Below are 72,089 nucleotides of genomic sequence, written 5' to 3' on the forward strand. Positions count from 1 at the left end.
CCCATTCTCCATGATTGCGAGAACACTACACCAGATGCGGACACAGCAAATCAAACTGGTTCTCATAACGCCCTTGTGGCAGAGTCAACCATGGTTCCCGGACCTCCTGGCCTCCTCCTACATGGATCCTCTCCTCCTTCCATCCTTCCAGGACCTGCTCACGGATCCCAAAGGATGTCTCCACCCGCTCATCCTGGAAGATCGACTACCCCTGGTGGCTTGGTCTCTTTCCGGGGTTCCTGGCGAGTCAGCGGACTATCGCAGACTGCTAGGGACCTCTTATGGGACTCATGGGCCCCGGGAACTAGACGCTGCTACCTTTCAGCTTGGGCCTCCTGGTCTACTTGGTGCATGGAACGGGACTCCGATCCATTTACGGCACCTGTTCCCATGATTCTCAATTTTCTTTCCTCCTTGTTTTCTTCTGGCCGCTCTTATCGCTCTATCAACGTCGTTCGCTCCGCGATTTCGGCAGCCCATACTCCCGTCGGGGACCTCCCGGTCGGCAAAGATCCTCTGGTCTGTCGCCTACTCCACGGCATGCGGCTCCGCCGCCCCCCAGCCCCCAAATACCATCACCTATGGGACGTGGGACTGGTTCTCCATTTTTTCAGGGATTGGCCTCCGAATGACCACCTCTCCCTTCGCCAACTATCCGCTAAGTGCGCTTTTCTCCTCTGTCTTGTGTCTTTCCGACGGGTGTCGGACGTTCGGGCCTTCGATGTCGATGCCTTTGAGGTGACCCCTGAAGGAGTCACTTTCCATATCTCTCGTCGCACTAAATCAGGTTCGACGTCGGTCTCTTATCCCTTTTTTCCAGACGACCCGCAGCTCTGTGTTGTGTCCACCCTTCGCAGTTATGTTTCGGTTACCTCCTCACTCCGTTCCTCTACGTCGGGTCAACTCCTAGTTTCCTACGTGCGCCCTTACGCCCCAGTCTCTGTCACCACGCTGGCCTGTTGGATCCGCTGGATCCTTTCCCTCACAGGTATAGACCCCGCTTTCGGCGCCCACTCCGTTCGCGGAGCGGCGGCTTCAGCAGCCCTAATGGCAGGGGCGTCCCATTCTGATATTCTCCGAACGGCGGACTGGTCTAGGGAATCTACTTTCCGTACCTTTTATTTTCGCACTCCGCCTTCTGCTGGGACATCTCTTCTTCAGCGTTAAAATTGCAAAATAGGAAGCCTCCTGTCATGTTTTAAAATTGAAGATTATGCTAGCTTTAGTGTACTAATAATCTTAATTTTAATAAAGACAGGAGGCGAGTATTTTCCCTTCCTTCTATTCCCTACCCTGACTCTTTGGGGGAGTGAATCTCAAGGTGTCGGATATGGGGCTCGATTTTAATAATCTCTCTGTTTTGGGACATATTCGGAATTTCTCACCCTAAGTATTGCCTACCTGACGGGCAGTTCTTAGTTGTATTACATACTTACACCTACCATACATTTAGCCACTAGATAATTTGCACGCTATTTGTAATGATTTAATTTTACACTATTCCGTTAAAGCCCATAAGCGTGAATAGTTACGATTCTATACCTAACCTATTTTATACTCTCCTTTCAGCGTAACCCTCTTCAGGTCCTCCACTGGTCCTTACGACCCCATAGGATGAGATGAGAGCTTCGTTCGGTCTTACCTCCAACCTCGTTTACCAGAAGTCTCCTCAAGTTCTGCTCGCCAGAAACCGCTGTTACAGTTTTCGTTGAATTTCTGGATGTTCGAGCTCAACCTGGACTTTGATGTCGCTTTTAGAAAGAGGAAGTGTACAGGCAGCATGACCCTTATATACTATGCGGCGGAGTGATCTACTTGTTACTCTTTACATTTTTTTTTTCTTTACTGCTGTGGAGTTAGTAAAGAGAGTTAATGCAAAATACTCGCCTCCTGTCTTTATTAAAATTAAGATTATTAGTACACTAAAGCTAGCATAATCTTCAATTGTATTTCAACCCAGAACAAAAACTGTGCTTTGACGGACACAAAATAACTTGACCAGCTACAGCAATAGCCACAGATTTAGCTGAATATAAATTTGAGGCCTATTATTTAGGCGCTGGGTGACAGGTATACGTTTACGGACAGAATTAGACTTGGATATGCACAGTAGCATGTGTGTGAAGTTCTTGAGAATGACCCTATCAGCACCTTGAATCTAATATACCCTTTTAGGGATAGATTTAAATAACCACACTATTGATGGTTAAATGCACTTGATGAAAGCTTGCCCCTGATGTAGGATATAGCAAAAAATAACCACACTATTGATGGTTAAATGCAATTGGTGGCAGCTTGTGCTGGCGCACCACAAGACACAAAATGGCCACCGATCACCCCAGAAAAAAGTGACTGAAAAACGCTCTGGGCAGCCTAAAAACAGTGAGCAATTGAATAGCAGCAGTTCAATGATCCACAGCTGTAGATCGATCACTGAATTAAGTGTTTTGGAGGAGTTAATCTGCCTAATCTCGCCCTAACGTCACAGCTGCAACCTCTCCCTACACTTGTATCAGCAGAGTGACGGGCGGCGCTACGTGACCCAAGCTTATATAGAGGCTGGGTCACATGCTGCTCTGGCCAATCACAGCCATGCCAATAGTAGGCAAGGCTGTGATGGCCTCTTGGGGCAAGTAGTATGATGCTTGTTGATTGGCTGCTTTGCAGCCTTTCAAAAAGCACCAAGAAAGCCCCAGTTCGGGTTCGCTCATCCCTAATTAGGATGTAAGGGAATCATTAATTTCTAACGATAATTTGTTTTCCCTTAGTCCTAACAGTGGCACACAAATTCCCCCCCCCTTTTTTTAGTAATTGTGGTTATTATTGTCTACTTGTAATTACACGATGTCCGGAGGGTCACTCCCCTCTTTATTGGGGGCAGGGAGGGCGTGTATATGTCAGTTTTTTATTATTTCATTAAAACTTCCACCTGTCCTAACCAGTCCACAGGGGCAGAATACCCCATCTGTGCCACTGTTAGGACTAAGGGAAAACAAATTATCATTAGAAATTAGTGATTTTATACACACAGCTGAGATGGTTATGCTGTTTTATTACTGAATGTTATTATCACTTTAGAACACGATTGGGTGAATATGTAAGGGGGGGATTTGACCTTTCTGGAGGACAACCCCTCAACCAATCCGGATTGAATGTTACACCTATATAAGTATTGAACTTCACTTGTAAACCACATGTAGCTGAGAAAGACCTGGGTGTCCAGACGTTGCTGTATCCTTTCAGTGTGATTAAACGCTAAGCTTTGACTCAAGAACAAGAGGGCCGCGACTTTTCTGAAGTTTTTTCTACGTTTGAGGGGCCCCTGAGGCCGGGAGCTGACGCCACGAGCAGCGCCGCCATACCACGGACTATGTGTTCCAGGAAGTGGTGCTGTCCTATTCCATTTATTATGTGGAGCCCTCGGGAAGCACTAGGAGCATCCATCAACGGAGGTACCCAGTCGGGGTGCTAGGAGATCAGTTACAATACTATACTGTACTATACTATGCTGTACTGTACTATACTATGCTGTGCTGTACTATACTGTGCTGTACTATACTGTACTATGCTGTGCTGTACTATACTGTGCTGTACTATACTGTACTATGCTGTGCTGTACTATACTGTGCTGTACTATACTGTGCTGTACTATACTATACTATGCTGTGCTATACTATACTGTGCTGTACTATACTGTACTATACTGTGCTGTACTATACTGTACTATACTGTACTATACTATACTGTACTATACTATACTGTACTATACTGTACTATACTATACTGTACTATACTGTGCTGAACTATACCGTACTATACTGTACTATACTATGCTTTTCTGTACTATACTGTGCTGTACTATACTGTACTATAATATACTGTACTACACTATACTGTGCTGTACTATAATGTGTTGTACTATACTGTACTATACTATGCTGTGCTGTACTATACTGTGCTGTACTATACTATACTATAATATACTGTACTATACTGTACTATACTATACTATAATATACTGTACTATACTATACTATGCTGCACTATACCGTGCTGTACTATACTGTACTATACTATACTATAATATACTGTACTATAATATACTGTGCTGTACTATACTGTACTATAATATACTGTACTATAATATACTGTGCTGTACTATAATATACTGTACTATACTGTACTATGCTGTGCTGTACTATACTGTACTATGCTGTGCTGTACTATACTGTACTATGCTGTGCTGTACTATACTGTGCTGTACTATACTGTACTATAATATACTTTACTGTACTATACTGTGCTGTACTATACTGTACCATACTGTGCTGTACTATACTGAACCATACTATACTGTACTTTACTGTGCTATACTATACTGTACTATACTGTGCTGTACTATACTGTACTATACTATACTGTGCTATACTATACTGTACCATACTATAATGTACTATACTGTGCTATACTATACTGTACTATGCTGTACTATAATATATTATGCTGTGCTGTACTATACTGTGCTGTACTATACTGTACTATAAAATACTGTACTATACTATGCTATACTATAATGCTCTGTACTATACTGTGCTATACTATACTGTACTATACTGTACTATAATATACTGTACTATACTATACTATAATGCTCTGTACTATACTGTGCTATACTATACTATACTGTACTATACTGTACTGTACTATACTGTACTATAATATACTGTACTATACTGTGCTGTAATATACTGTACTGTACTATACTATGCTGTACTGTACTATAATATACTGTACTCGTTATAGTATTATCGTTAGAAATTAGCGATTTTATATACACAGCTGAGATGGTTATGCTGTTTTATTACTGAATGTTATTATCACTTTAGAACACGATTGGGTGAATATGTAAGGGGGGGATGTGACCTTTCTGGGGGACAACCCCTCAACCAATCCGGATTGAATGTTACACCTATATAAGTATTGAACTTCACTTGTAATCCACATGTAGCTGAGAAAGACCTGGGTGTCGAGACGTTGCTGTATCCTTTCAGTGTGATTAAACGCTAAGCTTCAAGATTCAAGAACAAGAGGGCCGCGACTTTTCTGAAGTTTTTTCTACGTTTGAGGGGTCCCTGAGGTCGGGAGCTGACGCCACGAGCAGCGCCGCCATACCACGGACTATGTGTTCCAGGAAGTGGTGCTGTCCTATTCCATTTATTATGTGGAGCCCTCGGGAAGCACTAGGAGCATCCATCAACGGAGGTACCCAGTCGGGGTGCTAGGAGATCCGTTACAATACTATACTGTACTATACTATGCTGTACTGTACTATGCTGTACTATACTATACTGTACTATACTGTGCTATACTATGCTGTGCTGTACTATACTGTGCTGTACTATGCTGTACTATGCTGTGCTGTACTATACTGTGCTGTACTATACTATACTATGCTGTACTGTACTATACTGTGCTGTACTATACTGTACTATAATATACTGTACTATACTGTGCTATACTGTACTATACTATGCTGTGCTGTACTAAACTGTGCTGTACTATACTGTACTATGCTGTGCTGTACTATACTGTGCTGTACTATACTGTGCTGTACTATACTATACTATGCTGTACTATACTGTGCTATAATATACTGTACTATACTGTACTATACTGTGCTGTACTATACCGTACTATACTGTACTATACTATGCTTTTCTGTACTATACTGTGCTGTACTATACTGTGCTGTACTATAATGTGTTGTACTATACTGTACTATACTATGCTGTACTATACTGTGCTGTACTATAATGTGTTGTACTATACTGTACTATACTATGCTGCACTATACTGTGCTATAATATACTGTACTATACTATAATATACTGTACTATAATATACTGTGCTGTACTATACTGTACTATAATATACTGTACTATAATATACTGTGCTGTACTATAATATACTGTACTATAATATACTGTACTGTACTATACTGTACTATAATATACTGTACTATGCTGTGCTATACTGTACTATGCTGTGCTGTACTATACTGTGCTGTACTATACTGTACTATACTATACTGTGCTGTACTATACTGTACCATACTGAACCATACTATACTGTACTATACTGTGCTGTACTATACTGGGATGTACTATACTGTGCTATACTATACTGTACCATACTATAATGTACTATACTGTGCTATACTGTACTATTATATACTGTACTATACTATACTATAATGCTCTGTACTATACTGTGCTATACTATACTGTACTATACTGTACTATAATATACTGTACTATACTATAATGCTCTGTACTATACTGTGCTATACTATACTATACTGTACTATACTGTGCTGTACTATACTGTACTATAATACTATACTGTACTTTAATATACTGTACTATACTATACTATAATGCTCTGTACTATACTGTGCTATACTATACTATACTGTACTATACTGTACTTTAATATACTGTACTATACTATACTATAATGCTCTGTACTATACTGTGCTATACTATACTGTACTATACTGTGCTGTACTATACTGTACTATAATATGCTGTACTATACTGTGCTGTACTATACTATAATATACTGTACTATACTATTATATACTGTGCTGTAATATACTGTACTGTACTATACTATGCTGTACTATACTGTACTATAATATACTGTACTCGTTATAGTATTATCGTTAGGAATTAGTGATTTTATATACACAGCTGAGATGGTTATGCTGTTTTATTACGGAATGTTATTATCACTTTAGAACACGATTGGGTGAATATGTAAGGGGGGGATTTGACCTTTCTGGGGGACAACCCCTCAACCAATCCGGATTGAATGTTACACCTATATAAGTATTGAACTTCACTTGTAAACCACATGTAGCTGAGAAAGACCTGGGTGTCCAGACGTTGCTGTATCCTTTCAGTGTGATTAAACGCTAAGCTTTTGGGGTAGATGAGGGGGAGGGTGACAGAGAGGAGGCTGAGGAAAGTGAGGTAGCTAGCTGGGTAACAGTTAGAAAGCGGGGTAGAGGGAAGAGTGCCAGGGAGGCTAGCCCTGATCTGACACACCCCAACAAGTTTGCACGTTTGGCAGATGAGGGGGATGTCAGTCCAGGGACGGCACTGCCGCAGCCGGACACTTCCTCTGCCAGTCAGGGGAATGTCAGCTCCAGTAAGCAGGGGACCAGGAGAGCAGGGGAGACGGGTGCTGGTAGTGGGAGACTCAATTATTAGGGGAACAGATAGGGCAGGGGTGGGCAATTATTTTTTCGATGGGGCCACATGAGAAACTGAAAATATTTTGGAGGGCCGGGCCAAAAGGCTAAACTCAATACTGCATAAAATCACCGCGTCCTGGCACAGGCAGGCGTGATGACATCATCATGCCTGCCTGCGCTGGGATTTCACTACCAAATAGACCTCAGGCCTGTAGCCTATGACAAGTCTTGTCGCCATCTGCAAATTTTAAGGCGCATTGGCGACCATTTTGGTCGCCATCTGGAGCGCTGTATTGCATCAGTGACATGAACACTCTCCACATAGAATGTTATATTACATCAGTGACATCACCGCTCTCCACATATAAGTGATATTTTACATCAGTGACATCACCGCTCTCCACATATAATGTTATATTACATCAGTGACATCACCGCTGTCCACATATAGGCGATATATTACATCAGTGACATCACCGCTCTCCACATATATGTGATGAGCGGTGATGTCACTGATGTAATGTATTACTTACCGGTATATGTGGACAGCAGTGATGTCACTGATGTAATATATTACTTATGTGTGGAGAGTGGTGATGTCACTGATGTAATATATCACTTATAAGTAATATATTACATCTGTGACATCACCGCTCTCCACATATAAGAGGCATATTACATCAGTGACGTCATCCCTTGGCGCTGGGGTGCGCAGCCAGGGCCGGCCTTAGGTGTTCAGGCGCCCTGTGTGAGCTAACCTTGTGGTAGTGTTACCTGCAGTCCTATGTAAAACCACAGATAACACTAGTGCTAAATAATGTAGTAGTGTTACCTGCAGTCCTATGTAAAACCACAGATAACACTAGTGTAGATCATGTGGAAGTGTTACCTTCGTCCTTAGTGTGCCTCCCTGTGTCTATCGCATGGACTCCATGCTGGCGCTGCCTCCTCTTCCATCTTCTTCCTCTTGTCCCGCACAGAACGTTCTGAAGCAGCTGCGTCAAGACATAGGAACACTGTGGGCAAGGTGATACACACAGGGAGAGACATACACACAGGGACGGGGACACACACAAAGGGACAGACACACTCACACACACACAAAGGGACGGACACACACAAAGGGACAGACACACACGGACGGACACACACAGGGACGGGGACACACACACAAAGGGACAAACACACACACACAGGGATGGACACACACACACACACACAAAGGGACAAACACACACACACAGGGATAGACACACACACACAAAGGGACAGACACACACACACAGGGACGGACACACACACACACACACACACAAAGGGACAGACACACACACACAGGGACGGACACACACACACTGGCACACTCAACATCAGCAGCAAGTCCAACCCTTAATGACCCCCACAATCCCTGGGGGGGGGGGGGGGGTGATGTAGTAACAGGCAGGAAAGCACACACTGTCCCCCTGTCCTATATGAGCCCCCCCCACCCCCACCAAATACCTGTAAGTTCTGTTAGTTGCTTGGCTTTGGCTGTGGCTGCTGGCTGGGGCTCCGCCTCCTTCCTCTTTCTGCCTGTGCGGCAGCTGCATCACGCTCCAGCAGCCACTGGTCTGCTCTGTTAAAGAGACAGGCAGGCCAGGCAGCAGAGCGGAGCGCAGAGCGGCCGCGGGCCCCGCCCCCTCCTCACTCCGGACAGTGACTCCGTGCTGTTACAGGGCCGGCGGCGGCAACAAAAATGCCGGGGGCCGGATCAAAAGGTCCGCCGGGCCGTATACGGCCCGCGGGCCGTAGTTTGCCCAGGTCTGAGATAGGGAAATCTGTCACAAAGACCCTGATCGCCGAACAGTGTGCTGTCTTCCTGGCGCTAGAGTTCGACACATCGCGGATCGGGTTGACAGATTACTGGGAGGGGCTGGAGAAGATCCACCGGTTATGGTCCATATCGGAACCAATGACAAAGTTAGAGGTAGGTGGAGAGTCCTTAAAAATGATTTCAGGGATTTAGGTCAAAAGCTGAGGGCAAGGACCTCAAAGGTAGTATTTTCCGAAATACGACCGGTACCACGGGCCACACAAGAAAGGCAATGGGAGATTAACAAGTGGCTAAAAAACTGGTGTAGGATGGAGGGGTTTGGGTTCCTGGAGAACTGGGCCGATTTTTCTATCGGCTACAGGCTCTATCGTAGGGACGGGCTGCACCTCAATGGGGAAGGGGCAGCTGTGCTGGGGAGAAGATGGCTAGAAGGTTGGAGGAGTGTTTAAACTAGGGACTGGGGGGGAGGGTAATTACGTTATAGGAGGGGAAGATAGTGCAGATAGAGACCGCGGGCAAGGTAATGGGACTGGGGGAGAAATGGAAGGAGGGACTAGAACAGTTCAGAAGGAAAGGTGTAGGGTAAAAAATATACATAAACCTCTCAAATGTATGTATACTAATGCCAGAAGCCTGACTAATAAAACGGGTGAACTGGAATTAGTGATGTGTGAGGAGGACTATGACATAGTGGGAATAACTGAGACATGGCTGGATGATAGCTATGACAGTGGGAATAACTGAGACATGGCTGGATGATAGCTATGACAGTGGGAATAACTGAGACATGGCTGGATGATAGCTATGACATAGTGGGAATAACTGAGACATGGCTGGATGATAGCTATGACAGTGGGAATAACTGAGGCATGGCTGGATGATAGCTATGACAGTGGTAATAACTGAGACACGGCTGGAGGATAGCTATGACAGTGGTAATAACTGAGACACGGCTGGATGATAGCTATGACATAGTGGGAATAACTGAGGCATGGCTGGATGATAGCTATGACATAGTGGGAATAACTGAGACATGGCTGGATGATAGCTATGACAGTGGGAATAACTGAGGCATGGCTGGATGATAGCTATGACAGTGGTAATAACTGAGACACGGCTGGATGATAGCTATGACAGTGGGAATAACTGAGGCATGGCTGGATGATAGCTATGACAGTGGTAATAACTGAGACACGGCTGGATGATAGCTATGACAGTGGGAATAACTGAGGCATGGCTGGATGATAGCTATGACAGTGGGAATAACTGAGGCATGGCTGGATGATAGCTATGACTGGGCAGTTAATGTACAAGGTTACAGTCTGTTTAGAAAGGATCGTCAAAACCGGAGAGGGGGAGGGGTCTGCCTTTATATAAAGTCCTGTCTAAAGCCCACATTCCGTGAAGATATAAAGAGGGACATGAACATGTGGAGTCACTGTGGGTAGAGATACATAGAGCTAAAAACAACAATAAATTACTAATAGGAGTTTACTATAAACCACCTAATATACCAGAGTCCACAGAAAATTTACTACTAAACGAGATAGACGAGGCGGCAGATCATAATGAGGTGGTTATTATGGGGGACTTCAACTACCCAGATATAGACTGGGAAACTGAAACTTGTATATCTCATAAGGGAAACAGGTTCTTGGCAATAACCAAAGACAATGACCTCTCCCAACTGGTCCAGGACCCGACTAGAGGGACGGCCATACTGGACTTAGTATTAACCAATAGACCGGACAGAACAACAGACGTGCAGGTTGGGGGACACCGGGGAAATAGTGACCAGAAAGAAATAACCTTCCAATTATCATTCAAAAGAGCGTTTCTACAGGGAGGAACAAAAATACCAAACTTCAAAAAAGCTAAATTTAGCCAACTAAGAGAGGCCATAGGCCTAACTAACTGGGACAAAGTCCTCACAAATACAGACACAAAATGGGATATCTTTAAAAACATCCTAAAAACTCATTGTGAGAGGTACATACCGTATGGGAATAAAAGGTTAAGGAACAAAAAGAAACCAATGTGGATAAATAGAACTGTAAAGAAGGCAATAAATGACAAAAAGAAAGCATATAAAACACTAAAACAGGAGGGAGGCGAGGATGCACTGAAAAACTATAAGGAAAAAAATAGAACATGTAAAAAACAAATAAAAGCGGCCAAACTAGAGACCGAGAGATTATATGCCAAAGAGAGTAAAACTAACCCTAAAATGTTCTTCAATTATATAAATGTTAAAAAGTATAAATCTGAAGGTGTCGGCCCTTTAAAGAGTAATGAGGGGGGAGTCGCAGAGAGCGACGAGGAGAAAGCAAAGCTGTTAAATATTTTTTTCTCCAATGTATTCACTGAGGAAAATAAACTGTCAGAATGTAAAAATAAATTCCCCATTAAAAGTGTCCTGTCTGACCCAGGAAGAAGTACATCAGCGACTTAAAAAGATTAAAATAGACAAATCGCCAGGACCAGATGGCATACACCCCCGTATCCTAAAGGAATTAAGTAATGTCATAGCCAGACCCTTATTTCTGATATTTGCAGACTCTATACTGACAGGGAATGTCCCACAGGATTGGCGCGTGGCATATGTGGTGCCAATATTCAAAAAGGGGCCAAAAACAGAGCCTGGAAACTATAGGCCGGTAAGTGTAACATCTGTTGTGGGTAAACTGTTTGAAGGTTTTCTGAGAGATGCTATCTTAGAGCATCTCAACGGAAATAAGCAAATACCGCCATATCAGCATGGCTTCGTGAGGGATCGGTCATGTCAGACTAATTTAATCAGTTTCTATGAGGAGGTAAGTTCTAGACTTGACAGCGGCGAATCAATGGATGTCGTATATCTGGACTTCTCCAAAGCATCTGACACTGAACCACATAAAAGGTTAGTATATAAAATGAGAATGCTCGGACTGGGAGAAAACATCTGTATGTGGGTAACTGGCTGAGGGATAGAAAACAGAGGGGGGTTATTAACGGTACATACTCATATTGGGTCACTGTCACTAGTGGAGTACCTCAGGGGTCAGTATTGGAGGGGTCACTGTCACTAGTGGGGTACCTCAGGGGTCAGTCTTGGGCCCTATTCTCTTCAATATATTTATTAATGATCTTGTAGAAGGCTTGCATAGTAAAGTATCAATTTTCGCAGATGACACTAAACTGTGTAAAGTAATTTACACTGATGAGGACAGTATACTGTATATATATACTACAGAGGACAGTATACTGTATATATACTACAGAGGACAGTATACTACTACAGAGGGATCTGGATAGATTGGAGTCTTGGGCAGATAAGTGGCAGATGAGGTTTAACACTGATAAATGTAAGGTTATACACATGGGAAGGAATAATGCAAGTCACCCGTACATACTAAATGGTAAAACACTCGGTAACACTGACATGGAAAAGGATCTAGGAATTTTAATAAACAGCAAACTAAGCAGCAAAAACCAGTGTCAGGCAGCTGCTGCCAAGGCCAATAAGATAATGGGTTGCATCAGAAGGGGCATAGATTCCCGTGATATGAACATAGTCCTACCACTTTACACATCACTAGTCAGACCACACATGGAGGACTGTGTACAGTTCTGGGCTCCTGTAAACAAGGCAGACATAGCAGAGCTGGAGAAGGTCCAGAGGAGGGCAACTAAAGTAATAACTGGAATGGGGCAACTACAGGACCCTGAAAGATTATCAAAATTAGGGTTATTCACTTTAGAAAAAAGACGACTGAGGGGAGATCTAATTACTATGTATAAATATATCAGGGGTCAGTACAAAGATCACTCCCATCATCTATTTATCCCCAGGACTGTGACTGTGAGGAGGGGACATCCTCTGCGTCTGGAGGAAAGAAGGTTTGTGCACAAACATAGAAGAGGATTCTTTACTGTAAGAGCAGTGAGACTATGGACTATTTACTGTAAGAGCAGTGAGACTATGGACTCTTTACTGTAAGAGCAGTGAGACTATGGACTCTTTACTGTAAGAGCAGTGAGACTATGGACTCTTTACTGTAAGAGCAGTGAGACTATGGACTCTTTACTGTAAGAGCAGTGAGACTATGGACTCTATACTGTAAGAGCAGTGAGACTATGGACTATATACTGTAAGAGCAGTGAAACTATGGACTCTTTACTGTAAGAGCAGTGAGACTATGGACTCTTTACTGTAAGAGCGGTGAGACTATGGACTCTACTGTAAGAACAGTGAGACTATGGACTCTATACTGTAAGAGCAGTGAGACTATGGACTCTTTACTGTAAGAGCAGTGAGACTGTGGACTCTTTACTGTAAGAGCAGTGAGACTATGGACTCTTTACTGTAAGAGCAGTGAGACTATGGACTCTTTACTGTAAGAGCAGTGAGACTATGGACTCTTTACTGTAAGAGCAGTGAGACTATGGACTCTTTACTGTAAGAGCACTGAGACTATGGACTCTTTACTGTAAGAGCAGTGAGACTATGGACTCTTTACTGTAAGAGCAGTGAGACTATGGACTCTTTACTGTAAGAGCAGTGAGACTATGGACTCTTTACTGTAAGAACAGTGAGACTATGGACTCTATACTGTAAGAGCAGTGAGACTATGGACTCTTTACTGTAAGAGCAGTGAGACTGTGGACTCTTTACTGTAAGAGCAGTGAGACTATGGACTCTTTACTGTAAGATCAGTGAGACTATGGACTCTTTACTGTAAGAACAGTGAGACTATGGACTCTTTACTGTAAGAACAGTGAGACTATGGACTCTTTACTGTAAGATCAGTGAGACTATGGACTCTTTACTGTAAGAGCAGTGAGACTATGGACTCTATACTGTAAGAGCAGTGAGACTATGGACTCTTTACTGTAAGAGCGGTGAGACTATGGACTCTATACTGTAAGAGCAGTGAGACTATGGACTCTTTAAGGTAAGAGCAGTGAGACTATGGACTCTTTACTGTAAGAACAGTGAGACTATGGACTCTTTACTGTAAGATCAGTGAGACTATGGACTCTTTACTGTAAGAGCAGTGAGACTATGGACTCTTTACTGTAAGAGCAGTGAGACTATGGACTCTATACTGTAAGAGCAGTGAGACTATGGACTCTTTACTGTAAGAGCAGTGAGACTATGGACTCTTTACTGTAAGAGCAGTGAGACTGTGGACTCTTTACTGTAAGAGCAGTGAGACTATGGACTCTTTACTGTAAGAGCAGTGAGACTATGGACTCTATACTGTAAGAGCAGAGAGACTATGGACTCTTTACTGTAAGATCAGTGAGACTATGGACTCTTTACTGTAAGAGCAGTGAGACTATGGACTCTTTACTGTAAGAGCAGTGAGACTATGGACTCTTTACTGTAAGAACAGTGAGACTATGGACTCTTTACTGTAAGATCAGTGAGACTATGGACTCTTTACTGTAAGAGCAGTGAGACTATGGACTCTTTACTGTAAGAGCAGTGAGACTATGGACTCTTTACGGTAAGAGCAGTGAGACTATGGACTCTATACTGTAAGAGCAGTGAGACTATGGACTCTATACTGTAAGAGCAGTGAGACTATGGACTCTTTACTGTGAGAGCGGTGAGACTATGGACTCTTTACTGTAAGAGCAGTGAGACTATAGACTCTTTACTGTGAGAGCGGTGAGACTATGGACTCTTTACTGTAAGAGCAGTGAGACTATGGACTCTTTACTGTGAGAGCGGTGAGACTATGGATTCTTTACTGTAAGAGCAGTGAGACTATGGACTCTATACTGTAAGAACAGTGAGACTATGGACTCTTTACTGTAAGAGCAGTGAGACTATGGACTCTGTACTGTAAGAGCAGTGAGACTATGGACTCTACTGTAAGAGCAGTGAGACTATGGACTCTTTACTGTAAGAGCAGTGAGACTATGGACTCTTTACTGTAAGAGCAGTGAGACTATGGACTCTATACTGTAAGAGCAGTGAGACTATGGACTCTTTACGGTAAGAGCAGTGAGACTATGGACTCTTTACTGTAAGAGCAGTGAGACTATGGACTCTTTACTGTAAGAGCAGTGAGACTATGGACTCTATACTGTAAGAGCAGTGAGACTATGGACTCTATACTGTAAGAGCAGTGAGACTATGGACTCTATACTGTAAGAGCAGTGAGACTATGGACTCTACTGTAAGAGCAGTGAGACTATGGACTCTGTACTGTAAGAGCAGTGAGACTATGGACTCTTTACAGTAAGAGCAGTGAGACTATGGACTCTTTACTGTAAGAGCAGTGAGACTATGGACTCTTTACTGTAAGAGCAGTGAGACTATGGACTCTTTACGGTAAGAGCAGTGAGACTATGGAACTCTCTGCCTGAGGAGGTGGTGATGTTGAGTACAATAAAGGAATTCAAGAGGGGCCTGGATGTATTTCTGGAGCTTAATAATATAACAGGTTATAGCTACTAGAGAGGGGTCATTGATCCAGGGAGTTTTTCTGATTGCATGATTGGAGTCGGGAAGGAATTTTTTATTCCCCTAAAGTGGAGAAAATTGGCTTCTACCTCACAGGGTTTTTGGCCTTCCTCTGGATCAACTTGCAGGATAACAGGCCGAACTGGATTGACAAATGTCTTTTTTCGGCCTTATGTATTATGTTACTATGTAACAAGAGGCCCGTGACTTTTCTGAAGTTTTTTCTACGTTTGAGGGGTCCCTGAGGCCGGGACCTGACGCCACGAGCAGCGCCGCCATACCACGGACTATGTGTTCCAGGAAGTGGTGCTGTCCTATTCCATTTATTATGTGGAGCCCTCGGGAAGCACTAGGAGCATCCATCAACGGAGGTACCCAGTCGGGGTGATAGGAGATCCGTTACAATACTATACTGTACTATACTATGCTGTGCTGTACTATAATATGCTGTGCTGTACTATACTGTGCTGTACTATACTGTACTATGCTGTGCTGTACTATACTATGCTGTGCTATACTGTGCTGTACTATACTATGCTGTACTATACTATGCTTTTCTGTACTATACTGTGCTGTACTATATTATACTACACCCTGTACAGAATTATTAGGCAAATGAGTATTTTGACCACATCATCCTCTTTATGCATGTTGTCTTACTCCAAGCTGTATAGGCTCGAAAGCCTACTACCAATTAAGCATATTAGGTGATGTGCATCTCTGTAATGAGAAGGGGTGTGGTCTAATGACATCAACACCCTATATCAGGTGTGCATAATTATTAGGCAACTTCCTTTCCTTTGGCAAAATGGGTCAAAAGAAGGACTTGACAGGCTCAGAAAAGTCAAAAATAGTGAGATATCTTGCAGAGGGATGCAGCACTCTTAAAATTGCAAAGCTTCTGAAGCGTGATCATCGAACAATCAAGCGTTTCATTCAAAATAGTCAACAGGGTCGCAAGAAGCGTGTGGAAAAACCAAGGCGCAAAATAACTGCCCATGAACTGAGAAAAGTCAAGCGTGCAGCTGCCAAGATGCCACTTGCCACCAGTTTGGCCATATTTCAGAGCTGCAACATCACTGGAGTGCCCAAAAGCACAAGGTGTGCAATACTCAGAGACATGGCCAAGGTAAGAAAGGCTGAAAGACGACCACCACTGAACAAGACACACAAGCTGAAACGTCAAGACTGGGCCAAGAAATATCTCAAGACTGATTTTTCTAAGGTTTTATGGACTGATGAAATGAGAGTGAGTCTTGATGGGCCAGATGGATGGGCCCGTGGCTGGATTGGTAAAGGGCAGAGAGCTCCAGTCCGACTCAGACGCCAGCAAGGTGGAGGTGGAGTACTGGTTTGGGCTGGTATCATCAAAGATGAGCTTGTGGGGCCTTTTCGGGTTGAGGATGGAGTCAAGCTCAACTCCCAGTCCTACTGCCAGTTTCTGGAAGACACCTTCTTCAAGCAGTGGTACAGGAAGAAGTCTGCATCCTTCAAGAAAAACATGATTTTCATGCAGGACAATGCTCCATCACACGCGTCCAAGTACTCCACAGCGTGGCTGGCAAGAAAGGGTATAAAAGAAGAAAATCTAATGACATGGCCTCCTTGTTCACCTGATCTGAACCCCATTGAGAACATGTGGTCCATCATCAAATGTGAGATTTACAAGGAGGGAAAACAGTACACCTCTCTGAACAGTGTCTGGGAGGCTGTGGTTGCTGCTGCACGCAATGTTGATGGTGAACAGATCAAAACACTGACAGAATCCATGGATGGCAGGCTTTTGAGTGTCCTTGCAAAGAAAGGTGGCTATATTGGTCACTGATTTGTTTTTGTTTTGTTTTTGAATGTCAGAAATGTATATTTGTGAATGTTGAGATGTTATATTGGTTTCACTGGTAAAAATAAATAATTGAAAAGGGTATATATTTGTTTTTTGTTAAGTTGCCTAATAATTATGCACAGTAATAGTCACCTGCACACACAGATATCCCCCTAAAATAGCTAAAACTAAAAACAAACTAAAAACTACTTCCAAAAATATTCAGCTTTGATATTAATGAGTTTTTTGGGTTCATTGAGAACATGGTTGTTGTTCAATAATAAATTGCACTCCCTGTATGCGGCACTATACTGTGCTGTACTATACTGTACTATACTATAATATACTGTACTATACTGTACTATAATATACTGTGCTGTACTATAATATACTGTACTATACGGTACTATAATATACTGTACTATACTATACTGCACTATGCTGTGCTATACTGTACTATACTATACTGTACTATGCTGTGCTGTACTATACTGTGCTGTACTATAATATACTGTACTATACTATACTGTGCTGTACTATACTGTACTATACTATAATATACTGTGCTATACTATACTGTACTATACTGTGCTATACTATACTGTGCTGTACTATACTATACTGTGCTATGCTATAATGTACTATACTGTGCTATACTATACTGTACTATGCTGTACTATAATATATTATGCTGTGCTGTACTATACTGTACTATAATATACTGTACTATACTATGCTATACTATAATGCTCTGTACTATACTGTGCTATACTATACTGTACTATAATATGCTATACTATAATGCTCTGTACTATACTGTGCTATACTATACTGTACTATAATATAATGTACTATACTGTGCTGTACTATAATATACTGTACTATATTATGCTGTACTATACTGTGCTGTACTATACTATAATATACTGTGCTGTAATATACTGTACTATACTATGCTGTACTATACTGTACTATAATATACTGTACTCTACTGTACTATACTATGCTGTATTATACTGTACTATAATATACTGTACTAAACTATAATATACTGTACTCTACTGTGCCGTACTATAATATACTGTACTATACTATACTGTATTATAATATACTGTACTATGCTATGCTGTACTATAATATACTGTACTGTACTATACAATACTGTGCTGTACTATAATATAATATACTGTACTATACTATACTGTACTATTATATACTATAATGTGCTGTACTATAATATGCTGTACTATACTGTGCTGTATTATAATGTACTATAATATACTATACTGTACTATAATTACTGTACTATACTATATAATACTGTACTATCATATATTGTACTGTACTATAATATACTGTGCCGTACTATACTGTACTATAATATACTGGACTCAACTGTGCTGTACTATAATATACTGTGCTATACTGTACTGTGTTGTAGTATACTGATACTGTACTATGCTGTATAATACTGTACTATAATATATTGTACTGTACTATAATATACTGGACTCTATTGTGCTGTACCATAATATACTGTGCTATACTGTACTGTGTTGTAGTATACTGTACTATACTGTGCTGTACTATAATATACTGTGCTGTACTATACTGTACAGTACTATAATATACTGTGCTATACTATACAATACTGTAATATACTATGCTGTACTATACTATGCTGTACTATATTATACTGTGCTATACAATACTGTACTATAATATAATTTACTATACGGTACTGTACTATACTATGCAGTACTATAATATACTGTACTATAATATACAATAATGTGCTGTACTATACTGTGCTATACTATACTATACTGTACTGTACTATACTGAACTATAATATACTGTACTATACTATAATATACTGTTCTGTACTAAATATACTGTACTATAATATACTGTACTATACTATGCTGTACTATACTATAGTATACTGTGCTATACTATCCTGTGCTGTACTATAATATACTGTCCTGTACTATAATATACTGTACTATAATATACTATACTATACTACACTGTACTATACTGTAGTATAATATACTGTACTATACCATACTGTACTATACTATGCTGTACTATAATATACTGTGCTGTACAATACTGTACTATAATATAATGTACTATACAATACTGTACTATACTATGCAGTACTATAATATACTGTACTATAATATACAATAATGTCCTGTACTATACTATACTGTGCTGTACTATAATATACTGTACTGTACTATACTGAACTATAATATACTGTACGATAATATACTGTGCTGTACTGTACTATAATATACTGTACTATGCTGTGCTATAATATACTATGCTGTACTACACTATAGTATACTGTGCTATACTATACTGTACTATAATATACTGTGCTGTACTATAATATACTGTGCTGTCCTGTACTATAATATACTGTACTATAATATACTATGCTGTACTATACTGTAGTATAATATACTGTACTATGCTGTACTATACCGTGCTGCACTATACTATACAGTGCTGTACTATACTATAATATACTATACTGTGCTGTACTATACTATACAGTCCTGTACTATACTGTGCTGTACTATACTACACTGTCCTATACCATACTATAATAAACTGTACTATTATATACTATACTGTACTATACTATAATAAACTGTACTATTATATACTATACTGTGCTGTCCTATACTATCCTGTGCTATACTATACTATAATATACTGTACTATACTATACTGCACTATACTATAATATACTGCACTATACTATAATATACTATACTGCACTATAATATACTGCACTATACTATAATATACTGCACTATACTATAATATACTATACTGTACTATAATATACTGTACTTTGCCGTATTGTACTGAGATTACGGAGGTGCAATGAGGGGGATTATAGGGGCAGTTTTCTCTACTTTTCTTACTCCCCAGAATGTTTCCGGGGGTCAGTAGAGCGGGGTCCACACTTCTGGGGGGCGGGGCCATACTCTGCCCCATTGTACCGGCACCCCCTCTGCTGCAGCCAGGAGCCCAGGAGAGAAGTCCTCTGTCATCTGCGGAGCCCTGACCACAAGACGCATCTCTGCTCCCTGAGAGCCCTGTACACACATGAGGCGGCATCACTGCGGCGGGGAATGTGCGGGGACACGGAGCACTGGAGCCGGCAGGGAGCGGAGGCCGCCGCCTGTGTTACCCTCCCGGGCTCTCCGCGGCTCCAGCTCCTCCCCGCAGCGTCCAAGCAGCTTCCTGCGGCCCCACCTTGTGGGAAAGAGCCCTGGGATGGGGACGGGGGCCGGGAAGAGAGGGAACGAGCCCCCGCAGCGGAGCCATCGGGCCGGATCCAGCCGGATGTGCAGAACGTCAGGCAGAGCGGGAGGACTGTGGCGGAGATCCCGGGGCCTGCTCCCGCCTCCTCCGCCACAGACGGCGACACACGGTGAGGGGGGATGTCCGGGAGGAGGAAGGCGCGGAGAAGGCGGCCTCTCCTGTCCGGTTCTAGCCGCTAAAGGGCTCTTCTCCCGGGCAGGGAAGCACAAGGGGAGAGCGGAGCTGCAGCCAGGCTGAGAGGGGTGAAGGCGGGGCCTGTGTCCAGTGTCAGCCAATAGACGCGCTGGAGGGCGGAGCTCGGCAGCCAATCACTGCGCAGCGCTGCACATATAAGAGGCGGTCCCGGCTCCGGCCTCAGTGTATTCTCCAGGAGAAGTCTTTGTGTTTTCTCCCCACGTCTCACACGATGGCAGAGACCGCGCCAGCAGCCGCCGCTCCTCCTCCTCCCGCCGAAGCGGCCGCCAAGTCCAAGAAGCAGCCGAGGAAATCCGCCGCGGCAGCAGGGGGCGCCAAGAAAAGCAAGAAGCCGTCCGGTCCCAGCGTGTCCGAGCTCCTGGTCACAGCCGTGTCCGCCTCCAAGGAGCGCAGCGGGGTGTCTCTGGCCGCCCTGAAGAAGGCTCTGGCTGCCGGAGGATGCGATGTAGAGAAGAACAATAGCCGCATCAAGGTGGCCATCAGGGCTCTGGTCACCAAGGGGACCCTCACCCAGGTGAAGGGCAGCGGCGCCTCCGGCTCCTTCAAGCTCAACAAGAAGCAGCAGGAGACCGAGGACAAGGCGGCGGCCAAGAAGAAGAAGCAGCCGGCGGCCAAGAAACCTGCAGCTACTGCGGCCAAGAAACCCGCTAAATCCCCGAAGAAGCCCAAGAAGGCTCCGGCCAAGAGCCCGAAAAAGGCTAAGAAACCAGCCGCGGCCAAGAAAGCAGCCAAGAGCCCCAAGAAGCCGAAGGCTGCCCCCAAGAAGCTGGCCAAGAGTCCGGCTAAGAAGGCGGCCAAACCCAAGGCTGCCAAGAGTCCGCCTAAGAAGGCGGCCAAACCCAAGGCTGCCAAGAGTCCGGCTAAGAAAGCGGCGAAAGCCAAGAAGAGCGCGGCCAAGAAGTAACCGGCGCCGCCCGCACTTCTCCCCCAAAGGCTCTTCTCAGAGCCGCCACCTCCTCCTCAGACGAGCTCCACTCCGCCCTTCTGCCCTCGTTCTCCGCTCCTCTGCGGGCGGGGGCTCCGGCTCCTCTGCGGGCAGGAATAGGGGGCGGGTTAACCCTGTCAGCGCCGCTCTCTTCCGTCTATCAGGGCCTCGCTGCTCGGCTGATAACCGCCCCGCCCCCTGCTGGTAGTGATGCCGCCGCTGAGTGTACTGTGCGTGCAGGGGGGTCGTGCGCTCTATCCCTGGACACCAGCGCAGCGATGGAGCCGCTCTTCTCCGCACAGCGAATACGGGACTGTTCTCCCCTTCTCCGGTGGGGGGCGGGAGAAGGCGGCCACTGACGGGTTAATACTGAGCAGGCTATGGGGGCGGAGCTATAGAACTAGTACCATGGCTTTTGAAATTCCCGCTCAATTACCGTCCGGTAAGAATTCAGCGGCCGTGGACAAGCTCCGCCCTCGGCTCATCTGAATGGATGGCTGTGAGTCCCGCCCCCCGGCTCTTCTGAATAAATACATGTGAGCTGCGCCCCTCCTGCTGCTCCGCCCCCGCCTCCCCTCCTGCTCCGCCCTCGGCTCAGCTGAATAGATGGTTGTGAGCCCCGCCCCTCTTGCTGTCTCCGCCCCCCGCTCTTCTCAGAGCCCCCACCTTCTCTAGGACAGAGCTGCCGCATTGTGTGAATACATGGAAGCCTCATGTCCGAGGCGGATTATTCCCTCATTATAGACCACTGATCGGGAGGATGAGGGGAGTAGTGATCGTATACTCGGGAGGATGAGGGGAGTAGTGATCGGCCAGAGAGAAGGATGGGGGGAGTAGTGATCGGCCAGAGAGAAGGATGGGGGGAGTAGTGATCGGCCAGAGAGAAGGATGGGGGAGTAGTGATTGGCTACTGAGGAGGATGGGGGGGGGGGGGGGGGAGAAGTGACCGTGTGCGCCTCCGCTCTGATTGGCTGCTGGCCCTCCCCTCCTCCGACATGAATCGGACATCACCGCTCCTGACCTGCTGCGAGTCCGGGCAGACATTGCTGCTGTAGAGGGTTTGGCCGCTGAATTCTATCCGGACTGTAATCGAGCGTGAATTTCAAAAGCCAGGAGATCAGCCAATCACTGTAAAGCACTTGTCCTATAGCCCCGCCCCCAGCAGCGCTGAGTGGAGATGGCGGGGGGCAGGGAGGATGGAGGCGGTTATCGGTCACGTTCAGCGAGTCCCTGATAGACGGGGGGAGATACAGAGAGCGCTTTTAGAATAAAGGAACTGCTCTTACTAATTAGAGCGCTGAAAGGGTTAACCCGCCTCCTGTGAGCAGAGGTGGAGAATGGAGGGCGGAGTGGAGCTCGTCTCTGGAGGAGGTGGTGGCTCTGAGAAGAGCCTTTGTTGGGTGCGGGGCGCAGATCTAAGCCCTCTCCCCTCGGATCCTGCGGGCCAGCTGGATATCCTTGGGCATGATGGTGACCCGCTTGGCGTGGATGGCGCAGAGGTTGGTGTCCTCGAAGAGCCCGACCAGGTAAGCCTCGCTGGCCTCCTGCAGGGCCATGACGGCCGAGCTCTGGAAGCGAAGGTCGGTCTTGAAGTCCTGGGCGATCTCTCTCACCAGGCGCTGGAAGGGCAGCTTCCGGATGAGCAGCTCGGTGGACTTCTGGTAGCGCCGGATCTCCCGGAGAGCGACGGTCCCGGGCCGGTAGCGGTGAGGCTTCTTGACTCCGCCAGTGGCGGGGGCGCTCTTCCTGGCGGCCTTAGTGGCCAGCTGCTTGCGGGGAGCTTTCCCGCCGGTGGACTTACGGGCTGTCTGCTTGGTTCTGGCCATGGCTCTGCAGAGATCTGTACACAGCAAGAGAATGAGGAGAGGAGCGGACCGTGCAGATCATTTATACTCCCGGCCTCGTCCTCATTGGCTCATGTAAACCACACCCCCTACATCACTATTGGTTTATTCGTACAGTGATGTGCCCGCCAAAACTTCCGTTACCAATCATCGTTCAGAAGAGGCGGAGCTCATCCTATCCGCCAGTCCCAGCTGATGGGCGTGTCTCCAGGTAATAAGCCCCTCCTACATGAAGCGGGAGGTCAGTCTCTTCCCACCGCCTCCTCTTCAGACGAGCTCCACTCCGCCCTTCTGCCCTCGTTCTCCGCTCACAGCGGGCGGGGGCTCCGGCTCCTCTGCGGGCAGGAATAGGGGGCGGGTTAACCCGGTCAGCGCCGCTCTCTTCCGTCTATCACGGCCTCGCTGCTCGGCTGATAACCGCCCCTCACTGCGCCCCGCCCCCTGCTGGTAGTGATGCCGCCGCTGAGTGTACTGTGCGTGCAGGGGGGTCGTGCGCTCTATCCCTGGACACCAGCGCAGCGATGGAGCCGCTCTTCTCCGCACAGTGAATACGGGACTGTTCTCCCCTTCTCCGGTGGGGGGCGGGAGAAGGCGGCCACTGACGGGTTAATACTGAGCAGGCTATGGGGGCGGAGCTACAGAACAAGTACGTTACAGTGATTGGCTGATCTCTGGCTTTTGAAATTCCCGTTCAGCGGCCGTGGAGGAGCAGTCCATTACACACAGGGGACGAACCGTCTACAGCAGCAATGTTTGCCCGTACTCGCAGCAGGTCAGGAGCGGCAAGTGCCCCTGTGTGTAATGGACTGCTCCTCCACGGCCGCTGGATTCTGACCGGACTGTAATTGAGCGGGAATTTCAAAAGCCAGAGATCAGCCAATCACTGTAAAGCACTTGTTCTATAGCTCCGCCCCCTTCTCCTGCTCTCTGCGCTGGTGTCCGGGGATAGAGCGCACGGCGGGGCTCACATCATCCATTAGCAGATCACTACTGCCCTCATCCTCCTCACTGGCTGACCACTACTCCCCTCATCCTCCTCAGTACCATATAACTACTGCCCTCATCCTCCTCACTGGCTGACCACTACTCCCCTAATCATCCTCAGTACCATATAACTACTTCCCTCATCCTCCTCAGTGTCCAATCACTACTCCCCCCATCCTTCTCTCTGGCCGATCACTACTCCCCCCATCCTCCCGAGTATACGATCACTACTCCCCTCATCCTCCGGATCAGTGGTCTATAAGGAGGGAATAATCCGCCTCGGACATGAGGCTTCCATGTATTCACACAATGCGGCAGCTCCGTCCTAGAGAAGGGGGGGGCTCTGAGAAGAGCGGGGGACGGAGCAGCAGGAGGGGCGGGGCTCACATCATCCATTGAGCTGAGCCTGTTGACGGAACAGCCGGAGGGGCGGGGCTCATATCCATTCAGCTGAGCCTGTGGGCGGAGCAGTAGGAGGGGCGCGGCCCACGGGCACATAACGGCTGCGGGGTCCAGAGCTCTGCTATTGGCTGGGAGAGCTCAGGATCTCGTTGCTCATTTGAATTTCCCGCCTATAGTTGAGCTGCTGATTTACAGGTGGAGCCGGTCATGTGACCTGTACCAGCGCCGCTCATTGGCGGGACGGATTAACCCCTCAGTCTCCGAGCACAGCTCGTCTCGTAGCTGCGGTGGAGAACACCCGGGGCTCGGGATTTACAGATTATTGGGGGGTTTCTGTAATGTAGACCTCCGGCTGTACTGAGCACAGGGCGCCGCTGATCTCCTGATGGGCGGGCGGTGTTAACCCCTCAGTGGAATTGTAGCTCCTCCCCGGGAAGATGTGGGCGGCTCTGAGAAGAGCCTTTGTGCTGTGAGGACGGAGGCGGCGGCGGCAGCATTAACCCCCGAAGCCGTAGAGAGTGCGGCCCTGGCGCTTGAGCGCGTAGACCACGTCCATGGCGGTGACGGTCTTCCTCTTGGCGTGCTCGGTGTAGGTGACGGCGTCCCGGATGACGTTCTCCAGGAAGACCTTCAGCACCCCGCGAGTCTCCTCATAGATGAGGCCGGAGATGCGCTTGACGCCTCCCCTGCGAGCTAGGCGGCGGATGGCAGGCTTGGTGATGCCCTGGATGTTATCACGGAGCACCTTCCTGTGCCGCTTGGCGCCGCCTTTCCCGAGCCCTTTCCCTCCTTTACCGCGACCAGACATCTTCTAGGTGTGAGGAGCAGAGAGCAGTGACTGCTCAGCCCAGAGCCCTCCTTTATATGGAGCATGGGCGGACCTGAAAGAGAACTGGGGGCGGGGCTGTTCCTGAACTCCAGGCCCCGCCCTCCAGCTTTGATTGGCTGAGCTCAGAAGTGCTGGTGGTTTTCATTTTCCAGCCTCCATGTTACCAGCCTGTAAATTACATCATATCCTTCGCATTAAAATAAAGTCTCTATATTATATTATCAACCTCCACATTATATTACAGCCTCCATACTACCAGCCTCTGCATTACATTACAGCCTCCATACTACCAGCCTCCACATTCTATTACAGCCTCTGCATTACATTATAGCCTCCACCTTATATTACAGCCTCCATATTACATTATCTTCCTCCACATTACATTACAGCCTCCATACTACCAGCCTCCACATTACATTACCAGGCTCCACATAATATCACAGCCTCCACATTACATTACAGCCTCCATATTATATTACAGCTTCCACAATATATTACAGCCTCCATATTATATTATCAACCTCAACATTATATTACAGCCTCCATATTATATTATCAATCTCAACATTATATTACAGCCTCCATTTTTAAAGCCTCCACATTACATAATAGTCTCCACATTACATCACAGCCTCTATATTATCATCCTCAACATTATATTACAGCCTCCATTTTTACAGCATCTACATTATATTACAGCCTCCATATTAATGGCCTCCACATTACATCACATTCTCCATATTATATTATCAACCTCAACAACATATTACAGCCTCTACATTACATTATAGCCTCCACATTATCTTACAGCCTAAAAATTACCAGCCTCCATGTTACATTACCGGCCTCCACATTATATTACAGCCTCCGTATCACCATCCTCTACATTACAGTCTCCATGTTACATTACCAGCCTCCACATTATATTACAGACTCCATATTACCGTCCTCTACATTACATCACATCCTAAACATTACATTACAGCCTCCATACTAACAGCCTCCACATTACATCACAGCCTCTACATTATATTACAGCCTTCATATTACCAGCCTCTGCATTACATTACAGCCCTCAAATTATATTACAGCCTCCATATTACCAGCCTCCATATTATATTATCAACCTCAACAACATATTACAGCCTCTACATTAGATTATAGCCTCCACATTATTTTACAGCCTAAATATTACCAGCCTCCATGTTATATTACAGCCTCCGTATTAACGGCCTCTACATTACAGTCTCCATGTTAAATTACCGGCCTCCACATTATTTTACAGACTCCATATTACTGGCCTCTACATTACATCACGGCCTAAACATTACATCACAGCCTCCACATTATATGACAGCCTCCAAACTACCAGCCTCCACATTACATTATATTACAGCCTCCATACTACCAGCCTCCACATTTTATCACAGCCTTAATAGTACCAGCCTCTGCATTACATTACAGCCTCCAAATTATATTACAGCCTCTACATTACATTACAGCCTCCACATTAAATTGCAGACTCCATATAACCGTCCTCTACATTTCATCACAGACTAAAAATTATGTTACAGCCTCCATATATTCAGCCTCCAGATTATATCACAACCTCCATATAACTAGCCTCTACAGTACATTACAGCCTCCATACTACCAGCTTCCACATTACATTACAGCCTCTATATTTCATTACTGGCCTACACATTATATTACAGCTTCCATATTACCGGCCTCTACATTAAAGTCTCCATATTATATTACATTACTGGCCTCCACATTATATTACAGCCTCTGTATTACCCGCCTCTACATCACATCTACATCACATCACAGCTTAAACATTATGTTACAGTCTCCATATGTTCAGCCTCCACATTAGATCACAGCCTCCACATTAATTGACAACCTCCATATTACCAGCCTGTAAATTACATTATATCCTCTGCATTATATTAACGTCTCTATATTATATTTTTAACCTCAACATTATATTACAGCCTCCTTATTTACAGCCTCCACATTACATTATAGCCTCCACATGATATTACAGACTTCATACCATATTACAGACTCAACATAATATTACAGCGTCCATATTACCAGCCTCCACAAGATATTACAGCATTCATCTTACAGACTCCACATTATATAACAGCGTCCATATTACCGGCCTCCACATTATATTACAACCTCCACATTATATTACAAACTCCACATTACATTACAAGCGTCCACATTATCTAACAGCCTTCACATTACATTACAGCCTCCACATTATAATTACAGCCTCAATATTATATTACAGCCTTCATATTACATTACAGCCTCTATATTATATTACAGCCTCCACATAATATTACAGACTCCATATTACCAGGCCTCACAATATATTAAAGCCTTGACATTACCAGCCTCCACATTATTACAGCCTCCACAACATATTACAGCCTCCATATTATCAGGCTCCACATGATATTACAGCCTCCACAAGATATTACAGCCTCCATATTACCAGGCTTCACAAGATATTACAGCCTCCCTATTACCAGGCTCCACATTACATTATAGCCTCCATATTATATTACAGCCTTCACATTACATTACAGCCTCCACATTACATTATACCCTCCATGTTATATCATAGTCTCTACATTACATTATAGCCTCCATATTATATTACAGCCTACATGTTATATTACAGCCTCCATATTATATTACTGCTTCCACATTATATTACAGCCTCCAAATTACATTACAGCCTCTACATTACATTATAGCCTCCATATTATATTACAGCCTACACGTTATATTACAGCCTCCACATTACATTACGGCCTCCATATTATATTACAGCTTCCACATTATATTACAGCCTCCATATTACCAGGCTCCACATTATATTACAGCCTCCACATTACATTACAGCCTCCATTTTATATTAAAGCCTCCATATTATATTACAGCCTCCACATTACATTATAGCCTCCATATTATATTACAGCCTCCATATTACATTATAGCCTTCATAATATTTTATAGCCTCCACATTATATTACAGCCTCCACTTTACATTATAGCCTCCATATTATATTACAGCTTCTACATTATATTACAGCCTCCATATTACCAGGCTCCACATTATATTACAGCCTCCATATTACCAGGCTCCACATTTTATTACTGCCTCCATACTACCAGGCTCCACATTATATTACAGCCTCCACATTAAATTACAACCTCCATATTATATTACAGCTTCCACATTATATTACATCCTCCATATTACTAGGCTCCACATTACATTACAGCCTCCATATTACCAGGCTTCACATTGTATCACAGCCTTCATATTACCAGGCTCCACATTATATTACAGCCTCCTTATTACCAGGCTCCACATTATATTACAGCCTCCACATTACATTATAGCCTCCATATTATAATACAGCCTCCACATTACATTATAGCCTTCATATTATTTTATAGCCTCCACATTATATTACAGCCTCCACTTTACATTATAGCCTCCATATTATATTACAGCTACCACATTATATTACAGCCTCCATATTACTAGGCTCCACAATACATTACAGCCTCCATATTACCAGGCTTCACATTATATCACAGCCTTCATATTACCAGGCTCCACATTATATTACAGCTTCCATATTACCAGGCTCCACATTATATTACAGCCTACAGATTTCAGCCTTCACACTATAGTACAGCCTCCATATTACCAGGCTCCACATTATTTTACAGCCTCCACATTAAATTACAGCCTCCATATTACCAGTCTCCACATGATATTACAGCCTCCATATTATATTACAGCCTCCACATTATATTACAGCCTCCATATTATATTATAGCCTCCATATTATATTACAGCCTCCACATTACATTACAGCCTCCATATTACCAGTCTCCACATGATATTACAGCCTCCACATTACATTACAGCCTCCATATTACCAGTCTCCACATGATATTACAGCCTCCACATTATATTACAGCCTACAGATTTCAGCCTTCACACTATAGTACAGCCTCCATATTACCAGGCGGTCCTCATTAAGGTCTTACTGGGGGGGCTGTTGTGTGTGGGGGGATGGGGGGGGGGGATAGAAGCATCACCAGCATCACATGCATCAACTTCCGTCCATAATGAGCAGCTTTCTTCAGCCGCCCTCTGAAGAAACCGCCCAGCTCCAGCAGCAGGACATCCAGCAGAACCTGAACCAGCAGGCGGTGACATACTTGGACTGCACCCTGTAACCCATGATCCAAGATCTCCTGGACTTCTGGGCATGCAAACTTGATGTGTGGCCCCAACTGGGCGAGTTTTCCATGGACATGCTTTCCTGCCCGGCCAGAGCAGGTGCTCGGTGCGGCGGGGGGCACAGATACCCCTGAGAGAACTCGCCTTTCCTTCCAAAATGTTTAGTGACAAATAGAGTTGAGCGGACACCTGGTTGTTCGAGTTCGGCCGAACTTCACAAAAAAGTTCGAGTTCGGGACCCGAACTTGACCCCGAACCCAAACCCCATTGAAGTCAATGGGGACAATGAATGCCACCAGCAGCGCGTCTACCAGCGTGCGCTTGTACACGCGCATCTTACGATCACGCTCCAGTGAGGGAATTAAGGACGGTACGTTGTCCGTGTAATGGGGATCCAGCAGCGTGGCCACCCAGGAATCAGCACAAGTTAGAATGTGGGCACCTCGGCGGTCGTTGCGGAGACACTGCAGCATGTAATCGCTCATGTGTGCCAGGCTGCCCAGAGACAACGACAAGCTGTCCTCTGTGGGAGGTGTATCGTCTGTGTCCTCTGTATCCCCCCAGCCACGCACCAGTGATGGCCATGAGCTGGTCTGGGTGCCACCCTGCTGTGAACATGGTTCCTCCTCCTCCATCTCCTCCTCCTCATCCTCCAGAACTGTGCCCTGGCTGGACAATTGTGTATCTTGGGTTTGTGGGTGCAGGAACCCACCCTCGGAGCCACTTGGGAATGACTGGCCGGAAACCCTACGAAATAATCCCTCTTCCTCCTCCTGTGCCACATCCACATCCATTAGGTTGAGGAGGCGGTGGATGTGGCGGTGTAGGTGGAAGCGGCGGTGGAGGAGGAGGAGGAGGAGGTAGCCTACACTGCTTTTTGGTTTTACATTTTTTTAATTTTTTTTTTTTAATTAGGGTATGTCGTCGCAATTCATGCGACTCTCCTTCTTCTTTGTGTGGTGCCAAATCAATTAGAAGTATAAGTATGTGCATGCCATACAGCTTTATAATGAGACCAGACACGCTAGTTGGTTTCATGAAAGCATCTTCTCATCTTCCTTGAGCATGGTAGAAGAGCAGGCGAGAGAGCCTTTTATTCACAGTACATTCCCTTAAATAGCAGACATGACATCACAAAAGGGGTGTTCCTTAAGAAGAGACTATTGGCTACTTAACCTGATAGGAGTGGTTTCACTGAGTCTATAGGTGTATTTGAAGACTGTAATGTAATCCCCTCTTTCCCCCTCCCTCATTGACCTTCTCATACATATTGTTTGCAGCCATCTAGTGGACAGAAATGTGTACTACATAATATTCTCATTATATATTCATAAAATCATAAATCCTTCTCTCACAAATCCCTCCTTTTGCGGGAAATAGACCAGAGGTGAACAGGCAAAAGTGAGGTACTCTCCCAACGCCCTAAACAGCGAAGAGCTGGACTTTCCTTATTGCTTCACCAGGTCCCCCCAACTCCCTTTCGGGTTTGCCTTCACCTTGTCCTATTTACACCGCAACCACCAACAAGGTTTTATTTATTTAAGGATGGAATAATCTTTGTCTTTGACAGGGGCACAGCACATATACATAGTGTGGGAATGGATGTATTATACATTTTCCAAACCAATTTTCCTAAAATGTAGAACTATATGACAGCCTGTTAAAACCAAATTCTAATAACATTGTAGTCGCTGAACCAGTTCCCAAAACATTATTCTGGCCATGATATTAATTTCAGAATTTTTCCCGTCAGTTCATTTGATAAAGTTCATCAGTTTCTTCAGATCCTTGGTGATCCTTCCATCAGGGGCAGTGTTGTCCAGGATGTAGATGCAGCCGTTCTTGTAGACCCCTCCTTTTTCTGCTGTCAAGGACCAGTCGGTTCTGTAGAGTCATCACTGGAAAAGAGCTCAGTTGTTCCACCATTCTCTGCACAGCATCACAGATATAATTCACAAATCTCTGTTGATGACAATAGAGATGTTAATCCAATCAAAAAAATTATTATTATTATTTTTATTTTTACTAATCATGGGAATTAATGACTCGAATCCTGCAACTATCTGACTTTTTGCTTTAAATTAATCAGAAACTCTTCTACAGATTCCTATGGCATCCATGTATAAACGTGAGTCAAAAGATGTAGGCAGGGACCTCCTTAGTCGTGACCGGACATTGTTTTCTGATTTGATCCCACTCAGGAGGTGAGAATAGAATAAATGGCATCAGTACCCGATCAGGACTTGATCAGGGTACATTGACCTCTTCATTCCACCTGCATCCTGGGTCGGAGTTTCAAATCTCCACACAATCACCAGATATCTGCGTTTTGATAATTTTGGTTGATAAACCAACTGTCAGGGTAAACGTTAGAGTCACTACTTGTCATCTTCAGCTGAATTATGTAAGAACAATATCCTGGAGGGAAAACACCAAAGGGCTTTCCTGTATAAATCCTGTCTCTAAGGTCAGTTTGTCATTATATTTTAAATTTGGCCAAATATTTAATGTCAATTATAGGTAAGGATGTAGGAGCCACAGATGCTACTGAACTTTGAGGTATCTCCCTTACCAACATTCTAGATTTGCCTAGGGGATCTTGGTCACTTACACACGCTCCTAACACATATATCCCCGAATCCTGTTGTATAGGATTTCTAATGGACAGGAACAGAGGATTACACTCATCATGTTTACAGCTGTTTGGTGGGGTTCCCTTCAGGATAGTCATCCTTTGCGACAAACCTTCAGCTTTACTGACTCTAGAGGTAGTTTCCACTGGTTTATATTCACAACACTTCAGACTAGTACTCCATTCTGTTAATCTCCAATATCCACAGTTGGTATGGTCATATTTAAATACAATTACCATAGACTGGGTCAGTCCCCGTCACACAGATGTACTTATCAGACCAAAACCAAGTGTCCTATCTGTCATCTGTCTTACAGTCCACTATACTGCAAAAGTCAGCTTAGTTGTTCCTGACTCATCTTGATAATATATCACCGTTGGAATCTGATTTGACTGTGATTTCCCTTTGTACAATATGGAACAAACAATAAGGCATGAAACAACATTATGGCTCTTATAGTCCTGGCACTTGATTGCAATACGATCAGTTTCTCCTTGCAATTCGACAGCAGTGGCGGCGGTCATCAGGACTTGATGTAGATCTTCAAACCGTAGCTCTAGGACTTTCCACCCGTCTCTTGTTTCACCACTATCCAATCTCCTGATTGTGAAGAATGAATCGCTTCTATACAGTCCGGATTCTAGGAAACAACTAAAACTTGGAAATACACATTAGACAATAAACTTGTGCAACAGACAACATAATTTGGAAAACTACTATGCTGCATCTGGAACTATTGGGGAAATAGACACCTAATCCAGGAGCATTCCCAAAGAGTACTTCATAAGGACTTAGGCCTATCTTCCGGTTAGATGTATATCGGATGAAGAAAAACCCCAGGGATAGGTACTCTCACCTCAGTCAGTATCTTTTAGCTGTAGCCTTCGCTACAGGCCAAATCTCTGAATATCCTGGAAAGAGATCAATACAGACACAGACATGTTCACACTGTTCCACCTTTGTTCCGAATGTAGTCAATCCGCAGTCTCTGAAATGGGTAAGATGACCTTGGCATATGCCTTCCTGGAACTCCCATAGTTCTCCCATCATCATTACAGCAACTAACCTAGTGGCAGCATTGTTGACCCCAGGAGTCATCCACCACAGAACCCAATCACACCTTCTCTCTCTCGATTTGCCCATGTTCTAAATCCATCCTCTTTAGGTAGAGCGCCCTCTAAAGGAAGAGTTTATTACCAACTCTCCAGAGTCCTATTATCACTCCTACCTTTATCCTTTGATGTTTCCTTTCAGCCTCTGTAACCTGTATCTGAAAAAGGCAAACTTTTTGGAAGTCCACTGGCCATAAGCCATCCTTTATCACACAGATTTCCACTTAGGGTAGACTTCAGGTAATAATGTAACCTCTACCTTCTCAGGCAGCATCAGGGCATCAAACATCTTTCATACACTCAGCATTCATTATTGATGGGCTTAGCCATGGATCCAACAAAATCTCTGCTTCACTAGATTAGACCATAATAATGAGTGATACCGAAGGCATACCTGGATGTTAGCAGTCTTACCCTCAGCCATCTTACCAACCTCAGCGAGTGTCTTCAGCTCTGTCTCCTGCACTACCATTGCTGGACGGAGTGGTTCTTTCTTGACAACATCAGATTAAGTAGGAACAGCATATCCTGTCCGAAATGATCCATCTTCCAGGAACCTGAAATGATCTACCAGAAACTCAAAAATGTGGTTATTAATTGGAGACATTAAATTTGAATTTTTAATATTTTATATTTTTATTTACTACTCCCAGCCTCCCCCCTTCCAGATGCAGCAGAGTGATCGGATCTAATTTTTGCACACCCTTAAGACGGTGATTAATTGGTGAGAGGATTAGGAATTGCATTACTATATGCTCCTACACATGTGATACTATCCTTAGCCATGAGAGATCATGGAACATGTTTGCTATGAGGCAATGTAATTAGATCCCAAGGACTGTATAGAATAACAGGGATCCAGTATTTGATTCAGGGTTGTTAATTTCCTATGGGCGTTTCATTTGAAGGGCTGAACATTTGTCTTCCTCCCACGGGCGAGGAAGTAGGCAAGTACCTACAAAGTCTTCCCCCCCCCCTTGTGGGGAGGACTGATATGCAGCCACCCCCGCCTTAGGTCTTTGTTTGATTTAACTTTAACAATATGACAAAATAGGGACAAAATGAATTTCTCTCAAGCCTAGCCAACACTAGACCTTTCTAGATGATTCTCAAGATCATACACAAAGGCAGCACTTAGGATTTTCTCATGCATAGATAAGGTAATCTCAAAAATCCAAATCCACCCAACTTTTCTGGAGTCTAGTGAAAACTTTTTTTTTTTTTTTTTTTTTTTTCACACTCTCTGTCCTGAGGACAATGTGACTGACTGATGATCTAAACACTTCATCACAGACTCACTGATCTTCACTATGCATTAAATCCCCAGCTCTACATTGGACTCAATTTTCCAAATCTCATAAATAATATGAGAAAACTCTCCATATTTTAACTAATTTTCTATAAAGCAGCATAAGTAAGTCCTCTGAATTGGGAATTCTACTCATCATGGCCAGCATCTCACTAGGGGACCAAGGGCGATACACAGGCTCATCAGGGATGTCATTTGGACCCCTGAGAGGAGCAGCTCCAGGGTTTAGGTACCTAGGCGTACGATAGGATAGATTAGGTCGAGGTGGATTTGGCGTAGATGATATAACAGGGGATACTGGGTGCATCAGATTTCGCATATCCAAAAATGATGCTGGATACCCTATACTTTCCTGTGATAGAAATCCACTCAAGTCTGAAGTCGGACTTAAAATGGGTGCATTCCTAGATTGAGTAGACTGGTCTGGAATATTTCTAGTAGGCATCATAGGGGCAATTACTGCAGGTACATTTTTAACTGATGGGACATACAATTGGGAAGGGTTATTGGCAGACATCACTGGATATAATCCAGTGTTGGGAATTGTGTCCTGTCTTTGAAATCCACAGACAACACATATGCTATTTGTCTCAGCATTCCTGTGATTGCACACACACATCCATCCCCCATAAGGAGGCGGTTGCTGCTCTATGTAGTATACGGGAGTTGTAATACCCGTTACTACCAAAGGTCACTTGGTGTGCTGTCGTCCCTCCTTAATTATGGAGAAGTTGGTATATGTCAGTTTTATAAAATGTAATGTAATGTGTGTATTTTCCTGTCACTGAAACTTGCACTTACAGGCCTGCTAGGGGTGTAATTACAACTTCTAGTCCATAGAGGGAGCTAGGGAGCCCTAGTTTATATAAGGCCAGACAGGGAAGTGCAAGGGAGACGGAGTCTAGTTTCAGTAAGCTACAGTTGGAGATTAGACAATGTCTGAGACAAGTCCAGGCCTGAAGCCTGCTGTTCAGGAGAAGATTCCCTCCTGAATACCCATATGCAGAAGCAGGAACATCTTAGCCTAAGGGCCTGAGGAACCATTCAGAAGCTAGGAGAGACTGAGGCAAAGATCAGAGGAGCCAGAGGTACTAAGAAAGACAGAGGAGGTACTTATCTAAGCCCAAATCAAGGATATAAAGCCAGACTTAGGTTAATGGGCCTTGGTGAAGAATTGCTACATTCCAGGATCAGACAGAGTTAGAGTGCAAGCTCCTTTGCTGCAAGTCCTGTGTTCAACACTCTGTAATTACCCTGCTGTACTGAATTGCCTGCATCGACCGAATTGCAAAATCGACTGTATGCTGAGGAACTGCGTTTCCAATATTGTCTCTGCCTGCAAACTACTAAAGTTGAAGTTCTGTTTAAGACTACGTTTCCTCAATTTATTCCTGCATCCGCAAACGGCGTGCCACCGTTTACTTGGCACTGGCGTCACGAACTATTTCTACCTATACCTGCCCTTGCAGAGAGTCAGCTGTACCAGGTTAGTGTATATTGCACTACATCACTCAGAAACACCTATTGCACACAACTTGAGTACACTGCACCTCTCTTTTGGCGTCACGAACAGGATACGCACGCTTTATAGTGCAAGAAGCGTGAACTTTGTGCCTTACACCGTTGCCCTGTGACCAAAGTGACAATTTTCCTGTTTATTGAAAGTGGACTTTGTGGATTAAAAATCATACCCAAAGTGTGTCAAAAACTTCTAAAAAGCGCTGTACAGTATTGCGCTGCACAGAGGAAGAAAATCGCCGCATTGGAGTGTGGTTTTGTGGACTTTAAACATTCCTACTTGCCGTCAGTGAATAGACAGCGTTTGTACCTAAAGATGGCCGCTGGGCTTGCTGAATTTACTGCTGCGTCACCTTCATCCCGAAAAGGCGGGAAAAATTGGCGCCTTTCTGAGGAAAAAGCGGGAAGAAGGTCAAGGGCAGGCGCCACGGCTTATCTGGACATTTGCATGTCTGCCAGCATGGACACCGCCCTCCATATACTGGAATACCTGGGGGGCGGCCTCCCAGTGCAGTGGGAGGAGCTGGCTGCGGTAATTGACGCGACCCTATCGCTCTCCTCAGAAGGATCGAGCATGTTGGATTGTGAGCAGAGTGTTGCTGCAGCGTCCGCACCTGTAATTGAAAAAATGACCGACACCGGTGTAGAGCCAGAAGAGGCTCCACCGGCCTACGCTCCGGGACCGGAGCAACCCGCCTGCCGCACCAGGGAGAAAGAACCCGAGCCCTACTATGGCTCATGGAGGGACTTTTTTCAGCCATCGTTCAAATGGTCTTCCCTGATGGCGGAGATCCGAGAGGCCGCTATCAAGCGGAACATAAAGACTAAGATCGTGTATGAGGAATTGACCAAGACCATCCACGAGAAGCATACGCACACCCAACCCCGCCTGGAAAGGAGAAAGGGAGTGGTGCTGTCGTTTGACAAATCCCGTGGCTACGGGTTTATTCAGGACTATCTTACTGGCAGAGACCTCTATGTCAATCGAAGGTCTGTCAAAAGAGACTACCTCCCTTCGTACCAGCACAGCCTCCGCGAGGGAGAGGAAGTGGAGTACACCCCTGCCGAGGGCCTGCGAGGCCCCTATGCGACTGCTGTGACCCGTCCGAAGCGAGGACCTGAGGATTGGGAGGCAGAAGAAGGAGAAGACTACTCTGGCTGCGAGCGAGAACCGGAACGCTCTCCAGAGCCGGCCCATCATGCCTTTCAGGAGCGGAGCTCCTTCATCGGGCCGAACGTCTTCTGGCAGCCAACCGTGTTGGAGAAATGGGTGAGCCCCTATCCTTCCCCCGAGCTGCCTCGTCGGGAGAAGACAATATCTGAGCTGGAACAGTTAAAAGGACTTAGTGCTACCTTTGAGAACATCCGGATGGGACGGAGACCAGATGCAAGTCCAGAACCTGAAGAGGCCGAGTCTGCGTCATCGGTGACTGTACCTGCGCCGGCGGCGCCAGCAGAGAACAGCGACTCCGACACAGAGAGTATCGGTGAGCAGATCGTCCGGCTGGAGGAGAAGTGGCGGGAGTTGCGTAAGACCTACACCGCCAGGATCCAGACACCGCCGAGGAAGGATGAGGTAAGGGTGCCTGTCACCACCCGCCGACCGCCTTCTGTTGTCACCGCTCCGTCAGTGCCCCAGACCGGACCCGCGATTGCCGTGAATTGCTGCACCCAGAGCACCGGACCGCTTGCTGCGGCGGCGCCAAGCACGTCACACCCTGCAGTGATCATGCCAGGGCCGGCACGGTCCATCAGAGGGTTCACCCCTAGGCCTATGGGGCCGATACCTATTAGGGGCCCCTTTACCCTGCAGCTACCCCCTGATACAGTCATGTGGGCCCATCCTCCTGTAGAGGAATACTACAGACGATACCTGCCAGCAGAGCAAAGTGGATATGATGTGCCACTGTAGTCAGCCTGCTAGGCCTTTGATTTATTTCTTCATAAGAAGTTGATGTTAACCCTTCCAGGACAAGAGTCCTATGTTGCTGGTCCTTTGTTGCAGCTGCCAGTTTGTCCACGGCTCAGTGGTAGGTGTTGACCACTGAAATTACAAAGTCAGCAAGGCCAGGCTTGTTTCCAGGACCTCCTGCCTGCTTTTGCTACCCACGCCAAGTTGTGCCTGTTCCTTTGTTGCACCTTTTACCCTTCACCCCCTTTTCAGGTTGATCAGGGGTGTTACAACACTTGTCTTTGCTGTCCATTTTATTGTGCAACCAGTTACCAAGGAACCGTGTCCGGAGACAGACTCAAAAGTACCTGAGCCTCTGAGATTCTTACTCTTTTAAAAGTATTGTGCCCAGAGATGGACTCCACCGCATGAGAGCCTCTGTGATTTAATAAGAAATAACCTGGGTACGGACTCATGTTTGTTATTTGAGCCTCCAAGAACTTTTATACCGTTTTCTACTGTTTTACCATGGACTTATTCATTGTCATGGACTATCCTGGTTCTAATGTTACGCTGTGCCAGGTCAGCGCCCCCGTTCCATTCACTATCCTGAGAGAAGAGAACGACGCCCCTTGTCACTACCCTTCACCTTTGCCAATTGGACCTGATGTAAATGTAAATGCAGATGAATGACATATATGTATGCCTGCATGTCTCTATTTTCTATTTCAGGTAGAGTTTCCAGTTGGGAGATCCATGATGGAGTACGAGGTCGTACTCAGCTTAAAGCAGTGGGGTATGTAGTATACGGGAGTTGTAATACCCGTTACTACCAAAGGTCACTTGGTGTGCTGTCGTCCCTCCTTAATTATGGAGAAGTTGGTATATGTCAGTTTTATAAAATGTAATGTAATGTGTGTATTTTCCTGTCACTGAAACTTGCACTTACAGGCCTGCTAGGGGTGTAATTACAACTTCTAGTCCATAGAGGGAGCTAGGGAGCCCTAGTTTATATAAGGCCAGACAGGGAAGTGCAAGGCAGACGGAGTCTAGTTTCAGTAAGCTACAGTTGGAGATTAGACAATGTCTGAGACAAGTCCAGGCCTGAAGCCTGCTGTTCAGGAGAAGATTCCCTCCTGAATACCCATATGCAGAAGCAGGAACATCTTAGCCTAAGGGCCTGAGGAACCATTCAGAAGCTAGGAGAGACTGAGGCAAAGATCAGAGGAGCCAGAGGTACTAAGAAAGACAGAGGAGGTACTTATCTAAGCCCAAATCAAGGATATAAAGCCAGACTTAGGTTAATGGGCCTTGGTGAAGAATTGCTACATTCCAGGATCAGACAGAGTTAGAGTGCAAGCTCCTTTGCTGCAAGTCCTGTGTTCAACACTCTGTAATTACCCTGCTGTACTGAATTGCCTGCATCGACCGAATTGCAAAATCGACTGTATGCTGAGGAACTGCGTTTCCAATATTGTCTCTGCCTGCAAACTACTAAAGTTGAAGTTCTGTTTAATCCTACGTTTCCTCAAATTATTCCTGCATCCGCAAACGGCGTGCCACCGTTTACTTGGCACTGGCGTCACGAACTATTTCTACCTATACCTGCCCTTGCAGAGAGTCAGCTGTACCAGGTTAGTGTATATTGCACTACATCACTCAGAAACACCTATTGCACACAACTTGAGTACACTGCACTATGGTAAGAGTTTTAGGGGGTTGGGAAAACCTAGAGGGAGCAGAAGGCACAGTGGGTGGTGCTGATAAGCACATTCCAGCACCTGGTGTAGAGGAGGAACTAACACAAGAAGCAATAGCATTGTTTGTTGGACCACAAGACCCAGGATTACTTACAACAGAGGTGGCGGGGGAAGGGATGCCGCATGGCAAACTGTTCTGTTCTTTGTTACTTACCACACCCAAATCCTCCATCTTACTATACCAATATTGACCATTCTTCTCAATTTCTTTCAATTTTCCATCAGTCACATCTGCAGACAACTTCCATAAGCTTTCATTTAATCTTTCAGTTTCATGCATACCAATTGCCTGCATGAACGATTTTAACTTAGTTACTGAAACTTTTCCTTCTCTTTCTCTCATCAACTGAGCCGCTGTTAACCTTTTTTCACTCTGTCCTGCTACATTCGAATTTCCCATTATTGTAGTTGCACAAAGCTCTAACAATTGCTACTTATCAAACCCGCAAACTTAAGCGTAGTTGCACAAAGCTCAAACGGAATCCAATTACTATAAGTAATCGCCACCGAACCCACAAACTTAAGCGCAGTTGCACACAGCTCAAATGAAATAATAGTATTGACCCCACAATCTCTCAAAGTGAAGACCCCTCGTCAATTCACCGGGATACAAAATCTTAATAACTTCCAATTGCCTATGAGACAATTGGTATTAATCCTTTTCCCAAGGTTCTCGTCAGAACCTTGACTGGGAATTAAATCTACGTCACAGGATATCCGGCTCAGCTGTGTAACAACTTCAGTTTAGTTTCAGCATGTTCCACCACACAAAGAAGGAATATTTCAACAGGTTCTTTTTAACGGACAGATCAGCTATAATTTGAACCCTTATATCGCGATAACACCAATTCAACTCTTGAGAAAACACTTGGGCAAAAGACTCAGAGGAGGTTGTAAGAATAAAAGCTTCTTACCTTACTGCAGTTTATGCCTCGTCTGATGGTTTTACGCAAGTCCTCTCCTGGCGTTTGAATCGGAAGTTATGCAAGCTGTCTGCCCCACGTTGGGCGCCATTTTGTCGTCGCAATTCATGCGACTCTCCTTCTTCTTTGTGTGGTGCCAAATCAATTAGAAGTATAAGTATGTGCATGCCATACAGCTTTATAATGAGACCAGACACGCTAGTTGGTTTCATGAAAGCATCTTCTCATCTTCCTTGAGCATGGTAGAAGAGCAGGCGAGAGAGCCTTTTATTCACAGAACATTCCCTTAAATAGCAAACATGACATCACAAAAGGGGTGTTCCTTAAGAAGAGACTATTGGCTACTTAACCTGATAGGAGTGGTTTCACTGAGTCTATAGGTGTATTTGAAGACTGTAATGTAATCCCCTCTTTCCCCCTCCCTCATTGACCTTCTCATACATATGGTTTGCAGCCATCTAGTGGACAGAAATGTGTACTACATAATATTCTCATTATATATTCATAAAATCATAAATCCTTCTCTCACAGGTACACCCCAAAACATTGGGAAATATAACCTGTGATAACGCCCTCCAGCCGTGCTAAACACACGTTCAGACAATACACCGGCTGCAGGGCAGGCCAGCACCTCCAAGGTGTAAAGGGCAAGCTCAGGCCATGTGCCCAATTTGGAGACCCAAAAGTTGCAGGGGCTGACCCCTGTCAGTCAGTTCATGTAGGCGTGTGCACACTTACTGCTCCACCATGTTACACGTCCCCGTGATGTCCACCATCCATTTGGATATCTGCTCTATTAAGTTTCCATGTTCTTTTCTGCACCTACCATGGTGATCGCGGTTAGCGGCGAATCAGGGTTCCACGCCGGAGAGGGAGCGTGAGAAAGAGAGACCACATCCAAGGGAGATCAATGGCTGCAATGGGATGAAGCCGAAATGTGGGAGAAGCTATTAAAGCAGAAGGATCGAATGAAAGGGCCAATTAAAGACGAATTTTAGAAATGTAAGTCCCTGTCACCTATGCAGAGCAGGGGTTTATTCATGTCAAAAATTTTAAAATGTTCACTGCAGAACACTCCAGTGATGCCCGTGATCTGATTTGGGTGCCACCCTGCTGTGAACGGGGATCCTTCTCCTCATCCTCCAGACCTAGACAGTACGCCTGCTACTGCCCACTGCAGCAAGGGACCGAGCACACCAAAGCCAGCTCCAAGGAGTTCCCTGACGTGGCAGTTCTTCAGACAATGTGCTGACGAGAAGACACAAGTGGTTTGCACGCTGTGCAATCAGAGCCTGAAGCGAGGCATAAACGTTCTCCACCTGAGCACAACCTGCATGACCAGGCATCTAAGTGCAAAGCACGAGCTGCAGTGGAGAAGACACCTCAAAAACCAAGAAAGGTCTCTGGCTCCTCCTGCTTCCTCTTCTGCTGCAGTCGTGGCCTCTTCATCCACCTCTGGAGTGACAGTGCCACCTGCCACCCCGCAGAGGATCTGCAGGCAACACCACCACCTGGGTCACCAAGCATCTCCACAATGTCCCACGGAAGCGTTCAGCTCTCCATATCCCAAACGCTGGAGAGGAAGAGGAAGTACCCCCCTACCCACCCGCCATCCCTGGCCCTGAATGCCAGCATTTCTAAATTACTGGCCTTTGAAATGCTGTCATTCCGTCTGGTGGAGACGGAGAGTTTTAAAGGCCTTATGGCGGTGGCTGTCCCACAGTACGTCGTGCCCAGCCGCCACTACTTTTCCAGGAGAGCCATCCCTTCCCTGCACAACCAAGTGGGGGACAAAATCAGGTGTGCACTGCGCAACGCCATCTGTGGCAAGGTGCACCTGACTATGGATCCGTGGACCAGTAAGCACGGTCAGGGCCGCTATATCTCCATAACAGCACACTGGGTAAATGCAGTGGCGGCTGGGCCTGAGGCGGATAGCAGTTTGGCGCATGTCCCTCACCACCGAGGATTGCAGGGCGCTTCAGTTTGCCTCCTGTTGCTTCCTCCTCCTACTCCGCTTCCTCATCCTCTACCGGCTCCTCATCCGGTCAGCGTAACCCCTTCACCACCAACTTCAGCACAGCCAGGGGGAAACAACAGCAGGCAGTTTTATAACGTATCTGTTTGGGGGACAAACCCCACACCGCGCAGGAGCTGTGGACGGGCCTTGAACAACAGACCGATGAGTGGTTGGTGCCAGTCAGCCTCAAGCCCAGCCTGGTAGTGTGCGATAATGGGCGAAATCTCGTAGCAGCTCTGGGACTAGCCGGTTTGACGCACATCCCTTGCCTGGCGCATGTGCTGAATTTGGTGGTGCAGAGATTCCTTAAACATTACCCTGATATGTCAGAGCTGCTGCATAAAGTGCGGGCCGTCTGTGCGCGCTTCCGGCGTTCTCACCCTTCTGCTGCTCGCCTGTCTGCGCTACAGTGTAACTTCGGCCTTCCCGCTCACCGCCTCATATGCGACCTGCCCACCAGGTGGAACTCCACCTTGCACATGCTGGACAGACTGTGCGAGCAGCAGCAGGCCATAGTGGAGTTTCAGCTGCAGCACGCACGGGTCAGTCGCTCTGCGGAACAGCACCACTTCACCACCAATGACTGGGCCTCCATGCGAGACCTGTGTTCCTCGTTGCGCTGTTTCGAGTACTCCACCAACATGGCCAGTGCCGATAACGCCGTTCTCAGCGTTACTATCCCACTTCTATGTCTCCTTGAAAAAACGCTGCAGGCGATGATGGAAGAGGATGTGGTACAGGAGGAAGAGGGATCATTTCATAGGGTTTCCGGCCAGTCATTCCCAAGTGGCTCCGAGGGTGGGTTCCTGCACCCACAAACCCAAGGTACACAATTGTCCAGCCAGGGCACAGTTCTGGAGGATGAGGAGGTGGAGGATGAGGAGATGGAGGAGGAGGAACCATGTTCACAGCAGGGTGGCACCCAGACCAGCTCATGGCCATCACTGGTGCGTGGCTGGGGGGATACAGAGGACACAGACGATACACCTCCCACAGAGGACAGCTTCTCGTTGCCTCTGGGCAGCCTGGCACACATGAGCGATTACATGCTGCAGTGTCTCCGCAACGACCGCCGAGTTGCCCACATTCTAATTTGTGCTGATTCCTGGGTGGCCGCGCTGCTGGGTCCCCGTTACAAGGACAACGTACCGTCCTTAATTCCCTCACTGGAGCGTGATCGTAAGATGCGCGAGTACAAGCGCACGCTGGTAGACGCGCTGCTGGTGGCATTCATTGTCCCCATTGACTTCAATGGGGTTTGGGTTCGGGGTCAAGTTCTCGTCCCGAACTCGAACTTTTTTGTGAAGTTCGGCCGAACTCGAACATCCAGGTGTCCGCTCAACTCTATTTGTCACTAAACATTTTGGAAGGAAAGGCGAGTTCTCTCAGGGGTATCTGTGCCCCCCGCCGCACCGAGCACCCGCTCTGGCCGGGCAGGAAAGCATGTCCATGGAAAACTCGCCCAGTTGGGGCCACACATGAAGTTTGCATGCCCAGAAGTCCAGGAGATCTTGGATCATGGGTTACAGGGTGCAGTCCAAGTATGTCATCGCCTGCTGGTTCAGGTTCTGCTGGATGTCCTGCTGCTGGAGCTGGGTGGTTTCTTCAGAGGGCGGCTGAAGAAAGCTGCTCATTATAGACGGAAGTTGATGCATATGATGCTGGTGATGCTTCTATCCCCCCCACACACACAACAGCCCCCCCAGTAAGACCTTAATGAGGACCGCCTGGTAATATGGAGGCTGTACTATAGTGTGAAGGCTGAAATCTGTAGGCTGTAATATAATGTGGATGCTGTAATATCATGTGGAGACTGGTAATATGGAGGCTGTAATGTAATGTGGAGGCTGTAATATAATATGGAGGCTATAATGTAATGTGAAGGCTATAATATAATATGGAGGCTGTAATATAATGTGGAGGCTGTAATATAATATGGAGGCTGTAATATCATGTGGAGACTGGTAATATGGAGGCTGCAATTTATTGTGGAGGCTGTAATATAATGTGTAGCCTGGTAATATGGAGGCTGTAATATAATGTGGAGCCTGGTAATATGGAGGCTGTAACATAATGTGGAAGCTGTAATATAATATGGAGGCTGTAATATAATGTGGAGACTATAAAAAAAATATGAAGGCTATAATGTAATGTGGAGGCTGTAATATAATATGGAGGCTATAATGTAATGTGGAGGCTGTAATATAATGTGGAGCCTGGAAATATGGAGGCTGTAATATAATGTGGAAGCTGTAATATAATATGGAGGCTATAATGTAAAGTGGAGGCTGTAATATAATATGGAGGCTATAATGTAATGTGGAGGCTTTCATATAATATGGAGGCCGTAATGTAATGTGGAGGCTGTAATATAACGTGTAGGCTGTAATATAATATGGAGGCTATAATGTAATGTGGAGGCTGTAATGTAATTTGGAGGCTGTAATATAATGTGGAAGCAGTAATATAATATGGAGGCTGTAACGTGTAGGCTGTAATATCATATGGAGGCTATAATGTAATGTGGAGACTATAATATAACATGGAGGCTATAATGTAAAGTGGAGGCTGTAATATAATGTGGAGGCTATAATGTAAAGTGGAGGCTGTAATATAATGTGGAGGCTATAAAATAATATGAAGGCTATAATGTAATATGGAGGCTGTAATATAATATGGAGGCTATAATATAATATGGAGGCTATAATGTAATCTGGAGGCTTTAATATATTAAATCTCCCAAAGTGAAGACCCCTCGTCAATTCACCGGGATACAAAATCTTAATAACTTCCAATTGCCTATGAGACAATTGGTATTAATCCTTTTCCCAAGGTTCTCGTCAGAACCTTGACTGGGAATTAAATCTACGTCACAGGATATCCGGCTCAGCTGTGTAACAACTTCAGTTTAGTTTCAGCATGTTCCACCACACAAAGAAGGAATATTTCAACAGGTTCTTTTTAACGGACAGATCAGCTATAATTTGAACCCTTATATCGCGATAACACCAATTCAACTCTTGAGAAAACACTTGGGCAAAAGACTCAGAGGAGGTTGTAAGAATAAAAGCTTCTTACCTTACTGCAGTTTATGCCTCGTCTGATGGTTTTACGCAAGTCCTCTCCTGGCGTTTGAATCGGAAGTTATGCAAGCTGTCTGCCCCACGTTGGGCGCCATTTTGTCGTCGCAATTCATGCGACTCTCCTTCTTCTTTGTGTGGTGCCAAATCAATTAGAAGTATAAGTATGTGCATGCCATACAGCTTTATAATGAGACCAGACACGCTAGTTGGTTTCATGAAAGCATCTTCTCATCTTCCTTGAGCATGGTAGAAGAGCAGGCGAGAGAGTCTTTTATTCACAGTACATTCCCTTAAATAGCAGACATGACATCACAAAAGGGGTGTTCCTTAAGAAGAGACTATTGGCTACTTAACCTGATAGGAGTGGTTTCACTGAGTCTATAGGTGTATTTGAAGACTGTAATGTAATCCCCTCTTTCCCCCTCCCTCATTGACCTTCTCATACATATGGTTTGCAGCCATCTAGTGGACAGAAATGTGTACTACATAATATTCTCATTATATATTCATAAAATCATAAATCCTTCTCTCACAGGTACACCCCAAAACATTGGGAAATATAACCTGTGATAACGCCCTCCAGCCGTGCTAAACACACGTTCAGACAATACACCGGCTGCAGGGCAGGCCAGCACCTCCAAGGTGTAAAGGGCAAGCTCAGGCCATGTGCCCAATTTGGAGACCCAAAAGTTGCAGGGGCTGACCCCTGTCAGTCAGTTCATGTAGGCGTGTGCACACTTACTGCTCCACCATGTTACACGTCCCCGTGATGTCCACCATCCATTTGGATATCTGCTCTATTAAGTTTCCATGTTCTTTTCTGCACCTACCATGGTGATCGCGGTTAGCGGCGAATCAGGGTTCCACGCCGGAGAGGGAGCGTGAGAAAGAGAGACCACATCCAAGGGAGGTCAATGGCTGCAATGGGATGAAGCCGAAATGTGGGAGAAGCTATTAAAGCAGAAGGATCGAATGAAAGGGCCAATTAAAGACGAATTTTAGAAATGTAAGTCCCTGTCACCTATGCAGAGCAGGGGTTTATTCATGTCAAAAATTGTAAAATGTTCACTGCAGAACACTCCAGTGATGCCCGTGATCTGATTTGGGTGCCACCCTGCTGTGAACGGGGATCCTTCTCCTCATCCTCCAGACCTAGACAGTACGCCTGCTACTGCCCACCGCAGCAAGGGACCGAGCACACCAAAGCCAGCTCCAAGGAGTTCCCTGGCGTGGCAGTTCTTCAGACAATGTGCTGACGAGAAGACACGAGTGGTTTGCACGCTGTGCAATCAGAGCCTGAAGCGAGACATAAACGTTCTCCACCTGAGCACAACCTGCATGACCAGGCATCTAAGTGCAAAGCACGAGCTGCAGTGGAGAAGACACCTCAAAAACCAAGAAAGGTCTCTGACTCCTCCTGCTTCCTCTTCTGCTGCAGTCGTGGCCTCTTCATCCACCTCTGGAGTGACAGTGCCACCTGCCACCCCGCAGAGGATCTGCAGGCAACACCACCACCTGGGTCACCAAGCATCTCCACAATGTCCCACGGAAGCGTTCAGCTCTCCATATCCCAAACGCTGGAGAGGAAGAGGAAGTACCCCCCTACCCACCCGCCATCCCTGGCCCTGAATGCCAGCATTTCTAAATTACTGGCCTTTGAAATGCTGTCATTCCGTCTGGTGGAGACGGAGAGTTTTAAAGGCCTTATGGCGGTGGCTGTCCCACAGTACGTCGTGCCCAGCCGCCACTACTTTTCCAGGAGAGCCATCCCTTCCCTGCACAACCAAGTGGGGGACAAAATCAGGTGTGCACTGCGCAACGCCATCTGTGGCAAGGTGCACCTGACTATGGATCCGTGGACCAGTAAGCACGGTCAGGGCCGCTATATCTCCATAACAGCACACTGGGTAAATGCAGTGGCGGCTGGGCCTGAGGCGGATAGCAGTTTGGCGCATGTCCCTCACCACCGAGGATTGCAGGGCGCTTCAGTTTGCCTCCTGTTGCTTCCTCCTCCTACTCCGCTTCCTCATCCTCTACCGCCTCCTCATCCGGTCAGCGTAACCCCTTCACCACCAACTTCAGCACAGCCAGGGGGAAACGACAGCAGGCAGTGTTATAACGTATCTGTTTGGGGGACAAACCCCACACCGCGCAGGAGCTGTGGACGGGCCTTGAACAACAGACCGATGAGTGGTTGGTGCCAGTCAGCCTCAAGCCCGGCCTGGTGGTGTGCGATAATGGGCGAAATCTCGTAGCAGCTCTGGGACTAGCCGGTTTGACGCACATCCCTTGCCTGGCGCATGTGCTGAATTTGGTGGCGCAGAGATTCCTTAAACATTACCCTGATATGTCAGAGCTGCTGCATAAAGTGCGGGCCGTCTGTGCGCGCTTCCGGCGTTCTCACCCTTCTGCTGCTCGCCTGTCTGCGCTACAGTGTAACTTCGGCCTTCCCGCTCACCGCCTCATATGCGACCTGCCCACCAGGTGGAACTCCACCTTGCACATGCTGGACAGACTGTGCGAGCAGCAGCAGGCCATAGTGGAGTTTCAGCTGCAGCACGCACGGGTCAGTCGCTCTGCGGAACAGCACCACTTCACCACCAATGACTGGGCCTCCATGCGAGACCTGTGTTCCTCGTTGCGCTGTTTCGAGTACTCCACCAACATGGCCAGTGCCGATAACGCCGTTCTCAGCGTTACTATCCCACTTCTATGTCTCCTTGAAAAAACGCTGCAGGCGATGATGGAAGAGGATGTGGTACAGGAGGAGGAGGAGGAGGAGGAAGAGGGATCATTTCATAGGGTTTCCGGCCAGTCATTCCCAAGTGGCTCCGAGGGTGGGTTCCTGCACCCACAAACCCAAGGTACACAATTGTCCAGCCAGGGCACAGTTCTGGAGGATGAGGAGGTGGAGGATGAGGAGATGGAGGAGGAGGAACCATGTTCACAGCAGGGTGGCACCCAGACCAGCTCATGGCCATCACTGGTGCGTGGCTGGGGGGATACAGAGGACACAGACGATACACCTCCCACAGAGGACAGCTTCTCGTTGCCTCTGGGCAGCCTGGCACACATGAGCGATTACATGCTGCAGTGTCTCCGCAACGACCGCCGAGTTGCCCACATTCTAATTTGTGCTGATTCCTGGGTGGCAAGCTGCTGGATCCCCGTTACAAGGACAACGTACCGTCCTTAATTCCCTCACTGGAGCGTGATCGTAAGATGCGCGAGTACAAGCGCACGCTGGTAGACGCGCTGCTGGTGGCATTCATTGTCCCCATTGACTTCAATGGGGTTTGGGTTCGGGGTCAAGTTCTCGTCCCGAACTCGAACTTTTTTGTGAAGTTCGGCCGAACTCGAACATCCAGGTGTCCACTCAACTCTATTTGTCACTAAACATTTTGGAAGGAAAGGCGAGTTCTCTCAGGGGTATCTGTGCCCCCCGCCGCACCGAGCACCCGCTCTGGAAAACTCGCCCAGTTGGGGCCACACATGAAGTTTGCATGCCCAGAAGTCCAGGAGATCTTGGATCATGGGTTACAGGGTGCAGTCCAAGTATGTCATCGCCTGCTGGTTCAGGTTCTGCTGGATGTCCTGCTGCTGGAGCTGGGTGGTTTCTTCAGAGGGCGGCTGAAGAAAGCTGCTCATTATAGACGGAAGTTGATGCATATGATGCTGGTGATGCTTCTATCCCCCCCACACACACAACAGCCCCCCCAGTAAGACCTTAATGAGGACCGCCTGGTAATATGGAGGCTGTACTATAGTGTGAAGGCTGAAATCTGTAGGCTGTAATATAATGTGGATGCTGTAATATCATGTGGAGACTGGTAATATGGAGGCTGTAATGTAATGTGGAGGCTGTAATATAATATGGAGGCTATAATGTAATGTGAAGGCTATAATATAATATGGAGGCTGTAATATAATGTGGAGGCTGTAATATAATATGGAGGCTGTAATATCATGTGGAGACTGGTAATATGGAGGCTGCAATTTATTGTGGAGGCTGTAATATAATGTGTAGCCTGGTAATATGGAGGCTGTAATATAATGTGGAGCCTGGTAATATGGAGGCTGTAACATAATGTGGAAGCTGTAATATAATATGGAGGCTGTAATATAATGTGGAGACTATAAAAAAAATATGAAGGCTATAATGTAATGTGGAGGCTGTAATATAATATGGAGGCTATAATGTAATGTGGAGGCTGTAATATAATGTGGAGCCTGGAAATATGGAGGCTGTAATATAATGTGGAAGCTGTAATATAATATGGAGGCTATAATGTAAAGTGGAGGCTGTAATATAATATGGAGGCTATAATGTAATGTGGAGGCTTTCATATAATATGGAGGCCGTAATGTAACGTGTAGGCTGTAATATAATATGGAGGCTATAATGTAATGTGGAGGCTGTAATGTAATTTGGAGGCTGTAATATAATGTGGAAGCAGTAATATAATATGGAGGCTGTAACGTGTAGGCTGTAATATCATATGGAGGCTATAATGTAATGTGGAGACTATAATATAACATGGAGGCTATAATGTAAAGTGGAGGCTGTAATATAATGTGGAGGCTATAATGTAAAGTGGAGGCTGTAATATAATGCGGAGGCTATAAAATAATATGAAGGCTATAATGTAATATGGAGGCTGTAATATAATATGGAGGCTATAATGTAATCTGGAGGCTTTAATATATTATGGCGGCTGTAATATAATATGGAGGCCGTAATGTAATGTGGAGGCTGTAATATAACGTCTAGGCTGTAATATAATATTGAGGCTATAATGTAATGCAGAGGCTGGTAATATTAAGGCTGTGATGTAATGTGGAGGCTGGTAGTATGGAGGCTGTCATATAATGTGGAGGCTGTGATGTAATGTTTAGGCCGTGATGTAATGTAGAGGCCGGTAATATGGAGTCTGTAATATAATGTGGAGGTCGGTAATTTAACATGGAGACTGTAATGTAGAGGCCGTTAATACGGAGGCTGTAATATAACATGGGGGCTGGTAATATTTAGGCTGTAAAATAATGTGGAGGCTATAATCTAATGTAGAGGCTGTAATATGTTGTTGAGGTTCATAATATAATATGGAGGCTGTAATATAATTTGAGGGCTGAAATGTAATGCAGAGGCTGGTAATATGAAGGCTGTAATATAATGTAGAGGCTGTGATGTAATGTGGAGGCTGTTAGTATGGAGGCTGTAATGTAATGTTTAGGATGTGATGTAATGTAGAGGACGGTAATATGGAGTCTGTAATATAATGTGGAGGCTGGTAATGTAACATGGAGACTGTAATGTAGAGGATGGTAATACGGAGGCTGTAAAATAATGTGGAGGCCGGTAATGTAACATGAAGGCTGTAATGTAATGTGGAGGCTGGTAATTTTTAGGCTGTAATATAATGTGGAGGCTGTAATATGTTGTTGAGGTTGATAATATAATATGGAGGCTGTCATGTAATGTGGAGGCCATTAATATGGAGGCTGTAATATAATGTAGATGCTGTAAATAAGGAGGCTGTAATATAATGTTGAGGACGATAATTTAGAGGTTGTGATGTGGAGACTATAATGTAATGTGGAGGCTTTAAATATGGAGGCTGTAATATAATGTTGAGGTTGATAATATAATATGGAGGCTGTAATATATTGTGGAAGCTGTAATATAATATGGAGGCTGTAATGAAATATGGAGGCTGTAATATGTGGAGGCTGGAATATAATGTGGAAGCTGTAATATTATATATAGGCTGTAATGTAATGTGGAGGCTGTGATATTATGTGGAGCCTGGTAATGTAATGTGGAGGCTGTAATGTAATGTAGAGGCTGGTAATATGGAGGCTGTAATATAATGTGGAGGAAGATAATGTAATATGGAGGCTGTAATATAATGTAGAGGATGATAATATAGAGGCTGTGATGTAATGTGGAGAATATAATGTAATGTGGATGCTTTAAATATGGAGGCTGTAATATAATGTTGAGGTTGATAATATAATATGGAGGCTGTAATATATTGTGGAAGCTGTAATGTAATGTGGAGGCTGTAATGTAAAAGTTGTAATGTAATGTGGAGGCTGTGATATTATGTGGAGCCTGGTAATGTAATGTGGAGGCTGTAATGTAATGTAGAGGCTGGTAGTATGGAGGCTGTAATGTTATGTAGAGGCTGGTAATATGGAGGCTGTAATAGAAACATAGATGTAATATGGAGGCTGTAATATAAGGTGGAGGCTATAATGTAATGCAGATGCTGGTAGAATGGAGGCTGTAATGTAGAGGCTGGTAGTATGGAGGCTGTAATATAATGTGGAGGAATATAATGTAATATGGAAGCTGTAATATAAGGTGGAGGCTATAATGTAATGCAGAGGCTGTAATAGAATGTGGAGGCTGGTAGTATGGAGGCTGTAATATAATGTGGAGGTTGATAATATAATATAGAGACTTTATTTTAATGCGAAGGATATGATGTAATTTACAGGCTGGTAACATGGAGGCTGGAAAATGAAAACCACCAGCACTTCTGAGCTCAGCCAATCAGAGCTGGAGGGCGGGGCCTGGAGTTCAGGAACAGCCCCGCCCCCAGTTCTCTTTCAGGTCCGCCCATGCTCCATATAAAGGAGGGCTCTGGGCTGAGCAGTCACTGCTCTCTGCTCCTCACACCTAGAAGATGTCTGGTCGCGGTAAAGGAGGGAAAGGGCTCGGGAAAGGCGGCGCCAAGCGGCACAGGAAGGTGCTCCGTGATAACATCCAGGGCATCACCAAGCCTGCCATCCGCCGCCTAGCTCGCAGGGGAGGCGTCAAGCGCATCTCCGGCCTCATCTATGAGGAGACTCGCGGGGTGCTGAAAGTCTTCCTGGAGAACGTCATCCGGGACGCCGTCACCTACACCGAGCACGCCAAGAGGAAGACCGTCACCGCCATGGACGTGGTCTACGCGCTCAAGCGCCAGGGCCGCACTCTCTACGGCTTCGGGGGTTAATGCTGCCGCCCTCCGTCCTCACAGCACAAAGGCTCTTCTCAGAGCCGCCCACATCTTCCCGGGGAGGAGCTACAATTCCACTGAGGGGTTAACACCGCCCGCCCATCAGGAGATCAGCGGCGCCCTGTGCTCAGTACAGCCGGAGGTCTACATTACAGAAACCCCCCAATAATCTGTAAATCCCGAGCCCCGGGTGTTCTCCACCGCAGCTACGAGACGAGCTGTGCTCGGAGACTGAGGGGTTAATCCGTCCCGCCAATGAGCGGCGCTGGTACAGGTCACATGACCGGCTCCACCTGTAAATCAGCAGCTCAACTATAGGCGGGAAATTCAAACGAGGGACGAGATCCTGAGCTCTCCCAGCCAATAGGAGCAGAGCTCTGGACCCCGCAGCCGTTATGTGCCCGTAGGAGCCTCGTCCTCCTGTCCTGCACTGAGCGGCCGCACAGCCACTCTCCAGGGAGCGCCACACTGAGGAGGATGATGGGAGTAGTGATCGGGCATGGAGGAGAAGGATGAGGGGAGCTTGTACTGTAACTTCCGATAGCGTTACCGCATCTCATCTAGCTGACAGGGAGGAAAACCGCAGCCACTGTGAGAACAACGGGGAGACCCGGGAGCAGCTCCGCTGGAGACAGGGTGGGGGCTCTGAGAAGAGCCTTTGGGTCCGGAGAGCGGGGGCGGCGCTCACTTGGCGCTGGTGTACTTGGTGACGGCCTTGGTGCCCTCGGAGACGGCGTGCTTGGCCAGCTCTCCGGGCAGCAGCAGGCGCACGGCGGTCTGGATCTCCCGGGAGGTGATGGTGGAGCGCTTGTTGTAGTGAGCCAGGCGGGAGGCTTCCCCTGCGATGCGCTCGAAGATGTCGTTGACGAAGGAGTTCATGATGCCCATGGCCTTGGAGGAGATGCCGGTGTCGGGGTGGACCTGCTTCAGCACCTTGTAGACGTAGATGGCATAGCTCTCCTTCCTGCTCTTCCTCCGCTTCTTGCCGTCCTTCTTCTGGACCTTGGTGACGGCTTTCTTGGAGCCCTTCTTGGGCGCTGGGGCGGACTTGGCTGGCTCGGGCATTCTGACTGAGGGCAAAATCTCGTCTGTTCTCCTCCTGCCACCGCGGCGGTATTTATACACGGGCCATGCAAATGAGCTGCTGCTGACTGCGCGCCGATCTACTGGAGGAGAGGGTCACGTGGTGTCTCCACTGCTCCCAATTGGCAGCCTCACATCCATCCAGCTGAGCCGGGGGCGGAGCAAATAGAGAGGCGTGGCTCACATACATCCATTCAGCAGAGCCGGGGGCGAAGCAACAGGAGAGGCGTGGCTCACAATCATCTATTCAGCAGAGCCGGGGGGCGGAGAAGCAAGAAGGGAGGGGCTCACAATAATTCAGTAGAGCAGGAGGGCGGAGCAGCAGGAGGAGCGGAAATCACATCCATCCATTCAGACGAGCCGGGGGCGGAGCAGCAGGAGGGACAGGGCTCGAATCCATCCATTTAGCTGAGCCGGGGGGCAGAGAGGCGGGGCTAGCAGCTCTATTCAGTCTATCAGGGCCTCGCTGTTTGGCTGATAACCGCCCCGCCCCTCACTGCGCCCCGCCCCCTGCTGTAGTGATGCCGCCGCTGAGTGTACTGTGCGTGCAGGGGGGTCGTGCGCTCTATCCCTGGACACCAGCGCAGCGATGGAGCCGCTCTTCTCCGCACAGTGAATACGGGACTGTTCTACCCTTCTCCGGTGGGGGGCGGGAGAAGGCGGCCACTGACGGGTTAATACTGAGCAGGCTATGGGGGCGGGGCTATAGAACTAGTACCATGGCTTTTGAAATTCCCGCTCAATTACCGTCCGGTAAGAATTCAGCGGCCGTGGAGAAGCTCCGCCCCCGGCTCATCTGGATGGTGACTGGAGAAGGGGCGGAGCTATAGAACAGGTGCTTTACAGTGATTGGCTGATATCTGGCTTTTGAAATTCCCGCTCAATTACACCCCGGTCAGAATTCAGCAGCCATTCAGGGGCGCTGATGGGCCGGGCGTCACACGGGGGCACTTACCGCTCCTGACCTGCTGCGAGAACGGGCAGACATTGCTGCTGTAGAGGGTTCGTCCCCTGTGTGTAATGGACTGCTCCTCCACGGCCGCTGAACGGGAATTGAGCGGCAATTTCAAAAGCCAGAGATCAGCCAATCACTATAACATACTTATTCTGTAGCTCCACCTCTTCTACCGCTTGGGCTCCGCCTCTTGTGAACGATGATTGGTAACAGAAGTTTTGGCGGGCACATCACTGTACGAATAAGCCAATAGGGATGTAGGGGTGTGGTTTACAGATGTAGGGGTGTGGTTTACATGAGCCAATGAGGACGAGGCCGGGAGTATAAATGATCTGCACGGTGCGTTCCTCACCTCATTCTCTTGCTGTGTACAGATCTCTGCAGAGCCATGGCCAGAACCAAGCAGACAGCCCGTAAGTCCACCGGCGGGAAAGCTCCCCGCAAGCAGCTGGCCACTAAGGCCGCCAGGAAGAGCGCCCCCGCCACTGGCGGAGTCAAGAAGCCTCACCGCTACCGGCCCGGGACCGTCGCTCTCCGGGAGATCCGGCGCTACCAGAAGTCCACCGAGCTGCTCATCCGGAAGCTGCCCTTCCAGCGCCTGGTGAGAGAGATCGCCCAGGACTTCAAGACCGACCTTCGCTTCCAGAGCTCGGCCGTCATGGCCCTGCAGGAGGCCAGCGAGGCTTACCTGGTCGGGCTCTTCGAGGACACCAACCTCTGCGCCATCCACGCCAAGCGGGTCACCATCATGCCCAAGGATATCCAGCTGGCCCGCAGGATCCGAGGGGAGAGGGCTTAGGTCTGCGCCCCGCACCCAACAAAGGCTCTTCTCAGAGCCACCACCTCCTCCAGAGACGAGCTCCACTCCGCCCTTCATTCTCCACCTCTGCTCACAGGAGGCGGGTTAACCCTTTCAGCGCTCTAATTAGTAAGAGCAGTTCCTTTATTCTAAAAGCGCTCTCTGTATCTCCCCCCGTCTATCAGGGACTCGCTGACCGTGACCGATAACCGCCTCCATCCCCCCCGCCATCTCCACTCAGCGCTGCAGGGGGCGGAGCTATAGGACAAGTGCTTTACAGTGATTGGCTGATCTCCTGGCTTTTGAAATTCCCGCCCAATTACAGTCCGGGTAGAATTCAGCGGCCAAACCCTCTACAGCAGCAATGTCTGCCCGTACTCCCTGCTCTTCCCTTCCGTCTCTTTGTCACAGACTTCTCCGCCATGTCCTGAGCTCCAATCCTATCCCCGCCCCCATAGCACCGAGTGCCCGGCTCTGTGGACCCATCCAGCCGCTCGTCCTTCACTACCACCTCAAGTGTCCAATCACTACTCCCCCATCCTTCTCTCTGGCCGATCACTACTCCCCTCATCCTCCCGATCTGGTCTATAATGATATTAATGAGGGAATAATCCGCCTCGGACATGAGGCTTCCATGTATTCACACAATGCGGCAGCTCCGTCCTAGAGAAGGTGGGGGCTCTGAGAAGAGCGGGGGGCGGAGCAGCAGGAGGGGCGGGGCTCACATCTATTCATTCACTGAGCCGGGGGCGGAGCAGCAGGAGGGGCGGGGCTCACATCATCCATTCAGCGGAGCTTCTCCACGGCCGCTGAATTCTAACCGGACGGAAATTGAGCGGGAATTTCAAAAGCCATGGTACTAGTTCTATAGCCCCGCCCCCATAGCCTGCTCAGTATTAACCCGTCAGTGGCCGCCTTCTCCCGCCCCCCACCGCAGGAGGGGAGAACAGTCCCGTAGTCACTGTGCGGAGAAGAGCGGCTCCATCGCTGCGCTGGTGTCCAGGGATAGAGCGCACGACCCCCCTGCACGCACAGTACACTCAGCGGCGGCGGCATCACTACCAGCAGGGGGCGGGGCGCAGTGAGGGGCGGTTATCAGCCGAGCAGCGAGGCCCTGATAGACGGAAGAGAGCGGCGCTGACAGGGTTAACCCGCCCCCTATTCCTGCCCGCAGAGGAGCCGGAGCCCCTGCCCGCTGTGAGCGGAGAACGAGGGCAGAAGGGCGGAGTGGAGCTCGTCTGAGGAGGAGGTGGCGGCTCTGAGAAGAGCCTTTGGGGGAGAGGTGCGGGCGGCGCCGGTTACTTCTTGGCCGCGCTCTTCTTGGCTTTCGCCGCTTTCTTGGCCGGACTCTTGGCAGCCTTGGGTTTGGCCGCCTTCTTAGCCGGACTCTTGGCCAGCTTCTTGGGGGCAGCCTTCGGCTTCTTGGGGCTCTTGGCTGCGGCTGGTTTCTTAGCCTTTTTCGGGCTCTTGGCCAGAGCCTTCTTGGGCTTCTTCGGGGATTTAGCGGGTTTCTTGGCCGCAGTAGCTGCAGGTTTCTTGGCCGCCGCCGGCTTCTTCTTGGCCGCCGCCTTGTCCTTGGTCTCCTGCTGCTTCTTGTTGAGCTTGAAGGAGCCGGAGGCGCCGCTGCCCTTCACCTGGGTGAGGGTGCCCTTGGTGACCAGAGCCCTGATGGCCACCTTGATGCGGCTATTGTTCTTCTCTACATCGCATCCTCCGGCAGCCAGAGCCTTCTTCAGGGCGGCCAGAGACACCCCGCTGCGCTCCTTGGAGGCGGACACGGCTGTGACCAGGAGCTCGGACACGCTGGGACCGGACGGCTTCTTGCTTTTCTTGGCGCCCCCTGCTGCCGCGGCGGATTTCCTCGGCTGCTTCTTGGACTTGGCGGCCGCTTCGGCGGGAGGAGGAGGAGCGGCGGCTGCTGGCGCGGTCTCTGCCATCGTGTGAGACGTGGGGAGAAAACACAAAGACTTCTCCTGGAGAAAACACTGAGGCCGGAGCCGGGACCGCCTCTTATATGTGCAGCGCTGCGCAGTGATTGGCTGCCGAGCTCCGCCCTCCTGCGCGTCTATTGGCTGACACTGGACACAGGCCCCGCCTTCACCCCTCTCAGCCCGGCTGCAGCTCCGCTCTCCCCTTGTGCTTCCCTGCCCGGGAGAAGAGCCCTTTAGCGGCTAGAACCGGACAGGAGAGGCCGCCTTCTCCGCGCCTTCCTCCTCCCGGACATCCCCCCTCACCGTGTGTCGCCGTCTGTGGCGGAGGAGGCCGGAGCAGGCCCCGGGATCTCCGCCACAGTCCTCCCGCTCTGCCTGCCGTTCTGCACATCCGGCTGGATCCGGCCCGATGGCTCCGCTGCGGGGGCTCGTTCCCTCTCTTCCCGGCCCTCGTCCCCATCCCAGGGCTCTTTCCCACAAGGTGGGGCCGCAGGAAGCTGCTTGGACGCTGCGGGGAGGAGCTGGAGCCGCGGAGAGCCCGGGAGGGTAACACAGGCGGCGGCCTCCGCTCCCTGCCGGCTCCAGTGCTCCGTGTCCCCGCACATTCCCCGCCGCAGTGATGCCGCCTCATGTGTGTACAGGGCTCTCAGGGAGCAGAGATGCGTCTTGTGGTCAGGGCTCCGCAGATGACAGAGGACTTCTCTCCTGGGCTCCTGGCTGCAGCAGAGGGGGTGCCGGTACAATGGGGCAGAGTATGGCCCCGCCCCCCAGAAGTGTGGACCCCGCTTTACTGACCCCCGGAAACATTCTGGGGAGTAAGAAAAGTAGAGAAAACTGCCCCTATAATCCCCCTCATTGCACCTCCGTAATCTCAGTACAATACGGCAAAGTACAGTATATTATAGTACAGTATAGTATATTATAGTATAGGACAGTATAGTATATAATAGTACAGCACAGTATAGGACAGTATAGTATAGTATAGGACAGTATAGTATATTATAGTATAGGACAGTATAGTATATTATAGTATAGGACAGTATAGTATAGTACAGCACAGTATAGTATAGGACAGTATATTATAGTACAGTTTAGTATATTATAGTATAGTACAGTATATTATTGCACAGTATAGTATAGGACAGTATAGTACAGCACAGTATAGTACAGTATATTATAGTATAGGACAGTATATAATAGTACAGTTAAGTATTTTACAGTATATTATAGTACAGTATTGCACAGTATAGAATAGTACAGTATATTATAGTATAGTACAGTATAGTATAGCACAGTTTATTATAGTACAGGATAGTATAGTACAGTATATTATAGTACAGGATAGTATAGTACAGTACAATAGTACAGTATATTCTAGTATAGTACAGCATAGTATAGCATAGTATAATACAGCATAGTACAGTATAGTATAGTGCAGCACGGTATAGTACAGGACAGTAAAGTATAGCACAGTATATTATAGTGCAGCATAGTATAGTACAGTATAGTTTATTATAGTATAGTACAGCACGGTATAGTACAGGACAGTATTGTATAGTACAGTATATTATAGTGCAGCATAGTATAGTACAGTATATTATAGTATAGTATAGCACAGTATAGTATATTATAGTATAGTACAGCATAGTATAGTACAGGACAGTATTGTATAGTACAGTATATTATAGTATAGTACAGCACAGTATATTATAGTTCAGCACAGTATATTATAGTACAGTATATTATAGTACAGCACAGTATATTATAGTACAGTATATTATAGTACAGTATAATACAGTATAGTACAGTATAATACAGTGTTGTACAGTATATTATAGTACAGTATAGTACAGTACAGTATAGTACAGTATATTATAGTACAGCACAGTACAGTATATTATAGTACAGTATAGTACAGCACAGTATATTATAGTACAGCATATTATAGTACAGTATAGTACAGCACAGTACAGTATATTATAGTACAGCACAGTATAGTATAGTACAGCACAGTATAGTATAGCACAGTATAATATAGTATAGTACAGTGTAGTATAGTATATTACAGTATATTATAGTACAGCATAGTACCGTATATTATAGTACATTATAGTACAGCACAGTATATTATAGTATAGTACAGTATATTATAGTTCAGTATAGTACAGTATAGTATATTATAGTACAACACGTATAGTACAGTATAGTATATTATAGTATAGTATAGAACAGCACGGTATAGTATAGTACAGGACAGTATTGTATAGTACAGTATATTATAGTATAGCACAGTATAGTACAGTATAGTATAGAACAGTATTGTACAGTACAACACTATATAGTACAGCACAGTATATTATAGTACAGTATATTATAGTACAGTAAATTATAGTACAGTATAATACAGTACAGTGTAGTACAGTATAGTACAGTATATTATAGTACAGCATAGTACAGTATATTATAGTACAGTATAGTACAGCACAGTATATTATAGTACAGCATAGTACAGTATATTATAGTACAGCAGAGTACAGTATATTATAGTACAGCACAGTATAGTATAGCATAGTATAATACAGTGTAGTACAGCATAGTATAGTACAGCATAGTACAGTATATTATAGTACATTATAGTACAGCACAGTAAATTATAGTATAGTACAGTATATTATAGCACAGTATAGTACAGCATAGTACAGTATAGTACAGCACAGTATAGTACAGTATAGTACACCACAGTATAGTACAGTATAGTACAGCACAGTATAGTATAGTACAGTATAGTACAGCACAGCATAGTATAGTACAGCACAGTATAGTACAGCACAGTATAGTACAGCTCAGCATAGTATAGTACAGCACAGTATAGTATAGTACAGCACAGTATAGTACAGCATAGTATAGTACAGTATAGTACAGCACAGTATAGTACAGCACAGTATAGTACAGCACAGTATAGTACAGCTCAGCATAGTATAGTACAGTACAGTATAGTACAGCACAGCATAGTATAGTACAACATAGTATAGTACAGCATAGTATAGTACAGCACAGTATAGTACAGTATAGTACAGCACAGTATAGTACAGCACAGTATAGTACAGCTCAGCATAGTATAGTACAGCACAGTATAGTACAGCACAGTATAGCACAGTATAGTACAGTGTAGTATAGTACAGCACAGCATAGTATAGTACAGTATAGTACAGCACAGTATAGTACAGCACAGTATAGTATAGTACAGCACAGTATAGTACAGCATAGTATAGTACAGTATAGTACAGCACAGTATAGTACAGCACAGTATAGTACAGCACAGTATAGTACAGCTCAGCATAGTATAGTACAGCACAGTACAGTATAGTACAGCACAGCATAGTATAGTACAACATAGTATAGTACAGCATAGTATAGTACAGTATAGTACAGCACAGTATAGTACAGCATAGTATAGTACAGTATAGTACAGCACAGTATAGTACAGCACAGTATAGTACAGCTCAGCATAGTATAGTACAGCACAGTATAGTACAGCACAGTATAGCACAGTATAGTACAGTGTAGTATAGTACAGCACAGCATAGTATAGTACAGTATAGTATAGCACAGCATAGTATAGTACAGTATATTATAGTACAGTATAGTACAGCACAGTATATTATAGTACAGTATAGTATAGTACAGTATATTATAGTACAGTACAGTATATTATTGTACAGCACAGTATAGTATAGTACAGTATAGTACAGCACAGTATAGTACAGTATAGTACAGCACAGCATAGTATAGTACAACACAGTATAGTACAGCACGGTATAATACAGCACAGTATAGTACAGCACAGCATAGTATAGTACAGTATATTATAGCACAGTATAGTACAGCACAGCATAGTATAGTACAGTATAGTACAGTATAGTATAGTACAATATATTATAGCACAGTATAGTACAGCATAGTATAGTACAGTATAGTACATCACAGTATAGTACAGTATATTATAGTATAGTACAGCACAGTATAGTACAGTATAGTATAGTACCGTATATTATAGCATAGTATAGTACAGTATAGTACAGCACAGTATAGTACAGCTCAGCATAGTATAGTACAGCACAGTACAGTACAGCACAGTATAGTACAGCACAGTATAGTACAGCACAGTATAGTACAGTATAGTATAGTACAGTGTAGTATAGTACAGTATAGTACAGCACAGCACAGTATAGTATAGTACAGTATAGTACAGCACAGCATAGTATAGTACAGCACAGTATAGTACAGCACAGTTTAGTACAGCACAGCATAGTATAGTACAGTATAGTACAGCACAGCATAGTATAGTACAGCACAGTATAGTTCAGCACAGTATAGTACAGTATATTATAGTATAGTACTGCACAGTATAGTATATTATAGTATAGTACAGCACTGTATTGTACAGTATAGTACAGCACAGTATAGTACAGCACAGTATAGCACAGCATAGTATAGTACAGTATAGTACAGTATAGTACAGTATAGTACAGTATAGTGCAGTATAGTATAGTAAAGTATAGTACAGCACAGCATAGTATAGTATAGTACAGCACAGTACAGTATAGTATAGTACAGTATACTACAGCACAGTATAGTACAGCACAGCATAGTATAGTACAGCACAGTACAGTACAGCATAGTATAGTACAGTATAGTACAGTATAGTACAGCACAGTATAGTACAGCACAGTATAGTACAGCACAGCATAGTATAGTATAGTACAGCACAGCATAGTATAGTACAGCACAGTACAGTACAGCATAGTATAGTACAGTATAGTACAGTATAGTACAGCACAGTATAGTACAGCACAGTATAGTACAGCACAGCATAGTATAGTACAGCACAGCATAGTATAGCACAGTATAGTACAGCACAGCATAGTACAGTATAGTATAGTACAGCATAGTATAGTACAGTATAGTACAGTACAGTATAGAACAGCACAGTATATTATAGTACAGCACAGTATAGTACAGTACAGCACAGCATAGTATAGTACAGCACAGTACAGTACAGCATAGTATAGTACAGTATAGCACAGCACAGTATAGTACTGCATAGTATAGTACAGTATATTATAGCACAGTATAGTACAGCATAGTACAGTATAGTACAGCACAGTATAGTACAGCACAGCATAGTATAGCACAGTATAGCACAGCACAGTATAGTACAGCACAGCATAGTACAGTACAGCACAGTACAGTACAGCATAGTATAGTACAGAATAGTATTGTAACGGATCACCTAGCACCCTGACTGGGTACCTCCGTTGATGGATGCTCCTAGTGCTTCCCGAGGGCTCCACATAATAAATGGAATAGGACAGCACCACTTCCTGGAACACATAGTCCGTGGTATGGCGGCGCTGCTCGTGGCGTCAGCTCCCGGCCTCAGGGACCCCTCAAACGTAGAAAAAACTTCAGAAAAGTCGCGGCCCTCTTGTTCTTGAATCAAAGCTTAGCGTTTAATCACACTGAAAGGATACAGCAACGTCTGGACACCCAGGTCTTTCTCAGCTACATGTGGATTACAAGTGAAGTTCAATACTTATATAGGTGTAACATTCAATCCGGATTGGTTGAGGGGTTGTCCCCCAGAAAGGTCAAATCCCCCCCTTACATATTCACCCAATCGTGTTCTAAAGTGATAATAACATTCAGTAATAAAACAGCATAACAATCTCAGCTGTGTATATAAAATCGCTAATTCCTAACGATAATTTGTTTTCCCTTAGTCCTAACAGTGGCACAGATGGGGTATTCTGCCCCTGTGGACTGGTTAGGACAGCTGGAAGTTTTAATGAAATAATAAAAAACTGACATATAGACGCCCTCCCTGCCCCCAATAAAGAGGGGAGTGACCCTCCGGACATCGTGTAATTACAAGTAGACAATAATAACCACAATTACTAAAAAAAGGGGGGGGGGGGGGATTTGTGTGCCACTGTTAGGACTAAGGGAAAACAAATCATCGTTAGAAATTAACGATTCCCTTACGTCCTAACTAGGGATGAGCGAACCCGAACTGTATAGTTTGGGTTCGTACCGAATTTTTGGGTGTCCGTGACACGGACCCGAACCCGAACATTTTCGTAAAAGTCCGGGTTCGGTGTTCAGCGCTTTCTTGGCGCTTTTTGAAAGGCTGCAAAGCAGCCAATGAACAAGCGTCATACTACTTGCCCCAAGAGGCCATCACGGACATGACTACTATTGGCATGGCTGTGATTGGCCAGTGCACCATGTGACCCAGCCTCTATATAAGCTTGGGTCACGTAGCCGCGCACTTCACTCTGCTCTGATACAAGTGTAGGGAGAGGCTGCTGCTGCTGCTGTTAGGGCGAGATTAGGCAGGGATTTACTTACTGAAGTGATCGATATACAGCTGTGTATCATACATAGAAACATAGAAACATAGAATGTGCCGGCAGATAAGAACCATTTGGCCCATCTAGTCTGCCCAATATACTGAGTACTATGGATAGCCCCCGGCCCTATCTTATATGAAGGATGGCCTTATGCCTATCCCATGCATGCTTAACCTCCTCCACTGTATTTGCAGCTACCACTTCTGCAGGAAGGCTATTCCATGCATCCACTACTCTCTCAGTAAAGTAATACTTCCTTATATTACTGTTAACCCTTTGCCCCTCTAATTTAACACTATGTCCTCTTGTAGCAGTTTTTCTTCTTGTAAATCTTCTCTCCTCCTTTACCGAGTTGATTCCCTTTATGTATTTAGCAGTTTCTCTCATCTCCCCTCTGTCTCGTCTTTCTTCCAAGCTCTACAACCTCTGCTATTCATATGCTCACTGTTTTAAGGCTGCCCAGAGCGTTTTTCAGTCACTTTTTTCTGGGGTGATCGGCGGCCATTTTGTGTCTTGTGGTGCGCCAGCACAAGCTGCCACCAAGTCCATTTTTAACCATCAATAGTGTGTTTTTTTTTTTTTTTTGCTATATCCTACATCAGGGGCTTGGCTGTGCTTGCTATTTTATTGAGGGGTAAAATACAATTGCCAAAATAGCAGTACCCTAAATCTGGTGTTTCAGCTGTGGCTAGCCAATTGTAATACTGTCTGCTGTCTGCCGAAGCACCGTTTTTGTTCTGGGTTGAATACAATTCCCAATTTAGCAATTCCCTAAAAAATTGTTTTCTGCTCTATCAGGCCAAGGTTAAATCTATCCATAAAAGGGAATATTAGATTGAAGGTGCGGATAGAAACATAGAAACCTAGAATGTGTCGGCAGATAAGAACCATTTGGCCCATCTAGTCTGCCCAATATACTGAATACTATGGATAGCCCCCGGCCCTATCTTATATGAAGGATGGCCTTATGCCTATCCCATGCATGCTTAAACCCCTTCACTGTATTTGCAGCTACCACTTCTGCAGGAAGGCTATTCCATGCATCCACTACTCTCTCAGTAAAGTAATCCTTCCTGATATTACTGTTAACCCTTTGCCCCTCTAATTTAAAACTGTGTACTCTTGTGGTAGTTTTTCTTCTTGTAAATCTTCTCTCATCCTTTACCGAGTTGATTCCCTTTATGTATTTAGTAGTTTCTATCATATCCCCTCTGTCTCGTCTTTCTTCCAAGCTCTACATGTTAAGGTCCTTTAACCTTTCCTGGTAAGTTTTATCCTGCAATCCATGTACTAGTTTAGTAGCTCTTCTCTGAACTCTCTCTAGAGTATCTATATCCTTCTGGAGATATGGTCTCCAGTACTGCGCACAATACTCCAAGTGAGGTCTCACCAGTGTTCTGTACAGCGGCATAAGCACTTCACTCTTTCTACTTCTTATACCTCTCCCTATACATCCAAGCATTCTGCTGGCATTTCGTGCTGCTCTATTACATTGTCTTCCCACCTTTAAGTCTTCTGAAATAATTACTCCTAAATCCCTTTCCTCAGATACTGAGGTCAGGACTGTATCAAATATTTTATATTCTGCCCTTGGGTTTTTACGCCCCAGGTGCATTATCTTGCACTTATCCACATTAAATTTCAGTTGCCAGAGTTCTGACCATTCTTCTAGTTTTCCTAAATCCTTTTCCATTTGGCGTTTCCCTCCAGGAACATCAACCCTGTTACCTATCTTTGTGTCATCAGCAAAAAGACAAACCTTACTATCGAGGCCTTTTGCAATATCACTTATGAAGATATTAAACAAAATCGGTCCCAGTACAGATCCCTGTGGAACCCCACTGGTAACATGACCTTGTTTTGAATGTTCTCCATTGACTACAACCCTCTGCTGTCTGTCACTCAGCCACTGCCTAATCCACTCAACAATATGGGAGTCCATGCTCAATGACTGCAGTTTATTGATAAGTCTTCTATGTGGGACAGTGTCAAAAGCCTTACTAAAATCTAGATATGCGATGTCTACTGCACCTCCACCGTCTATTATTTTAGTCACCCAGTCAAAAAAATCTATAAGATTTGTTTGACATGATCTCCCTGAAGTAAACCCATGTTGTTTTTCATCTTGCAATCCATGGGATTTTAGATGTTCCACAATCCTATCCTTTAATAGGGTTTCCATTAATTTGCCTACTATTGATGTCAGACTCACTGGTCTATAGTTGCTCGATTCCTCCCTACTACCTTTCTTGTGAATGGGCACGACATTTGCCAATCTCCACTCTTCCGGGACGACTCCTGTTACTAATGATTGGTTAAATAAATCTGTTAACGGTTTTGCCAGCTCACCACTAAGCTCTTTTAATAATTTTGGGTGTATCTCATCAGGCCCCTGTGACTTATTTGTCTTCACCTTAGACAGCAAACTTAGAACATCTTCCTCTGTAAAGATACATGCATCAAACGATTTATTAGTCATCCTTTCTAGTGGAAGTCCTTCTTTTTCTTTTGTAAAAACTGAACAGAAGTGTTCATTGAGGCAGTCGGCTAGCCCTTTATTCTCTTCTACATACCTTCCGTCCTTTGTTTTTAATTTAGTTATTCCTTGTTTTAATTTCCTTTTTTCATTTATATATCTGAAGAATGTCTTATCCCCTTTTTTCATAGACTGGGCTAGTTTTTCTTCTGCCTGCGCTTTAGAAGTTCTTATAACTTGCTTGGCCTCTCTCTGCCTAATCTTGTAGATTTCCTTATCTTCATTGCTCTGTTTTTTTTTATAATTACAAAATGCTAGCTTTTTATTTTTAATGATTTGGGCCACTTCTGCTGAGTACCACAGTGGTCTCCTCCTTTTTTTTGCTTTTACTGACAAGTCTAATGCAATTTTCTGTTGCCTTCAATAATGCACCTTTTAAGTAGTCCCATTTCTCCTGGATTCCATGTAATCCGTTCCAGTCTGATAAGGACTCATTTATGACTAATTTCATTTTTGAAAAGTCTGTTTTTCTAAAATCTAAAACTTTTGTTTTTGTGTGGTGGGACTCTTTCACAGTTCTTATATTAAACCACACTGACTGGTGATCACTAGATCCCAAGGTTTCGCCTACAATGACATCATATACCGATTCCCCATTTGTGAATACCAAATCCAAAATGGCCTCCCTCCGGGTTGGCTCCTCAACCACTTGTTGTAAAGATAACCCCAGTAGGGAATTTAGAATATCTGTACTCCTGGTAGAACTAGCTATTTTGGTTTTCCAGTTTATATCTGGAAGATTGAAATCTCCCATAATGATAACTTCTCCTTTCATTGTCATTTTAGCTATTTCTTCAACTAGTAGATCATCTAGTTCTTTAACTTGACCAGGTGGTCTATATATCACACCTACACGAGTTACTGCATGATTAGCAAACTGCAACGTAACCCAAACTGACTCTATGTTGGCCTCACCAACTTGTATTAGGTTAGATTTAATGCTATCTTTCACATACAGGGCCACTCCTCCTCCTTTCTTGCCTTCTCTGTCTCTTCTGTATAAAGAGAACCCTGGTATCGTTATGTCCCAGTCATTTCTTTCATTAAACCATGTCTCCGTAACAGCCACTAAATCTACATTCTCAGATGCCATTATTGACCCAAGTTTATTGATTTTTTTTACCTAAACTGCGAGCATTTGTAGACAGGACTCTGAGCTTATCATTTCTTAACCTCTGTGCTTCTGACCTGTTCTGGCATTGTTTCGGGGGGCAATTGGACTCTTTTATTTTCACTCTTTTGCCCCCCCTTCCTAGTTTAAATACTCTTTCGCAAATTCTTGGAGTTGTTCACTAAGTACATAGGGTCATTCTCAATAACTTCACACGCTACCGTGCATCTCCAAGTCTAATTCTGTCCGTAAACGTATACCTGTCACCCAGCGCCTAAATACTAGGCCTACAATTTATATTCAGCTAAATCTGTCATTACTGCTGTGCCTGTATTACTGTAATACGGTACCTAAATAGATAGCCAGATAGTGTTAGGTGCCTGTAAAAAAAGGCCTGAATTTGAAATCAATACATTGGGCCAAATAATTTTTTTCTTATTGTGGTGAACGGTATCAATGAGGAAAACATCTAGTAAGGGACGCGGACGCGGACATGGTCGTGGTGGTGTTAGTGGACCCTCTGGTGCTGGGAGAGGACGTGGCCGTTCTGCCACAGCCACACGTCCTAGTGAACCAACTACCTCAGGTCCCAGTAGCCAGCAGAATTTACAGCGATATTTGGTGGGGCCCAATGCTGTTCTAAGGATGGTAAGGCCTGAGCAGGTACAGGCATTAGTCAATTGGGTGGCCAACAGTGGATCCAGCACGTTCACATTATCTCCCACCCAGTCTTCTGCAGAAAGCGCACAGATGGCGCCTGAAACCCTTTCCCATCAGTCTGTCACATCACCCCCATGCATATCAGGGAAACTGTCTGAGCCTCAAGTCATGCAGCAGTCTCTTATTTTGTTTGAAGACTCTGCTGGCAGGGTTTCCCAAGGGCATCCACCTAGCCCTTCCCCAGGGGTGGAAGACATAGAATGCACTGACGCACAACCACTTATGTTTCCTGATGATGAGGACATGGGAATACCACCTCAGCACGTCTCTGATGATGACGAAACACAGGTGCCAACTGCTGCGTCTTTCTGCAGTGTGCAGACCGAAAAGGAGGTCAGGGAGGAAGACTGAGTGGAAGACGATGCTGGGGACGATGAGGTCCTAGACCCCACATGGAATGAAGGTCGTGCCACTGACTTTCAGAATTCGGAGGAAGAGGCAGTGGTGAGACCGAGCCAACAGCGTAGCAAAAGAGGGAGCAGTGGGCAAAAGCAGAGCACCCGCCGCCAAGAGAGTCCGTCTGCTATTGGCCGCCGCCATCTGGGACCCAGCACCCAAAGGCAGCTTCAAGGAGTTCCCTGGCGTGGCAGTTCTTCAAACAATGTGCTGACGAGAAGGCCCGAGTGGTTTGCACGCTGTGCCATCAGAGCCTGAAGCGAGGCATTAACGTTCTGAACCTTAGCACAACCTGCATGACCAGGCACCTGCATGCAAAGCATGAACTGCAGTGGAGTAAACACCTTAAAAACAAGGAACTCACTCAGGCTCCCACTGCTGCCTCTTCTGCTGCTGCCGCCTCGGCCTCTTCTGCTGCTGCCGCCTCGGCCTCTTCCTCCGCCTCTGGAGGAACGTTGGCACCTGCCGCCCAGCAAACATGGGATGTACCACCAACACCACCACCTGCGTCACCAAGCATCTCAACCATGTCACACGGCAGCGTTCAGCTCTCCATCTCACAAACATTTGAGAGAAAGCGTAAATTCCCACCTAGCCACCCTCGATCCCTGGCCCTGAATGCCAGCATTTCTAAACTACTGGCCTATGAAATGCTGTCATTCAGGCTGGTGGACACAGACAGCTTCAAACAGCTCATGTCGCTTGCTGTCCCACAGTATGTTGTTCCCAGCCGCCACTACTTCTCCAAGAGAGCCGTGCCTTCCCTGCACAACCAAGTATCCAATAAAATCAAGTGTGCACTGCGCAACGCCATCTGTGGCAAGGTCCACCTAACCACAGATACGTGGACCAGTAAGCACGGCCAGGGACGCTATATCCCCCTAACTGCACACTGGGTAAATGTAGTGGCGGCTGGGCCCCAGGCAGAGAGCTGTTTGGCGCACGTCCTTCCGCCGCCAAGGATCGCAGGGCAACATTCTTTGCCTCCTGTTGCCTACTTGGCTTCCTCCTCCTCTTCTTCCACCTGCTCATCCAGTCAGCCACACACCTTCACCACCAACTTCAGCACAGCCCGGGGTAAACGTCAGCAGGCCGTTCTGAAACTCATATGTTTGGGGGACAGGCCCCACACCGCACAGGAGTTGTGGGGGGGTATAGAACAACAGACCGACGAGTGGTTGCTGCCGGTGAGCCTCAAGCCTGGTCTGGTGGTGTGCGATAATGGGCGAAATCTCGTTGCAGCTCTGGGACTAGCCGGTTTGACGCACATCCCTTGCCTGGCGCATGTGCTGAATTTGGTGGTGCAGAAGTTCCTTCACAACTACCCCGACATGTCAGAGCTGCTGCATAAAGTGCGGGCCGTCTGTGCGCGCTTCCGGCGTTCACATCCTGCCGCTGCTCGCCTGTCTGCACTACAGCGTAACTTCGGCCTTCCCGCTCACCGCCTCATATGCGACGTGCCCACCAGGTGGAACTCCACCTTGCACATGCTGGACAGACTGTGCGAGCAGCAGCAGGCCATAGTGGAGTTTCAGCTGCAGCACTCACGGGTCAGTCGCTCTGCGGAACAGCACCACTTCACCACCAATGACTGGGCCTCCATGCGAGACCTGTGTTCCTCGTTGCGCTGTTTCGAGTACTCCACCAACATGGCCAGTGGCGATGACGCCGTTATCAGCGTTACAATACCACTTCTATGTCTCCTTGAGAAAACACTTAGGGCGATGATGGAAGAGGAGGTGGCCCAGGAGGAGGAGGAGGAAGAGGGGGCATTTTTAGCACTTTCAGGCCAGTCTCTTCGAAGCGACTCAGAGGGAGATTTTTTGCAACAGCAGAGGCCAGGTACAAATGTGGCCAGACAGGGCCCACTACTGGAGGACAAGGAGGACGAGGATGAGGAGGAGGTGGATGAGGATGAAGCATGTTCACAGCGGGGTAGTATCCAAAGCAGCTCGGGCCCATCACTGGTGCGTGGCTGGGGGGAAACTCAGGACGATGACGATACGCCTCCCACAGAGGACAGCTTGTCCTTACCTCTGGGCAGCCTGGCACACATGAGCGACTACATGCTGCAGTGCCTGCGCAACGACAGCAGAGTTGCCCACATTTTAACGTGTGCGGACTACTGGGTTGCCACCCTGCTGGATCCCCGGTACAAAGACAATGTGCCCACCTTACTTCCTGCACTGGAGCGTGATAGGAAGATGCGCGAGTACAAGCGCACGTTGGTAGACGCGCTACTGAGAGCATTCCTAAATGTCACAGGGGAACAAGTGGAAGCCCAAGGCGAAGGCAGAGGAGGAGCAAGAGGTCGCCAACGCAGCTGTGTCACGGCCAGCTCCTCTGAGGGCAGGGTTAGCATGGCAGAGATGTGGAAAAGTTTTGTCACCACGCCACAGCTAACTGCACCACCACCTGATACGGAACATGTTAGTAGGAGGCAGCATTTCACTAACATGGTGGAACAGTACCTGTGCACACCCCTCCACGTACTGACTGATGGTTCGGCCCCATTCAACTTCTGGGTCTCCAAATTGTCCACGTGGCCAGAGCTAGCCTTTTATGCCTTGGAGGTGCTGGCCTGCCCGGCGGCCAGCGTTTTGTCTGAACCTGTATTCAGCACGGCAGGGGGCGTCATTACAGACAAACACAGCCGCCTGTCTACAGCCAATGTGGACAAGCTGACGTTCATAAAAATGAACCAGGCATGGATCCCACAGGACCTGT

General features: G+C 46.2%; 5 protein-coding genes and 1 long non-coding RNA gene across 7 annotated transcripts; 2 read left to right on the plus strand and 4 right to left on the minus strand.

Annotated features, from left to right (window-relative positions):
• Positions 1-21,104: 21,104 nt before the first annotated feature.
• On the plus strand, positions 21,105-21,797 carry LOC120982857 (histone H1C-like). Of its 2 annotated transcripts, XM_040413031.1 has the most exons (2): positions 21,105-21,128; positions 21,174-21,797. In XM_040413031.1, the coding sequence occupies exons 1-2, from the start codon at positions 21,105-21,107 to the stop codon at positions 21,795-21,797; spliced, it is 648 nt and encodes a 215-aa protein (XP_040268965.1). The 2 variants fall into 2 exon arrangements, with proteins under 2 accessions (XP_040268965.1, XP_040268964.1); XM_040413030.1 differs by having other exon boundaries at positions 21,105-21,797.
• Positions 21,798-23,168: 1,371 nt separating this feature from the next.
• LOC120982859 (histone H3) lies at positions 23,169-23,653 on the minus strand. Its single transcript, XM_040413032.1, has one exon. It carries the CDS (start codon positions 23,642-23,644, stop codon positions 23,234-23,236), a length of 411 nt encoding a protein of 136 aa, XP_040268966.1. The 5' UTR covers positions 23,645-23,653; the 3' UTR covers positions 23,169-23,233.
• Positions 23,654-25,289: 1,636 nt separating this feature from the next.
• LOC120982862 lies at positions 25,290-44,170 on the minus strand. Its single transcript, XR_005774972.1, has 3 exons — positions 44,158-44,170; positions 38,756-38,757; positions 25,290-25,430 (listed from the first exon to the last, which is right to left on the minus strand). It is a non-coding gene; the product is annotated as an uncharacterized LOC120982862 (long non-coding RNA).
• Positions 44,171-54,023: 9,853 nt separating this feature from the next.
• LOC120982855 (histone H2B 1.1) lies at positions 54,024-54,484 on the minus strand. Its single transcript, XM_040413028.1, has one exon. The coding sequence runs from the start codon at positions 54,481-54,483 to the stop codon at positions 54,103-54,105; it is 381 nt and encodes a 126-aa protein (XP_040268962.1). The 5' UTR covers position 54,484; the 3' UTR covers positions 54,024-54,102.
• Positions 54,485-55,838: 1,354 nt separating this feature from the next.
• Positions 55,839-56,255, plus strand: LOC120982856 (histone H3). The gene has a single exon (XM_040413029.1). It carries the CDS (start codon positions 55,845-55,847, stop codon positions 56,253-56,255), a length of 411 nt encoding a protein of 136 aa, XP_040268963.1. The 5' UTR covers positions 55,839-55,844.
• Positions 56,256-57,553: 1,298 nt separating this feature from the next.
• Positions 57,554-58,192, minus strand: LOC120982854 (histone H1B-like). The gene has a single exon (XM_040413027.1). The coding sequence runs from the start codon at positions 58,190-58,192 to the stop codon at positions 57,554-57,556; it is 639 nt and encodes a 212-aa protein (XP_040268961.1).
• Positions 58,193-72,089: the final 13,897 nt, after the last annotated feature.

The sequence above is a fragment of the Bufo bufo genome (assembly GCF_905171765.1).
Source record: "Bufo bufo chromosome 4 unlocalized genomic scaffold, aBufBuf1.1 SUPER_4_unloc_2, whole genome shotgun sequence".
Classification (NCBI taxonomy): domain Eukaryota; kingdom Metazoa; phylum Chordata; class Amphibia; order Anura; family Bufonidae; genus Bufo; species Bufo bufo.

Coding starts and splice junctions, on each gene's coding strand:
- LOC120982859 (XM_040413032.1), bottom strand. CDS start 23,644: ATGGCCAGAACCAAGCAGACAGCCCGTAAGTCCACCGGCGGGAAAGCT.
- LOC120982857 (XM_040413030.1), top strand. CDS start 21,105: ATGGCAGAGACCGCGCCAGCAGCCGCCGCTCCTCCTCCTCCCGCCGAA.
- LOC120982855 (XM_040413028.1), bottom strand. CDS start 54,483: ATGCCCGAGCCAGCCAAGTCCGCCCCAGCGCCCAAGAAGGGCTCCAAG.
- LOC120982856 (XM_040413029.1), top strand. CDS start 55,845: ATGGCCAGAACCAAGCAGACAGCCCGTAAGTCCACCGGCGGGAAAGCT.
- LOC120982854 (XM_040413027.1), bottom strand. CDS start 58,192: ATGGCAGAGACCGCGCCAGCAGCCGCCGCTCCTCCTCCTCCCGCCGAA.